Here is a 72,089-nt window from a genome sequence, read left to right as displayed (position 1 = left end):
TGAGGGGCAGATGGGGCTCATCAACCTGGGAAGGCAGCCCATCTAGGAGAAGGAAAACTCCGATCCTAAACCTCTGCTGCCTGGTGGGATATCTTTGGGAGAAGAAAAAGCTAAGGACTAAACCCTACACAAATCCTGAGTGGAGTCCCTAAGACAGTTGGACAGCATCTTGTACACCTCCTTCCTGCAGCAATGTTGGTGCCAAACATATTGCTCGGCTTTCCTTTGAACCACAACAGAGAGGCTGAGAGGGGGATCTTGTCTTGTCATCTTGGCAGCCCTGGACCTCCATACACACTGCCCTGGTTTGTGCCCCAGGGGAGTCACTTCAGTGCTGCTAGCACAGCAGTTTGACTTGCGCCTGCCCCCCAGGCACACTCCATTGTCTCTCAAGATAGATGGAGGCCAACAAAATTAATAAGGAACAGCTCCACCTCCATTGTTCTGCCTGGACGCTGAGGTCCAGCTCCAAGGGCCTTCTGGCAGTTCCCTCACTGCGAGAATTGAGGTTACAGGGAACCAGGCAGAGGGCCTTCTCGGTAGTGGCGCCCGCCCTGTGGAACACCCTCCCATTGGATGTCAAGGAAATAAACAACTATCTGACTTTTAGAAGACATCTGAAGGCAGCCCTGTTTAGGGAAGTTTTTAATGTTTGATATTTTATCACTTTATTATTATTAATACTGTATTAATATTCTGTTGGAATATAATTAAATATGAAATGAATTTGTTTCACGTGTGTTTTATCCTGTTCTCTAAATGTTGTTCATCAACAAGATTAGTAAAGATTTGATGTGATGTGATTTGATTGGGGATTAAAATATGAAGCACAAATCTTCAGAATGTATATAAATTAGAGACACGTCTTTACACATAATACTAACTGACATAATAAAGTTATATTCAAATATTGCAAATATTATTTTTTTAACATCAATAACTTTAAAGCTTTTCCAAACAGAAATGTAAGAAGATTTCTAGATTTGGTGTACCTGGGGACCCTCATGAGCCACACATCCTGTACTCCCTTATATGGCTGCCCCAATGAATAATCCTGGGAGCTTTACCCCATCTTTCTATGGGAAGTTTCTGCAGCCAATGATGACTTAACTTACTTGTTTGTTTCAGCTATTTTTATAACACGTACGTAAAAACTTTATGAGAGGTCCTTGATGTAACTTGCAGTACAATCACATGTTTTCTCAGAAGTAAATCCCACTGTATCCAATGTGACTTACTGTCTGATAAATGAGCACAGGATTGTAGCTTTGCAACCGTAAACCCTATGCATATATATATTTGGAAGTAATCTCTCTGAGTTCAATAAGAGTTACTCCTATGTACATGGACACCGACATTCACCCTCAAATGACTATATTCATGGTGTAATGTAGGTAACTCTGAGATTCTGGTGGCATATGCTGTTGCTGAAGAAGCTACAGGTCCCCACTGGGGTTTATATATTTCTTGCAGACATGCTGATGAGCTCAATTATCTTAACAAGTCAAGTGCAAAATACTTTCAAAAACTCATACTTACCCACTGTTGTGAACACAGTGCAGCAGAAAAAGAGAGAGCCCAGAAAGGACCATTTCTTTTTAGGGTCGCCAAACCATTCCCATTCAATTGTTTCAATCAGCTTACGTGCTTCTTCCTTGAACTCATCAAAGGAGATCTCATTTCCTGTTCATAAGAAAGTGGGATTTAGTATTAAACAAACTGAAAATTATGGTCCTGGATGATGGACAATAAGTAAGCGTTATGGACCATTGAGTTATTCAGCACCGACTGGCTGGCTGGCTTTTATTGAGATTTAGCTTTTTAAAAACAAGTCCACACACGCCTCTCTTCCAGTGCATCATTCCATGGAGAGGAAAGAAATGATTGGACGGGGGGGGGGCGCTTATGATCTGGCAGCTGTTCTCCCCTAATTCCTGGTTGGGGTGGGGTTTTCCTTTTTTTTTTTTTAATGATATTTATTAAGGTTTCAAAAAAAGAATACATAGATAAGAAAGAGAAAAATAAAAAAAAGGAAAATACAAAATACAAAAAAAAAAAAAAATTAAAAACAATTCCATCTTTTCATCACTTCTCTTTCATTTACTTGTTTCCCGGACCTCCTCATACCTCCCCTTTTTGTATTCCAGTTCAATTTATTAGTCCAGCAATTCCTTTCCCTCCTTTTTAATCCTGATCTTTAATCTTAATATATTATAGCATTAGGTTTTTACGTATTGAAAATCCAATTTTTCCATATTCTTTTATACCATTACAGCTAGAAACCGCTTAACTTCAATCCAACATCATTCTAACATTCATTAATTTTACAATATTTCTGTAAGTAGTCTTTAAATTTCTTCCAATCTTCTTCCACCGACTCTTCTCCCTGGTCTCGGATTCTGCCAGTCATTTCCGCCAATTCCATGTAGTCCATCATTTTCATCTGCCATTCCTCCAGTGTGGGTAGGTCTTGTGTCTTCCAATGCTTTGCAATAAGTAGTCTTGCTGCTGTTGTAGCATACATAAAGAAAGTTCTGTCCTTCTTTAACACCGATTGGCCGACTATGCCCAGGAGGAAGGCCTCTGGTTTCTTCAAGAAGGTATATTTAAATACCTTTTTTAATTCATTATAAATCATCTCCCAGAAAACCTTAATCCTTGGGCACGTCCACCAAAGGTGAAAGAATGTACCTTCAGTTTCTTTACATTTCCAACATTTATTATCGGGCAAATGGTAGATTTTTGCAAGCTTGACTGGGGTTATGTACCACCTGTATATCATTTTCATAATATTCTCTCTTAAGGCATTGCATGCCGTAAACTTCATACCTGTGGTCCACAACTGTTCCCAGTCAGCCATCATTATGTTATGTCCAACGTCTTCTGCCCATTTAATCATAGCAGATTTCACCGTTTCATCCTGAGTATTCCATTTCAACAGCAAGTTATACATCTTTGACAAAATCTTAGTTTTGGGTTCTAACAATTCTGTTTCTAATTTTGATTTTTCCACCTGGAAGCCGATTTTCTTGTCCAAATTGTATGCCTCCATTATCTGATAATAATGAAGCCAGTCTCGCACTTTATTTTTTAGTTTTTCAAAACTCTGCAGTTTCAATCTATCTCCATCTTGTTCCAAAATTTCCCAATATTTCGGCCATTTGTCCTCCATATTGAGCTTTTTCAGAGCTTTCGCTTCCATCGGTGACAGCCACCTTGGGGTTTTATTTTCCAATAAATCCTTATATCTTATCAAAACATTAAACAATGCTTTCCTGACAATATGGTTTTTAAATGCTTTATGTGCTTTGACCTTATCATACCACAGATATGCATGCCATCCAAAGGGGTGGGGTTTTCCACTCTAGGGTGTTGAAATAAATGTAAACAGCACCTGCTTGGTAACACAATCATGTGCTTTTACATGTTTTCCATAGCACTGGGCGAAGGCATGGAGAAAATACTGAGGAGTGATAGAAGAAAGAAAACATCATAAAATTAAACCTGAGATTGAATTTAAAGCATAATTTTAACAAAATGTTCCTGACAAATTTGGATCTTAAATATTTTTTCAATAAATTATCACCGTTGCTCCAAACCCATTCTTTCTTAAAATGATGCATCCTGGAACAATCACATTCGTCGAGAAGGACTTATTGCTTCTTAGAATGTGTACAAAACTTGACTTTAGGATTGTAGCATTGTAGGGCACTCACGGTACAGTAATCAGTGTGAAAGAAAGCCTCGAAATGATGAACTGCTTTACTGGAACCAAGGAATCTGTTTCACACCAAAATGTTCATTCATGGGCAGTGCCCCACAACCCATGACCAAGATTGTGGGGTGAGAAAGATCTACACAACAGTAAAGTCATAAAATGGGGAAGAAGAACTAAGGAGCTGCTGTTTTCATAAACCAGAGATAAGTATGATGTTCGGAAACTGGGAGCAGAGATTCCTCCGAGGATGAGAAATCCTTTCACATTAAAACAAGCAAAAAACAAACCAACCACCCAACACAGTATATTGCAGAGTCACAGGTGCCCAAATATATTCAGACATTCAAAAGGACAAGAGAATTGACATCCACTCTGTGAAATAAACTTGGGTTAATACATCTCTGCCAATGCTACTTGTGCACATACCTGATGAATTCTTTGACAGATTCCAAAGCTGCCGCATGAAAGTCTGATATGCTTCTGTTTCATTGCTTTCTCTGTTGCCTTCAACGTGAGAAAACATGAGAGCACCCAGCAATGCGTAGATCACTAAGGAACAAATGAAGCAGACATGAGGGAAGACTGTCCAAAACACTTGGTTGCAGGACTTTTTCTCTGTTTGGGAAGGCGATGGTTCTGTCTTCATCTTCTCAAAACTTTGTCTCGGCAAAAGCAGACTCAAGAAGGCTCCAGCACTCCTGCGAAACCTCTTCCGCTTAAGAGGAATAGAATACACTATTTCTGTTCCATGCTTAAAGCGCTCTTGATATTATAACTGGAGTTATCCTCACAATACCCAAAGGAGCCTGGAGAGAGCTTGCAACCAATCATGTCTGAGAAATATCCGTCTGTCAGATGTTAATACTTTGTGCAGAATGGCTATTGATTTCCACCGGAGCTATAATGCATGCAGATGACAAGCTACAGTACAGCCTCCCCGACAGTTACGTGATATTTGAAAGAAGGGGATAGTTTGGGTACTGTGCAGTATAACTTCCTGCGATCTGCCCTCTGGCAACAACTGAAACGAAATTTCCAGTAAGAGAAAGCAAACTGCAGAGTATAGATAATGGATACAGATAATGGATCGGAATATGATCAGGGGGTGTCCCCAAGGAGTGAAGATGTAGTATCTACTGTGCTTCTGCCATTGTATGGATTAAGGTCTATTTCCCAGGGAATTCAAAATATCACTCTGTTTTGCTATTCCTCCCACCCTTTCATCCTGGCTTTCTGGGTGCATCCTGGCTGCACTAAGACTGCAGTCCTAATGATGATGACAACAACAACAACAACAACAACAACAACAACCCCACTAACCTGGAAATAAGCCCCATTGAATTCAAGTAGTAGACAGGATTAGGACTGTGTTGTAGGTCAGTATCCTGTGTATATATACAGATTAGAATGCCTTAAGTGCCTTCATTATACACCTTTAGGTACCAGGCAAAAATGTTCCTCTTTAACCTTTGGCTGATGGCCCTTTTAAAATGTGTTCTGGAAGGGTAGATTATTGAGTAGAGATGAGTTGGGGGGCTCTGCTGTGGTGGAGCCCCAACCTATACCCAAGTGGACAAGAAGATTCCTCCAGGCAGTCTCCCACCAGCAGTAGGCAACATTAAACCCCCCAAATGGAGTGTTTGCAGCAAGGTACTGGACAGTTTGGATACACTCCATCCAGCGGAAGGGGCTGAGCAGGAAGAGGTAGAGGAGAAGCAGGAGTCAGAGTTAGCAGGACACCGTCTTGTTGCCAGTAACCAAGTGCTGCCTCTGTGGACTGGATCAGATGCACTAGCCCAGACAGAGCATGACTTTGAATGGTCACATAAGTGAGAGAGTATTGCAAGTTAACGCACCCTGACTCATATTTAAAAGCTTGGTGGGAGGGGAAATTGTTGGGACATCTGCATTGCTTCTGTTCAGTTCTGTATGTGTTACCTTGGGATCCTGATTTCTGGGCCCTATGCTTGCTGCTGAGCCTGTAACATTTTTAGCCGAAATAAAGATCCCTTTCTTATTCTCAACTAAGAGCCACTGTTGTTGTGTTTGGGGATGAGAGTGTGACACTTGGGAAGAGGCCTGAAGGACCACATTCAATTCCTAGGCCTGGGAATTCTACTCATTTCTCTCAAACCAGTCTGCCAGTCACTGTTTGCTATGTGCTGTTGTATCTCTGAGAAGTATTTTCATGAAATTGCTGGAACATTGTTTAATCTGCTCCTGAAAGCATCCTGATGTTGGGATAAGAAGATGTTGAGTAGCCTTCTGACTGGGCACAGACTACCTGACCCATTCCTGAGCATGATCCAGTCTACATGGATCAAGAAACTGGGTATCTGTGCACTCCTTCCCCATGTTCAGGTCTGTACTAATAAAAGGTAAAGCCCAACACATTTTCAAAAGTCTATTTCATTTGCTAACACAGAAATGTTGTGCTATGAAAATATTCTGTGGAAATAGGGGGAGGGGGATTACTGCAGACAAGCCTAATTCAATTATTCCATCAGATAAGTGCAAATTAGAATGCAGGCAGTTCTTCTAATTTTCTTGGATCACAGTAGTTCAAATTAGAAAGCTCTTTCTTTGGATACTGAAAGGCTTTTAGATAATCAATAACAACTCTCCCTGCATTATTTTATCAATGAACTGTTGTTTAGGTGTTCCATTATAGTCAACTGCTGTACTTCCAAGCATTAAATGCTCAGATTTCAAGTCCATATAATTTATACATATACTATAAGTCTTCCCTTCCTGCCCATCACTAAGTGATTCATTGGGGGAAGGAGTAAAAGGAAAGGGGGCAATGTTTGCTACATGCCACACTGTACTCGAGGCATTCCATCAGACAAGAACAGCTGCAGGAATCCCCCACCCTCAAGATCACTGACCTGAGTGGGCAGGTTGGCAGGCCTTGGAGATCAAGAGCAGAAGCAGTGGCAGATAGCATGGTAGTGTGGCACCATGTGCCTGTCCTCCTGTCAGTCATGCTGCTACTGCTGCTTGCCAGGACATAGAAAGGGGGGAGATATGTGGTGGTGAAGCAAATGCATTCATAATAAACAAATTCCAATAGTTTGTTGGGAGGAAAATGAGAAACTGGGCAGGGCAAGGGGAATGAACTGGAGTGGGTAGAAATGTGAACAGGACCACTCTGCACATCACTGTTTTGTTGCAGGTGCAACTTGTATACAGTCTAAATTGATGCACCATTTGGACAAACTCTAATTGGCTATTGCTTTGATGCAACTCACTATCTCCATGTTTTGGTGTCCCTGTGGTCACAATAACCAGATATTAATGCTAAGACAAATCTGGGAATGTAAATCAATATTGTCATGTTATTTGTTCCATTTCATCTTTTGAGCCATTATCCCAGGCTCACATCTTACAATATAAGACTACTATGGTGAAGATTATGTATTACCACCAGCGCAGATGGTACTACCTGAAACCATATGGTTAGATGTGACAGAGCCATAGCCAATAACCAAACAACAGCATTTCATTTATATGGACATTGATTTTCATCTCTTATTTTGCCTGCTCTTGCCTGCTGCTCTCTTGAAATATTAATAGGTGGGTTATTGTATCTTCCATTAGGCATTGCTGGGCCAGGATAGTAGCTTTTCAAGGCATTCCAAATGATCAAAAGCCAACACATGCACATTAACGTTACACTAAAATCAATGGTCTTGAGCTCACATAACCCAACGCTAGTTTAAGACCATTAAATTATATTCCTTTTTTACCTCTTTGGTGGCCTCTGTTCAATTATATTAGTTTTTTCAATAGTACAGATATAAATAGGACTTGACCCAGAAGTATGATCTTTTTTATAGATCTCACAGTACCTTTAAATTACAATTCATGCTTTCCCGAACAGTTTTTATATGTGATGAATTATGCTTTACATCCTGAATATAAATTAACTAGACTTCTCATAGAGCTGGAAAAATAATGAAACAGGGTGGAAACAGCCAAAGGTGTCTTTCAGTTACCTTTAATAAATATTCATCTAAATGGATCTCTGAACCAAGTCATCTGTAAATGCTTAAATGGAGGAGCTGAATGTTGTTAAACTAACAATAGATGTGCATTTTATGGAGTAAAGAAGCTCACGGTGTTTGTGTTATCATAAAGGAAAACCTTTTACATTTAGATATAATATAATTCTGTTGGGAGCTGCCCAAAGTGGCTGGGGAAACCCAGCCAGATGGGCGGGGTATAAATAATAAATTATTATTATTATTATTATTATTATTATTATTATTATATTTGGTGATCTCATCAAGATAAGCTACAATCCTAGGCTGACTGTAATATTGTTGTTATCAGTGTGGTTTTATGGTCTTAAATACTATACTTGCTTATTTAGGAATATGTTCCACAGGTATATAAGTGTGTTTAGGACTGAAATATACCATTCTCAGGATCTAGACAGCACCAGAAAACAAAAGGAAAATATTTTTTTGTGTCTGTGCTGGTTGCATTTGAACAATTTAGATTCTTTTCTTTTCTTAAAAAACCCTTATTCTGTTGATACAGCGATTTTTATACGAAAATTATTCAACAGTAAACAATGAGTTGTATTGAAGAGTTGACTGGGTTAAGAATCTGTTTTTGATTGCTCTAAGCACATCACAACGAAGGCAGAAGGAATCTCACACACAACTCGTAATAGCATGAATCTGCTTTTTCTATCTCTTTTGGATAAATTAGTAGATAAATTACACTTGCTCCACAGCATGGAACCAAAAAATCGGTGTCTTTTGGTCCTGCACTCTGGCACAGCCCAAACGGGACATCTGGTGTTGGGATCAGAAGCCAGGGTAGTTTCTGTAAATCTGGGATGTCTTGCTTGAAATGGGACAGTTGTGTGGTATGGGGTAGAGTTAATGTTAGCCACTGAGATACTGGCTTAATCAGGGGAATCTTTCTTTCAAGAGGAATGGGGCATCCGTTTACTGCTTTCTTCTTCTTCCGATTTAAACTGGCGGAAGAGGATCTTTAAATTCCCTGTGGCACCTTTGTTTAATTTAATGCTTCTACAAATATTGCTCTTAGATAAATTATTGATGGGCCTTATTGAGGAATGCCATTTAGAGTATCAAGGGCATATCCCACTATGCCAAGTTTTGTAGTAGCATTTAAAAGAGCCAAATGGGAATGGTGGTTTTGTGCCACTATTATACTTAACAGGGAGATGCCATTACTTCATCCTCAAATTGCACCACAATCCTATCTTCATACTCAGGTCACATTTCTGCTCTACAGCACCTGGCAAGCATTGGTGGTGCTTAGAGAACAAGTTTGTGCTTGTGGATTTAAATAACAGCAGGAACACTCCCAACTCTTGATGCGTGATTCATTCCCAATGCAGAAGGTTAACAGTCTTAAGAGAGAAATACGCTTGCTTTTGACATAAAGGCTTAACACTAATGACCTTTAAGACCAACCCATATTATTATTATTTATTAAATTTGTATACTGCCTTATACCCGTAGATCTCAGGGCTGTTTATAACACAAAATTACAATATAAAAAACACAAATAAAAACAAAAACAGAGACAACCCAATAATCCCCCCCCTTCCACAAAACATTTAAAAGGGCATCGGATGTCAATTAGCCAAAGGCCTGATTAAGGAGCAATGTTTCGCCTGGTGCCTAAAAGTGTAAAATGAAGGCACCAGCCGAACCTCCTGGGGGAGAGCATTCCACAAATGGATAACCAGAAAGGGTCCGTTCTCACGTTGCCAAACTTGGTACCTCCCATGGAGGAAGCACACAAAGAAGGGCCTCAGAGGATGATCTCAGTTTCCAGGTAAGTTCATATGGAAAGAGGCGGTCCTTGAAGTATTGTGTGATCATGACCTATATGTCCACTGACACCATACAGAGGGACAGGGAATGTGATATCTACAATGGCCGCCTAAGAGATAGTGACTTGCCCAAGAGTTTCTAGTTCAAAGTTTCCCACCAACCCAAAGTTTCCCCTGCCCTTGTCGCCACCTTCCCTGACCCATCTTAGTCCTGATGAGCAGTAGTGCTATCACAGTCAAGAGGGTAGTACAGTGACAATACCCCAGCTCATGTGCCACAACTCCATGGGGAAGAAGAATCCCCAAGCAGGACCTTCTGAAACATACCCTGACAAGAGCCACCATACACTATGCCTCTGAGACCTGCTTCTATGTATCCTGATACATAGCAGATGGTAATGGAAGCTGCGGAGGGGTCTATCAGAACCAGCAGCCTGGGGACATCATTTGTGAAGATAATCTAGCAGGACAACTGGAGCCAACTCTGCCCCAATGCCCAAGCTAGAAACCAGATTTTCCAGGCCTCAGAAAACTGGCCTCACTCATTAAACCCTGGACAATGTCCAGCCCTACCATTAGGCAGATTGAGGTAGCCTCCAAAGGAAGCTGATTTGCACGGCTAATGAGAGTGAAGCAATCACTTCAGGAAGTTGGTAGAAGGGCAATAAATTGTTGGTCATCTAATTTGTTTGCATTGGAGGTTTAAATAATAATAATAATAATAATAATTAATTTCAGAGTGGGGGTTAAGAGACATTTGTGGGATTTTCTGCCCGATGGACGTCAACATTACTTGACTAACCTTGAGTACTATGCACGCTGATTTAACATCCCTCTCAAGGCAAAATGAAAAGAATCACATTGTCAATATATAAAGCCCTGAACAAGTCAGGACCAGGTTACCTGAAAGTCCCCCTGGCCCTGCATAGAACTGTAAGATCACTTCAATCCTATGGGGTAATTCTTCTCGGCTCACTGCAGAGGGCATTTTCTTCTGCTGCCCCTGTACTGTGGAATGCCCTTCCCTCTGCCATATGTGAAGCAACTACCATCAGTTGCCTTAGACAGCTTCGTACAGTAAATGCTTACGCTTTGTAAATGTTGTACAAAAGTGTGCAACAATTGTACCCCAGAAGGAAAATAGGTTTTGTTTACGGTTGCTCCAAAGTATTTCTTTGCTGCATTAGACAAAGATGATATCCTTCTATATCATCAAATGTTTATATGAGCAAAAGTGATTAGCTCAGCAGGCCCATTCCATTAGAGAGCCATTTCATCTACCTGTCTGCTTCACGGTTATTTTGTATTTAATCATTTGGGACTGAGAGTTCTTCTGAAGCATACCACAAATAGTAGGAAGCCAATGGACCATTTAAAGTTAAGTAACAACAATAAATTGCCTGGCACTGGTCAGTCTGTGGTGGATTGTGGCCAGATTCTGACCTCATTTACACTGAAGCTACCCAGTGTTTGGTGGTGTAACAGAAACAACGGGAAATTTGCAGGACTACTGATGAGCTATTACCAGAGTATTTTTCAAGGTTGTTTTTTCACTTTGGCTTATTGATTATTCCCTCTAGCTTGTTATGCATAGAATCGATGGTGATCAAAGAATAATACGTGGATTTTTACCTGTGCTGGATTATCCATTATTCTAAGCATTCTTCAGTATAGGACACCAAGTTATATAATGTGTAAATGCATCGTTTTTGCTGCCTCCATGGGATCCTTTTATAATTTTTTGCTGTTAAGATTCATAATGCCCATCCCACTTCATAAATCAAAGCACAGCAGCCATGTACCCACCTGGAAGTCAACTTACCTGTCAGGAATGCTCCGCAATTCCTACATGCACCATTCAGCTATTTACAGCCTTTTTTGACTTAAGTAAAAAGAGCCACAAGAGGGCACTCAAGGAACACATGATTTGCTAAACCAGGCTTTTAGGGAAAGGTGGGGAAAGCCTCATTTAAGATGTTTCACTTTAACAGTTCAAAGGCATTCCAAAATGTCAGGCAAGTATCTGTAGGAAAGTCCTTGGCTACAATCAATAATTGGGCAAGCTCGACTCATACCATTATTATTATGAAGCTGGACTAGTTCATGAGCCAAACCACCCCTGATCCATCTTAGTATTGACTCTGGCAGATATGTTTGCAAATTTAGATTATTCAGATAGCCCGCACTGCATTTTTCTTACCTTTACTTTGCTTTAAATTAGATCAGGTAATAAGGTATCAAGCCAAACACTTTCAGATATCAAAATACCAGAGAGACACAGATTAGACCACAGGAAATCTGCAAGTGCACCTTTTGCTCTCCATTTAGACGACTATGATACACCCTCTCGAAAATGATTTGGCAGGTGCAGAATGCAGACGCCATTGTGATTGTTGCTTCTAGTTATAGGAAATGTACAACTGCATGAGCATCACTGGCTGCCAGTTTGTTTCTGGGACCAATTAAAAGTGCTGGTACCCTTTGGAGCCGTTCATGGCTTGAGTTCAGGACATTTACAGGAATACCCTCTGCTGTATACAGTGGTACCTCAGGTTAAGTACTTAATTCATTCCAGAGGTCCGTTCTTAACCTGAAACTGTTCTTAACCTGAAGCACCACTTTAGCTAATGGGGCCTCCTGCTGCTGCCACGCCGCCAGAGCCTGATTTCTGTTCTTATCCTGAAGCAAAGTTCTTAACCTGAAGCACTATTTCTGGGTTAGCGGAGTCTGTAACCTGAAGCGTATGTAACCTGAAGCGTATGTAACCCAAGGTACCACTGTATAAGCTACCACAGCTTGGTGCCCTCCTTTTATTTTGGACTCCAACTCCCATCAGCCCTAAGGCCAATAGTCAGGGGTGATGGGGTTTGTAGTCCATCAGCATCTGTTGTGCATCACAGATCCCTAGGGCAAGCTCTGTGGGAGACTGTTTTGCTTAAAGACACAATATAGGGAAACCATCTCCCACAATAAAGCAACCAGATTGTGTTTAAGCAGACAGACTATGGAATATGTCAATTAGACTTGTAATTGCTGCTTTTCCCTGCAGTTGAAACTTATTTATTTTTATGGCTTATTGGATGGCTTTCTTAATTGGATTATGGCTCTTTGATATTGCAGTTCCCTGCATTGGGAAACACTTTGCTTTTACTGAAAGGCAAGCTAAAAAGTTTCTAAATAGACAAATAGTGCATGCTTGACTGAAAATTACTATCAACAAGTCAATATTTTCTTTTACAATATACTCAAATGGCCGCTAACCATCTTCTTCAAGTTTGGCCCTGCAAGTTAGAAGAGTGGCCCTGTTAATTGTGTCGTTACCAGTTTAACCAGAGATGACACATTAGAGAGTGAAGCTCACATTCCAGAAACTATCACAATTAACATCACTTGGAATTAACAGCATTCATTGCTTTCTCTGATCAGTCTAAGATTCCCTAGCTTTAATTTGGTTTTACACGGCTTGTGTGTTAAAGGCGCACAATAGCACATAAGGATGTTTGTGTGTAGATTCATCTTACTCTCTGGAGGGGTGTGGGCTTTATTAAAAAAAGAATGGGCCCCTTTTCTTGTGCCATATGCGTAACAAACCAATTCAACTGCCCTGTAATATTTCCAGTCTATGGCAATAATGGATGTATTATTCAAAAGCCTATTCCATCCCATTGCTGCATTAATCTGCAAAATAAATAAATAAATTCATACGCAAATTCATATTTAAATGCATATTTGTCTCATGGATATATGCATTTCTGTATATATTTGATCCTAAAATGCACATGCTTAAGATGTTTTGGCATGTTTCTCGAGCTGAAAAGCAAATTGCAAAATCTAAGGAAGTACAAAATCTTATGGGCTGTATTCGAAGCCCAGGAGGTATGAATTCAATTACAGTGGTACCTCGGGTTACATACACTTCAGGTTACATACGCTTCAGGTTACAGACTCTGCTAACCCAGAAATAGTGCTTCAGGTTAAGAACTTTGCTTCAGGATGAGAACAGAAATTGTGCTCCGGCAGCGCGGCAGCAGCAGGAGGCCCCATTAGCTAAAGTGGTGCTTCAGGTTAAGAACAGTTTCAGGTTAAGAACGGACCTCCGGAACGAATTAAGTACGTAACCAGAGGTACCACTGTAGTTTGCTTCTGGGTAGACAAATATAGGATTTCACTGTAACTGTGTTTAGGATTGCAGCATAACAGAGTTGTCAGATACAAAAGAAGACACTTCTAGAAAAGGGAATTTCAGCCATTATAGTGCACCATGCAATCAACAGTTGTATGTCCATTCAGAAGTAAACACCACAGTATTCAATTGGGCTTACTCTCAAGAAAGGGTGCACAGAATTGTTGCTCCCCACATCACCACCATTGTCCATTAGGGCAAATGGGGCACTGCCCTCAACCAGCCCCTGCCTGCCTACCTTCTTAAAGGTAAAGGGTAAAGGTAAAGGGACCCCTGGCAGTTAAGTCTAGTCGTAAACGACTCTGGGGTTGCGGCGCTCCTCTCACTCTTCTGGCCAAGGGAGCCGACATTTGTCTGCAGACAGTTTTTCCGGGTCATGTGGACAGCATGACAAAGCCGCTTCTGGCAAACCAGAGCAGCACACAAAAATGCCATTTACCTTCCCACTGGAGCAGTACCTATTTATCTACTTGCACTTTGACGTGCTTTTGAACTGCTAGGTTGACAGGAGCAGGGACTGAGCAATGGGAGCTCACCCCATCGCAAGGATTCGAACCACCAACCTTCTGATCGGCAAGCCCTAGGCTCTTTGGTTTAGACCACAGCGCCACCCGCATCCCAGCCTACCTTCTTACAACCAGCCCAAAGGGAGGCACTGCCTGTCAGTTTCCTCCTCCTCATTCTCAATGTTGTCCCTTGTAGAACTCAGCAGGGGATGGAGACACATGAGTTGGCTCCACCTGTTGTTCACTCTGGCCCCGCCCATCATTGACTGTGGCCCCAACCACTGGCAGCCACCCTGCCTTGCTCTCTACCAGCTCAAATGGGCACCATCCACCACTGCTGCTATGCATTGCTTACAGAATATCAGTGCCACCCTTTGCTTAAGTGAATACGTTATAAATAAATAAATGACTAGACTGAATCTAATGTTTATGATCATGGGCAAGGCCTATAAGGAAAGGATCCCTCTGAAGTCTGGGAATCCAGTTTGCTTTTCTGCCTCCCCAAGCTAACCAGTTGTGCAGATTCCATCAGGACTAGCTAGAGGTGTTTCAATTAGTCCCTTTGTTTATGGTGTTTAAAGCTAGAGTGTTGCTGATCTCATTGTTCTTATTTGTATCACGTTTGTCTCAGCTGGAGGGATATTGTGCAAGGCAAGTTGGAGTCCAATCTAGGAAGGAAAATGTTCAGAAGTGTTGAGAAAAAGCTCCAATTTTTCAAACAGCATGCAGATCACTCCTCCACTCATATTATTAAATTCTAATTATAGCCTGTTGATCCCCAAGACGGTGCTTGTTGGTAAATCCATATATACTGTTTCTCAAAGCTTGCATGTTCCATTTCTTAACCTGTTGATGCTTAGTTAAAAGAAAAATAAAAGAGCAAGCATTGCATATATATGTGAAGACAGGCTCAGGTTAGATATATGACTTTATTGTAATGTGTACTGAGTTAGTGAGAAATTCTGGTACTAGAATATATAGATCATTGCAGGCAGTGCCAGTTCCAGGCTTTGGGAAGCCTCTTGGACAAGATGCTCTTAGTGGAGCACCTGTCTGGCTGCTTCCACTATCCACTGAGTTGCCCTCTCCCTTTGGGCTCAATTCACACAACTGCCTAGAGAAGAAAAGGCAAGACAAGTGGAGGGTGCTTGGGGAAGGGCCATAGCTCAGTAGTAAAGCATCTGCTCCCCCAGGTTCAATCTCCATCATCTCCAGATAGGGCTGGGAATGTCCCCAGTCTGAAACCCTGGAGAACTGCAGCCACACATTGTGGACAACCTTGGTGGCGTAGGGCAGCTTCCTGTGTTCCTGTGCTGCCCTGTCTCCTCGTTCTTGTCCCTGCTTGGTTGCCCACACAGAGACGGCAGGTCAAAAGCCAATGACAACGAGGAGGAGAACAGAGTCAGGAGGTCCCAGGGCTTGGCAGTGGGCCCCCTGTGGGGCTGTGGACCTCATCAGAAGCCCAGGGATGCCACTGTCAGGAGCTCCTCCTACACTCGAGTAGGACCCTGGTAGAGACACATGCCCGACTGGCATGTTCTCTCCCTCCTGATCATTTGTTCGGGAGCTTCAAAAGCTTTCTTCAACCCAAACATCACAACGACGGATGCCAACAGCCATCAGCACACTTTAGGAATCCACAGAGTCTTTGCAGCTTGTATAACAGACCTCAGCAACTCAGCATTTTGGCTAATCTGCTTTATTTACATATAAACACACACGGAGTACTGCAACATGGCTCCCTCTCTAGCATCAGACAGCAAAGAGAAAAAGAACAAAGGACAATAGTCCCACTTCACAGAACACAGTAACACAAACATCCTGTCTCAGTCACTTTCCACTCTGTGGAGTCAAAACATAGACCGTCATGTGATAGACAACAATCCCATGACTGCAATCATGGAGCAGGAATTCTAACAGCCATCATTCCTCATAGGCTTATGGAAATGATGTTTTAATCACCTGTGAGGGTGGAAGTGTCTCCTCATTACTTTCCTCTCTCCTCCAAAGCTGGTGATGCAAGGGTAGTAGAGGAAATCAAGGCACTTCTGCTCCTATTGCAGCTGGTTAAAGGAGATAGCCAAGACATCTCTGCTTTCACAACCTCCTTCCTTGTACCCTGAGTCCACAGTCAAGTTGCAGCAGCCAGACAAAATCATCTTGTGCTGCCCATCAGGATGCTGCGTTGCATAATAACTGAAGAGATGGTAATTGTTGTAAATTTAAGACCTGGTGCTTGAGCTCACTTTTATCCTCCCCTCCCCCCCATTCCTTATTCCTTGTGTGTCATGTCCTTTCTTGTGTGAACCCTCTACAACCAGGGCATCAAAAACAAAACAGCAACAACATAGTCATGCAAGCCACACCTTCTGAAAATCCCACCTTGACACAACTGCTAAAAGTGCAGAGGAGCCCTGTCCTCTTTTCCTACCTGGGCACCCTCCACCCCAGTTAAGAACTTTACTCTGCATCTCAAACAAGAACGGGACAGTAACAGGAAACTCCTGATTCCATCCAGAAACAATTAGGCGCAGTGCCAACCTTAGAACACTCTCCACTCAATTGCTGAACTCTGTTTTATCTGAAAGAAAGGCATTGGTGGTGGGTGGATTCTCCAAGCAAAATACCACATCTGTAAGAAAGCAGCTCTTTTGAGCCTCATGGACCTAGCTCAGTCAGTAGAGCATGAGACACTTAATCTCAGGGTTCTGGGTTCTAGCCCCACATTGGATGAAAGATTCCTGCATTGTAGGGGGTTGGACTAGATGACCCTGGTGGTCCTTTGCAACTCTATAATTATATGATTCTATGATGAAAGCCGTGAAAATTTATGCCACAATAAATCTTGTAAGATTTTAAGGTCCACAGGCTTCTTTGCTGTTGACCCTGGTATAAATTAGCTCTTAGCCATACAGTTCAGTGAGCAGTTTTGACGAAGTCCTTATCTCTTCTTTAGCAAATCTGTAGTGGATCTTTGTTGTGATTAATTATAGAAACTTTGTGCCCTTTGAAAGTACATACTGTATCGCAGAAATAATTAATTGTGCCACAAGAGGGCGCCTGATCACTTTGAAGATTGTCAGAATGGAAAGAACTTGGTCCTCCTAGTTGACCATGTCAAGCGGGATGCGTAGAAAGTGCAATCAATACAGCAGTTACGATTTCATTTAGGCCATGTTAATTATATAATCTAAATTGTTAATTAGATAGTTAACATCTAAGAGATAGACTAGTTGCATTTAGTGAACCATATTTCTATCTTAGTCCTGTACCTGAAAAAAGAGAGGACAAGAAGCAGAACATTGCAGCATATCTCCACTCTGTAACAAAGGGTCAGGGATCCTGGTGCCCTGCAGATGCTGCTGCCCCAGGCTACAGCTCCCATCATCCTAACAATTTATCATACTGGCTTGGCCTGATAGGAGTTGGAACTCCTCAACATCTGGAAGGCCACAGCCTCCTCATCACTGTCTTAACAGGAATACTCCTGTTCAGGGTTCAAGTCATCGACATTCATGTCTTCCTCCAGAATATAAACTGCAGGGGACTCCATTCACTTTCCTCCCTCTCTTTCCCGATTCTTCCTTTTCGAAGCTGGGTGCTGATAACACCAAGGTCACAGGTTGGATCCCCATATTCCTGCATTGCAAGGTTGGATCCCTGCATATTCCTGCATTGCAAGGGGCTGGACTAGGTGACCCTAAGGGTCCCATTCCAGCTCTGCCATTCTAGGATTCTATGAAATGGTTACTCCACATACACCAAGGATGCCAATTCTCTTGTTTTGCACTGACTCTGTTTTGGCTCTATTTCTTTCAGCACCAGGGCATTAGGAAACTGAGTGATGTGATTTGCCCACCTTCTAGGGTTGTTGTAAAGATCCCTGAGATACGATATGTGGAGGGTTATGAACATTTTAAATGTGTGGTATAAAATGTTATTGTTGTTATACGAAATGGCTAACTATTGTTAAGTTAAAGAGGTCTGCAACCCTAAGCGTTCTTACTTGAGTGTTAGTCCCATTGAAATCAGGATTGGACTTAGTGTAAAGCCACAATCCAATAAGAGTTAAGTGCACTTAAGCCCATTGATGTCGATGGACATAAGTGCACTTGGCTATCAGTTGGATTATGACCTAAATGTATTTTGCCAGAGAGAGAAACAGTGGAAAGACTCTGTATGAAACACTGAGCTTTTGGCTATTTCATATTCATGAACCAAGTCAAGCATTCACGCATTTCAATAAAGCCAGATTCCAAATGGACACCCTTTTGCAGAGCTTATTAAATTTGTTTCTTTCATCAATTCATACCTTGAAAGTCTGAACTGAATGCATCATCAATTTATACTTTGAAAGTAGGTTAAAGCAACAGACATTTTAGAAGCAATAGCCAGTAACGGTCTTTTAAAAATTGTGTGGCTGAATACTGAACGAGTCCAGGTTATCTTTGTTTAAAAGGAAAGCTTAAAGAAATGATCATCCACATTGAACTTGAAATTTTGAACGGAGCTGATGGATGCATCACATTCTTGAACTGCAACCCTCAAATATGCTGTAGTTGCTCTCTTTTCATTGCAATTCATTAAGAAATTTCAATAAAGGGTGGCACAAACTATGACAAAAGTTATTACCTCGTACTTCATTTGGTGCAAAAACATGTACAATTTCAGAACTCATAAGGGATTTCCAAGTCCCTATTTACAGAAGAGTGAACTCAGCCCCACCTTCATGGCAATCCCTGTTCTCAAGGAGGTCATAAAATTATGTGGTGCCAAAAGGGAAATTTGCAAAAGACACCAAGAATAGCTCGAGGTCCAGCCAATGTGTCAGTTCGGAGACAGTTTTCATTTGTGAACCCTATCAGCCTCTGATATATTATGTGTTCTTTGTATCATTTTTAAAACCGTAGAATAGAAAGCAATCCTAAAACAGATTGTACAGTGTGCTCTAGCAACCGTAGATTTTACATTTGCAGTATTAGATAGGGTGAAATGTTTAGTCAGGGGCTGGGGAAACTGTGGCCCTTCAGATGCCGGACTCCAGCTTCCATCAGGACCACCTGACATAGCCAATGTTCATGGATGGTGGGAGCTGCAGTTTCACAGCTGGAAGATAGCAGGTCTCACTTCCCTGGTTTACCTAAGACTACAATCCTATACCCATTGAACTCAGTGAAACTCCCTTCTGAGGATTGCACTGCCAGCAACACTATACATATAAACAATGGGTGGGACTACATGCGGCTCCTTATTCACTGCCTATTTATGTAAAATGCCCGGGAAATTCGCCCCGTAGCAATTCTTTAACACCAGCATGTTTGCAGCCAGGAGGGCTGTTCTTTTCCCTGACCCGAAAGACGGGCCTCTGCTGCAGCTGCCGATGACCATCGAGGCAGCTTCTTTCTCGCGCTTCTGCTCTCCCTCGGCCGGTGCAGACCCTCGAGCGTTGCTGCGGAGAGATGCGGGGACGGAGCGGGCTCCGGTGTGTCCTGTGGGTTGAAGAAGCGGCGCCCTGGACTATCTTTCCGTGGGGGGGGGGGGGAGAGACTTCGCAGAGGCCCACCACGTGCGTGGCGATGCTGGCTTCGGCGCTTCAAAAGGGCAGAGAGCAAATTTCATTTTTGCAACTGTTCTTTTTCGAGCTCGTGTTTTGACCCTAGACGAGAAGGGTGGGCGCCAGGGGGAGAGTATAACCAGCAGAAATGGGGTTCGGTGTTTATTTCCCCCTTGGCGATTATTAAGATCCTGCTAGAGTTTCGGAACTGAAGACAGCAGTGACCCGGGCGTGATGCCCCCACAACTTTTTAAAAATACCACTTTAGTCACTAGTTCTGACAGCTACGGGGGGGGGCACGTTTGGACTAAAACTGGTGGGCGACAGCGGGTAGGGCTGAATTCAGTCAACGCCCCCCACCCCCCAGCTAGTTCTGGGAAGTGCGGGGAAGCAGAACTGGTTAATGCAGAATCGCGCAGGTATCTGCGTGTGGGACTTGGTTTGTCGGTACAGTATATTATATCAGAATCGTAGAGTTGGTAGGGGTCCCAGGGACATCTAGTCCAACCCCTACAATGTAGGAATCTTTGCCCAACGTGGGTCTCGAACCCACAACCCTAAGATTAAGAGTCTCATGCCGACTAAGTATGATACCTGATTCGGAGGCTTTGAGATGGATGGATTTATCCCGCCAGCCAATTAAACCTTACCAGGAAGGCTTACATTTATTTATAGTGCATTGGCGAACCCATTCTGTATGAGGCGATCGGAAAGCTGCTTCCGGGCTGCTTTAGCATCTGATCGTTCATTCACACGTGCAAATTCCTGCGTTTGTCATGAATTGTCCGTATGCGAAACCTGGGTGCACGCACCGAGGCCAACGCGGTCGACTAGATTTCTAGCCAAAGATGAGCTTTTCTCCATGCTGGCCCCATACAATGTTTCTTAATTTTCTTCCACCGGCGACAGACGAAAGTGGAGCCAGCCTTGATGAGTTTACACCAGAAGAGAGGTCGAGAAAACAATACAAAATTCACAGAGCAGGAAGTTTTATATCTTGGGGGCGGGGGCGGGTTAGGCGCTCTGTCTCCAAGTTCCTTACAAAGTTCCTTGTTTCCTGTGCTAACTTGGAAGTGGAAGGGGAGTTTCTTAGTTACTCAAGTGAGACAAAGATCGTCTGCACATGCTCAGTGGCTCACCTCATCTTTCTTTAGATGGGTGTCGGTGCTGAGACCTGGCTCTGGGCGCTGAGTCCCGTGGAACCAAGCCAAGTTTAGGAATTCCGTCTGGGCTGGAGGAGGAATCCCCACTTAGGGCAAAAGGAACTGGGGCCCGGAAGAGTGTCTGCTGAGCAGAAGAGCTGCTAAGCCGGGTGTCTCCTGGGCGCCTAAGCAGCGCCGCCCTCGCCCAAATTCGACGGAGGCGTTTCTCTCTCTCAGCGCAGAAAAGGAGATGCTACGCCTCTTCAGCGGGGGATACGGGGGTGGAATAGGGGCTAGCAATAGTAATACTTTGCTATGTGTATGCCGCCCATCTGACTGGGTTGTCCAAGCCACTCTGGGCGGCTTCCAAGAAATTATAAAAAAAACCACAGTAAAAACAAAGATTAATTTATTTGACTTTGCCAAAGCGGGCACTTTTGGCTGCTTTGCAGTTCCTTATTTCGTAAAAATAATACTCATGGTGGAGCAGGCCTGCTAGCCAAGGCAGCTAACCAAAGCCTCCATGGGCAGAGGCAGTGTATCTCTGCATGGCGGTGGCGCTGCATTGCAGGAGAAGGCCCATCATCATGCTTGGGAGCCCTGCCTGGTCGCTGCTGAGTGCTGAGCCAGGCAGACCTGCTCAGCCTGAGGGAGTAGATGGAGAGAGTCTTCTTGTTGGGTTTGCGGGTTGCGATGGGATTCTGAAAAAAGACACAAGCAACAGTCTCGTAAGGCTTTTGGAAAGGTGTGTGTGAAAGAGAAGGGGGGAGGGATTCCCGGGATTGTGTTTCCTAACCAATATTTTATTAAAGGTCATAGTTTCTTCAACGGCGAGTCTCCTGCGCCCATAGTTCCAGAAATAAAGTAGCTGCGCGGGGGAAAGGCGAGATGCGAATGGAAACGAGTGGATCATTTCAAGGACAACTTGCTCAAAAGAGAAAGCGTGTACAGAAGTCACCATCGCCCTTAGCATCATGGCACACGGTACGAAGGTAGGGCATTCATTTGCTAAGGCTGCAGTCCTAACCCAATTCACCTGCGAGGAAGCTCCCTTGAATTCAATAGGACTCTCTTCTGAGTAGAGCTAGTTAGGATACAGTGGCTCCGTTTTATTCTACGCTGTTACCAGATGTTTATATAATGATCATTCAAAATAATCCACCCGAGATTAGCGCCTATATTATAGCAGATATTGAATGCTGCAACAGATATGAAATTCAGAAACGGTGTGTACCAGAAAGGTGTGGAACACTCAAAACGTTTAGCACGGATTTATTTTTTATTTTTTAAAAAACAAACTTTTCATAACTTTCCTTGTGTCCACACAGAGATACAAAAATCCTAAATGGGGATCTTATTCTTCTCCCAAAATAGACCCCCCCAAAAAGTGGGGCGTAGATACTAATAAGGAATGATCCTGCAATTTTTTCATTCCTCGATTCAAAGACATACAGGACAATAGACGAACAAAAAAATACCACTTGCGGTTAAAAATAAATATAGAGGCTATCTTAATTTTTTAAAAAAAAACAAAACAAAACCTGAGGGCGTGTGTAAAAAATATGAAGAAGCTGTCAAGGGAAGTGGGTGCAAAGGCGGAGGACAAGTGTTGCAACAGACGCTTCCGACCAAGTCCCATTAAAATAAAAATCAATACCTCCTACTTCCGAGTAAACATGGTTAGGACTGCGCTGTGGGAAATGGAAGGAAACACTGCCTAGATGCAATGTACGGGGAAAGTAAGGAGCTAAAACAGTAGAAAACCAGGATAATGCGACACTGATAGAAATAAAAACCTGAAAATGGGTCTATAGCTCTGAAGATGGGTGGAGACAGCACGAAAGAGCGGTGGGCGACTACCAGAGCGCCGCGCGTGAGCCACAGTTATGCGTGAACTCGGAGGGTGCGAAAGCAGACGTGGCGGCGTGGGGTGGAAGGAAGAGAGCGCGTTTGCTGCCTTTCTCCGACGTGTGTGGTGCCGCCGCCCCCTTCCACCTGGGGGAAAGTGTAGCTTGGGGGCATCCAGTACCCCGGAGCAGGTCTCTATGTGGCTGACTCTATGTACCTGCCCATGATCCCTTCCCTCGCACCCGCGCGCAATCCGGTTCGCTCCAGTTCGCGCAACGCGTCGCCTTTCAGTCGAACAGTCCTCTCGGGCGGGAGGGCTCCGTCTAGCGCTCAGTCCCGCGGCCCAGCAACACTGCCTGCGGCGAGGAAACGGCGCTCGGACCTCTAAACCAGGATATTGATGATTGAAGAAGAGGAAGGTGATTCGCGACGGGGTGGGCTGCGACCGATCGAGCCCTCCCTTCCCCCAATAGTTACACGCACCCCGCTCTCCTGGGAGAAACTGACCGAAGGCTTGCAATCCTATCCGCTTACCTGGGAGTAAGCCCCACTGAATTCAGTAGGGTTTACTTCTGAGTAGAGATGTATAAGATTGCCTTGGAAGAAACAGACGCCCGACCTCGTCAAGTTCCACAGCCACTCCCACCAGGCGATTAAAGAAAAATGCCACACTTTGGAACAGGAGCCTAGGCGACTGGTGCCTGCCTGCCCCACTCCCCAGACACGAGGCGTGGAAAAACACCCGGGAGGAACAATCCGGAGAAGGCATGGGGTCAGTGGACAATGGACAGCATGCCGAAGATCCCAGGCACTTCCAGACTTGAACCCTAGAGAGCTGGTCTCAGTGTAGACAAAACTGCGCTGGATGGAACAGTGTTTCTACTCAGCAGAAGGCAGCTCTCTATGTAGCTCTGTGGTCTGTCTCTGGATTCCTTGAAGTCTGTAGTATCTTGGGTTTCCAAGCATCCGAGGACTCGCCGCGGGGGGAGGAAGAAGAGAGGTGGCGGGAGGAGGAGCGGGATGGGGGAAGTTTGATTTCTTATTAAAGTGAGATTTCATTTCAAAGGCTTGTTCTTTTTTTCCACTACTCTGTGTGTGTGTGTGTGTGTGTGTGTTTTAAACTTTTCTTGCCAACGCAATGTGCTGTCGAAAGAGAAGGGAAGAGACGCTGCTTTTGACAACTCCAGCTCTGTGCCCTTTACGCCCTAAAGTTTATGGTATCTCCCAGTGGTTTTTTTTATTATTAAAAAATGTTTAGGGGTACTCTCATTTTGACTCAAGAAAATCACCATTTTATAGTTCAAATCGAGAAAAATAAATACAGTAAATGGACAAAAGTACAAAGAGTCACAAAATGTTTAGGGGTATGTGTACCCCTGCGTACCCCCAGAAAAAGCACTGGTATCGCCTATAGTTAATGCAAATAGGCGTGGGAGACTGAACGAATTCTTCTTCTTTGGCGATCACTCGTAGCCGAGTAAGGTTGTCTTCCATGAACACAAACTTAACAGTGAGTCCATTATATTAAGCTCCTGAGCCATACAAATCTGTTGGGAATTTTATTTTATTTTTTAAGAGGACTATGTAAGGGAATAACACAACACACAGTTAACTCCCAAGTCCCATTGAACTTGATATGGCTTACTTCTGAAAAGACACGTAAAGGCTCATGCTGTGAACCCAACATTTTATTTAAAAATCAAGGTAGAGTGAGGTTTGGGACTGTACTAGGTGAAGGATCACGGGCTCCCATATAAGCCGGCCCGAGATCGACCCTCAAAGCCTGTGGTTTGACTCGCAGTTCAGAACATCCGATTGGCGCTGAGACCAGAGATAGGATCTTATCGGTGTTGGCCCCTTATCTTCGGAATTGCCAGCGGTGAAGGATCTCCTCAGTGCTGGCTTTCAAGCAGATTACAAAATTTATTATTATTCCACTCAACATTTTATAGATGGCTGTATTCGGTTTCGTGCATTAGTTGCAAATTGGTGGGTTTTGTTTGCTTGATCTGTGCTATTCATTTATTAAGCGCTGCAAGCTTCCTTGTGAGAATTTTACTGTAAAAGGAGGGATATAAACGGACAAACAAATAAAGATGGATGTAGGCTTCTAGAAAGGCCGTTTCCCAGCCCAAGACCGCCCAGATTTTCCCATAAGTAAGTCGCACTGATTTCAATGGGACTTACTTCTCGGTAAATAGAATGCTAGCTAAATAGAACACAGCCGGATCCTGATTCAGATTTGTACACCCATGAAGTGTGGCTTGAGATTGCGGAGACTGAAGCGCAGTCCTGATTTGATTCACAAGTGAATTTGATTTTCCGGAATTTCTTCCCATCGGTTTGTATCCTGCCTGTGACTCAGGTCACCTTGGCCGTTCTGAAACCTTGGGCAGAAGTCCCAGATCCCAGTAGAATATAGATACATATACTTCTAGGGTCTGACTCTGCTGCACTTGTTATGGGAGCTAAAACTGTTTTTTATGTGACGAAAGTTGTGCTTCAAGACCCGCGGTCCTATTCCCCGCCCCCAACAATTCTGTATTCTTGTTGATATTCTGTAAACATTTAGGAGATCAGAACAGCAAGAAAGCAACGACGCCAGGCGCGGAGGTGTCTTTACAAAGCCTTGTGGAGGGTAAGAGATTTGAACGAACAAGGCAGAGAGCTAGCAGAAGCGCGCGCCTCACTTGACGGCAGTTCGCAGTCGCGGTGGCAATAATGGCTGCTTACAGCCTGCTTCTGAAAGTTCAGATAACGGTTCAAACACGTAAGTTTACATACATACACACACACACACACACACACACACACACACACAGAGAGAGAGAGAGAGAGAGAGAGAGAGAGAGGCAGCTTGTTCTCTTTCACAGAGAAATAGAAAAACATCTGGGGTGTGTTTCTCAATATCATATGTTGTTCGCTAAAAACAGCGAATAATTCCGCTGAAACCTTTAAAGATTAACACATTTATGATGGCCAAGAGTGCCAGCTTGAATAAAATATTGGGGGGGGGGGTAAGCTCTGTCCCGCATAATTGATCACATGATGTGGTGTGCACACACCATTTGAATAACAATGCTCATCAACTGGGGGGGCAGCCCCTTCACATGTTTTATTGGGGGAGCAAAGTTTTATTGGGGGAGTCCATAGGAGTGGGCTCCTATGATGATGGGAGAAGTTCTTCTGAGAACTTCGTCAATGGTCCACTTTATTGTGTGCAAGAACAGCGTTAGAATTTGATTCCAGCTGCTTACATCAGCATCGCCCTTCCATCTCCCTCTCTCTCTCTCTCTCTCTCTCTCTCTCTCTCTCTCCCTCACCCTCTTTTTATGTCTGGGCTCAGCCTTACCCTGTCTGTTTGGGTCAGTTTCAGTTTGTAGTATTATCTGATGGGACCTCAGATTTTGGGAAGCCCACCTTCCCTGGATAAAGGCAGCTGGAAGAAGCTGAGTCTAGTGGGGGGATGGGGAAGCTGTGGCCATCCAGAAGTTGTCAGACTTTAAGGCTACATACACATTATTACTTAAAATCCAGTGAGGTCATTTCCCCTGCTGCATTTCAAGTTGCTTTCTTATGTTGCTGTACACACGGGGGGGGGGGGGCAGGGATCTCTTCACCCATGCACAGTACCTGTTTTGTTTCCCTTTGCCAAACTCCAGTTCACTGAAACTATCATTTGGGCATGCACTGTCTTCTGGGCATGTGCAACAGCAGTCTTCAGTGTACACACCTCAGCTTAACTGCAGCTTCTGCTTTGGATGGAAGCTGAGGGACAGAGCATCCAGCAGAGCATTTCTCAAGATGCTACAGGACACAGGTGGATTGTGGTTGACATCATGTGTACATGATTTCAAATACCATTGGTGTGAGCGCACTGGAGTCAGAGTGTGACAGCCAGAAAGTGCCATGTGCAGCCTGCTTCCACTTGGTTGTGGCTGTTTTACACATTATAGAATCCAGAGAGTCTTTACCTCAAATAACTTGGTCACCATTAAATCAATTTAACAAATGTTTGGACACTTAGAGGGAGAAGTAAACTGAAAAGCAAAAAGTAGTAAAAACATCTTTTGTTTGTTCATGCTACTCAAGCATTTGCATGCATACATGTCAGGGCTGCCTCAGGTCTCAGCTCACAAAAGACCAACGCCAAGTTCTTCTTATATACAAAGGTGTTTATTGGAGTTCATTGTTTGCTTCACATCCGAGGCGCGCAGCCCCACGTCTGTTACGCTTAGACCGTTGAAGTCTCCTCTGAGTCAGTCCCTCCCCTGCACCAGTTTAAGAGGCTTGCGCTGCTCCACCTCTTCCTCTCTTTCCTTTTCCGCAGGGTCTTCCTGCCCGCTGGGGTTTCGCCCCTCCTGGATTCCCCTGACGCGGAATCCCCAGATTGCTCTTCCCCCCTCCTGCGGGCTTTGGGACCTGGCTCCTCCTCCGGGCTCCCTGTACTTCCGCGTGCCTCCACATTTGAACTTGGCGCGCGCGCCCAACCTCTAACCTTCCTTTTGACAGTTACACTACTCCCTTCACTACTCCCCTCCCCTTCCGGGAGGGTGGCTTGCTCCGACCTCCCTCCCTTCTCTGCTGCCGGAGCTGCTTCCCCTGATACACTGGAACCTCCACCCCCTTCGCTGCACTCTGGCGGGGAGGCTGGTCCTGACGCCCAGCTGCCACTTTGGGATCCCCCGCTGGCCCCCTGCTCCTGACACGTCCCCCCTGGGGCTCCCCTGGCCTTGACCACCAGCGCCCCCTTCTGGGAATCCTCTGATTCGCTGGAAAGACTCATGGAATCTCTTGAGTCATTGTCATCCTCTTCCTCGCTGTCCTGGGATTCATCCCCATCGCTCTCCATCTCCTGCCTACCCTGTGCCTCTGTCCCTGAACCCCTGACAATACATATAATGATTTATATGGTAGATATATTTTGTTTGTTCTTGAGTATCCATACCTGAATACCTGAATGTCTTATAAGCCAATGTAAGACATGGTCCCAAGGGTGGGTTTCTATTTATCACTGGAGAACTGTGATACAGTCAGCAGTGACTCACAGACAAAGAGAGAGAAAAGGCATTCCAAATATAACATTATTTCCAGAGCTTATGTTTCACCTAACATCCCTTTTAGCATAACCATTAAATGGAGGCAGTTCGTGTAATTGGTCAGCTGCAAGCCACTGAGTAATGGAACACAAAGCCATAAATTGTCCAGTGATGTACATGCATGAATCATCACAAGGTCTGCTCAGAGTTATAACTGAGATAAGCTGCCTTCCTAGGGATGTCAGGCCAATCATTCAATCAGTCATGTAACTGATGTGCATGTGTAGCAGAAACATCTACATTATTTTAGGTGCTCGGGGGCTTAGTAACGTATGGCAAGAGTATCGCTGTTGCAGCTTCTCATTGACCCAGTGTCTGTAGTGTAACAAATAAAGTGAAGTCAGCAACTGAATACTGCTGGTGTGGAAGGAGTAAAGTAGGGATCTGTGATTCCAGCCATTTCTTCCTGTCAGAACTGGAACGGCTGGCTGAGCTCAGTCCAGGAGGAGACTAAGAGTGAGTGATCTTGACTGCTTTGAAAGAAGCAGTTGTGAGGCCCCCTGCAAAGAAAACCTTCTACTGCTTGGAACCAGAAAACCTTCTACTGCTTAAGATTCAGCATCTCCCATTTTAACCTGCCTGAGTACTGAGATATATTCAGAGAGGTCCTTCTCCAAATGCCTTTGCCTTCTGAGGTATTATGGTGATGGCCAAGGAAAGTGCCTGTTCAGTAGTGATGCTGTTTTTGTGCAACTCTCTCCCCAGAGAGGCACACCTGGCATGGAGCCTTTTCTCCTTCCAGCATCAGGAAAAGACCTTTTTGCTTACCCAGACCTTTATGTCTACTTTTGTATATGAATACTGGTGATCCCCTTTCTGAATCTGCTGCTGTACAAGTTATTGTACTGTCATTTGGTGGCTCATTATTATGTTAGGCTATCTTATATACTGTAAGTGTAAGTCACCCTAGGAAATCTATTCCATCAGGAGGGTAGGACATCCAGTTTTAATTAAAGCACAGATCATGTATATTATAATCCAAAACCTTACATTAAAAACAATGGTCTAAAACTCTCCTGAATGAGCTACTTCCATTTGTGTGGTTTTAGTTGCTGCAGGGAGGGGGGGAGGAGGGACATAGGACTGGCTAGTTTAAAATAGTGTTTTAAACTCATCACCTAGATGGAACAACTTCATCAAATGGCACCTAGAAATCACAATGGTAGTCGCAGAAAAGCAATGACTTTGTCATATTGTTTCTGAAAGCTATTCCTTACCCCCATATCTATGATATGGATAAAAACTTCATCCATGACTCCAAGGCACTGCATCATGATAGTAATGTCAGACTAGAAGTCCACCTTCTCCTGTCTGGTTGGCAGGCAGAAGAAATATTTAATTTGCTGCTGCTGCTGTTATTGTTTCTGTTTTTAATTTACCAAATTGAAGAGTATACATACCACATGGTGACCATTTTTATGGCTCAGTCGCTGAACAGCTTTGCATGCCATGCCTGATTCCACACTGGGGTATTTAGAGTGGTGTGAGAATGAATGTTAAAGCCAATGGGGCCATGCAACCCGCTTGATGTTAGCTGAGCCCCCAGAGCTGGTGCTTGTTGTCTCACAGGTGAAGATGCAGAAGCAAGTGGATGTTAACACTGTGTGGAATGGCCCATGGATTTCAAAGGCATTCTTCTAGGCAAGGAAGCAGGAAGGCCCAAAGGTGCAGAGGAGCAAACAGGAAAGAGCAACAAAGGATGCAAGACAGCATCATGCCAGTTAAAAGTGTGAGGCAGAGTGGTGCAGTTGGCAGCATATTGAGTTTCCAATCCTTGTTCATACAGGAAGCATAATAGTCAGCCTTGGGTAAGTATCTCTCAGGACTGTTGAGAAAATATGATGGGAAACCTATGTAGACTGAATAGTGCTATTTAAAATGGTGTTAAATAATAGCCTACATCAAGGTGGACGACTTACCTTTCATTACCTTTGGACTTGGTGACAAAGTATCTGCTAGTGACTGTGTTGCACATTATTGTCCTACACTTTCTTTCATTTTGTTCAATACAGTTCACTTTGTATGCAAAGTGTGGTGGTAAATAATACCCTACATTAGAGGAACTGATTGTATATACAATTTATGTATACAAATAACTTTCATTTAAACTCTCCATCAGAGGAGTTTTTTTATATTGCTTTTCAATATATATCTAGAGAGAGATGCTTCATCTTTGACCTTATATTTTTTAATGCATTGACTTCACATTTATTTTATACAGCAGCTGGGGGCCATTATGAAGGTGACAATATACCACCACTCTTGCTTGCTGGCTTCTATTGGATGAAGTGCTTCTATTATATATGATACTGTGTACAACAGCACATGGTAACGGGCTTATTTGGCAAAATAACAGCATCTTAGTAATTTTAAGGGTCATGTTGATATCTCCCTTTTCTTCTATGTAATGGAGTGTGTTTAGGATTGCTGATTTTGTCCCTCTATTTCTAGAGTAAGTTAAAGCACTAGTCACAAGTGGAAAGAGTTTGAGTATGCCTTCTTGGTCAGATTTCTTAGAGAGCTCTTTGACTGAGTGGCTTATAATCTTTCTAAGTAAGTAAATAAAATTAAAAATTTTAAAAATCCCAAATAGTATGTTCAAGTTACTGGGGTTTTTTTGCTTTTTTGTTTGTTTTGTTGTTGTTTTTTTTGCTAATGTGTACATACTTGGTTTTCAAACAATTATGACCTCCAGCTATGGAAAGATCTCCCCTTAGAGGTGTGCCTGCCTCTCACATTATTGAGTTTCAGGCACCAATTAGAAACGACGAGTATCGGCACAAGATGTTGGACATAATATTATGTTTGCTGACTGGGAACAGTTATGGACCACAGGTATGAAGTTCACGGCATGTAATGCCTTAAGAGAGAATATTATGAAAATGATATACAGGTGGTACATGACCCCAGTCAAGCTTGCAGAAATCTATCATTTGCCCGATAATAAATGCTGGAAATGTAAAGAAACTGAAGGTACATTCTTTCACCTTTGGTGGACGTGCCCAAAGATTAAGGCTTTCTGGGAAATGATATATAATGAATTAAAAAAGGTATTTAAATATACCTTTCTGAAGAAACCAGAGGCCTTTCTTTTGGGCATCGTTGGCCAATTGGTGCCAAAGAAGGACAGAACTTTTTTTATGTATGCTACAACAGCAGCAAGAATACTCATTGCAAAGTATTGGAAGACACAAGATCTACCCACTCTGGAAGAATGGCAGATGAAGGTGATTGACTACATGGAATTGGCAGAAATGACTGGCAGAATCCGAGACCAGGGAGAAGAGTCGGTGAAAGAAGACTGGAAGAAATTTAAAGACTATTTACAGAAATATTGTAAAATTAATGAATCTTAGAAGGATGTTGGATAGAAACTAAGTGGTTTCCAGCTGTAATGCTTTAAGAGATACGAAAAAAGGTTTACAAATGGGTAAAAGCTTAATGGTAAGGATTTGCTGAACTAACAAACTGAACTGGAATACAAAAAAGGGAGGTACGAGGAGGTCCGGGGAAATAAGTGTAAGGAAGATATGCTATGGAAAACTAATGTGTTTTTAACTGTTTTTATTTTGTATGTTTCTTTTTATTTTTCATTTCTTTGTTATACTTTAATAAGGGGTTTTTTTACTCTTTTTGCTGTATTTTGTATTTTCTTGTATTTTTATTTTTTGTTTTTGTGTAATGCTTGTATTCTTTGAAATTTTAATAAATATCATTAAAAAAAAGAAAGAAACGACGAGTATCCCACAGTAATCCAGTATTGTACCACATCAACTCATCTGTATCCTATACTATTTAAATCTTAAATTTCTATCCAGCTCTTCCAAGGGAGCCCAGGGCAGCAAACAACAAGGCAGCAGAACAGAACAATTGGATCTGGGAGAAAGGAAACACCCTCCATTAAGGATGGAAAAACAAAGCATGGAAATGACAAATGATGCCTCCTTTCACTCTCTAAACTAACTCCACCTCTTAATTAGCATTGCCATAATAAAAGAAGAGTGTATCTGCAATAGCTGCGAGTACAGATTCAACCTTGATCTCTATGAGAACAAATGGTTTCATTATTTTTAAACCAACACAGTCAACTCCACTCATTTGTTTGCCATTGTACAAATGTTAGATAATCCTTTTATGGATGTTAACAACTGCCTCTCATTTAGAGCACAGCCAATCTAATAGTTCAAATGGCCACATTTGACGAGCCTTCCTTTTAATTTGCTCAACAAGATTACTTTGTTACAGCATCAAGGCCTTCGTGCTCTTCTAATTCATCTCCCTTTTTTTAAATAATGGAATCATTATTTTCGCTGAGGACTAAATTCCTTTGGTAAGTAATTTATAGACACATGGCAGGTATACTGCACCGAAAACAAGCTGCATGTCATGCAATGGTTAAATGTCTGCTGTCTGCTTTCTCAAGGAGAGCGGCCTTCACCAGTCTGGTGCTGTCCAGATATTTTGGACTTACAAGCCAGGTATGCTGGCTGGGGCTGATGGGAGGACAGCAGGTCAGGGCAGACTGAAGTAGAGCAATGCCTCTCTCTGGAAGCACATCATCAGGAGGTCCCAGTCTATGAGGATGCTAAGATATACGCTTAAATTAAGTGACTATTTAAGGACACCCTATGATTTCTCACTCTGACTGCCTCATATTCCATTCCTCTTTTTTAGATGTTGCAGTAGTAACCAACTGCTCTGAGAGAAAAAGAGCATAGATTTTTTTTCTTGTGGTGAGAAGGTTCACATGCTGAATAACCTGGCAAATAGAAGTATATATATATATTACCTGCTTTACTGATTGAGTAAGCTCTTCTATTCTAGCCTGATCATGTGGTTCAACCCTAGCTAGGTCACAAGAAACAGATACCCTGGGAGTTGGTGGCAAAGCATAGACTATACTGGGACGGAAAGCCCCTTAAGGCCTGATGTCTCACTGAATCGCTAGGCTTACTGGCTATGGGGTATGGCTGTGCTGCCAGATTTTCTTTGGCACAGCTCGAGGTGTGTGGGCACAGGAGGGGTTGTACATGCCATTGTTCTGAGGCTTTGAGCCAGGTTAATGTTGCCTGGAAAAGGGAAGGCAATGTCTTAATAAATATCTGATACTATGTGTGCCCCCTCAAGCAATTGCATAAAAGATAGATTTGCATGAAAGAAAGATGTGACACCATCATCCGGGAAGTTTTTAAAGGTTTAGGGAATATCATACAATCCATTCCTGCCATCTTCCTGCCGTTGTGGCAGATTAAGCCCTGTCTGAGAGTTTCCTAATTTACACTCACTTGTTTAGAGTCATAAATACGTAGATCTCATTTTACTTAAATGCATTAGTTCCCCAATCCAGCAACCTTATTTAGCTAAGTGTATCTCCTATCTAAGGCACGCAGGGATATTTATAAAGCTGAAATTCTATGGAAAAGCTGGTGGAAGATTATTTTATTTCACAGAACAGGGATTCATTTGAAGTACAAAATACAAGTTGAAATAAGTAGGTGCAATAAGGTACAGTATATTTTCTGATCATTATAGCATCTCTTTCATGTTCTAGCTCGATTACAATTTATGCAGTAAATAAGCTCTACATTTTAATCATCTACTGGAAATAGATCAAATACTGTACAAACAAATGCTGTTTTAAATACTGTATCAGAATAGACATCACCTAGGCATGTCATTAAAATCTTGGGGCAGCACGAGGGGACCAGGATTAGATTTTTGTGCAACAAGACTGTGAACTGAGCTCTGATACTAAAACAAATTAGGAATTATTTGTTCCAGTCAGCTGTACAACACAGGTTCTGTTATTTACACTTTCCTGGGCTGAGCATATGCAGAGAAGCATGCTGTTCCTTAATTTTATAATACCTCCACCCAGTCACTATTTTGCACCCAGCTCTGGTTGCTGGACTTTGAGGTTCTAGTAAAAAGATGATGAAGATCCGCCAATCCTGACATCTGCTCACCTCTGAAATAGATCACCTTAGAGCTATGATTCTGTATTTATTGAAGAAGGCCCCTTCGGACAAATTCACCAACAATGCACTATTATTGAGTCAAGAACATGTTGCAAAATACACTTGCAATGAAGCAACAGTCTGGAAGGGCCTGATATTTTATTTTGAGATGTGCAGGGGCTGAACATTACCACGCCTATTCAGTTTGGCACATTTTCACTATGACCTTTTCAGCCAGCTACACTAAAGCAGCATATTTATTTTTTTAATATTTTAAACAATATTTTGCACACTTCAATAAATTATTAAAACTTGCAAAAGCCTGGAAACAGCAGATTCCCCTATCCAGCAACTGTTTCCATCATTTTGCAAAGAAATTAAGCAAGCCTATAATCAATTATAATGAAGTGCTATTGCATGGAAACGTTAATATAAGCAAAAATAGCATGTTACCATACTATTTGTTTTTAAGATAAGCATGTTGCTGAAATGACTTGCTCAGGTGAATTTTCTCTCTCCCGTCTATGTGGCACTTATGCCCAATAGCACTGATGAAACACAGCAAAGTATGCACCTACACACAGAAAACGCTAGATTCAGTGAAGTTCTAAAGTCTTTTACAGTTTTACATAGAGGTTACAGCAATGACTGGTTCATGCTAAAAGTCCCTAGTCTGGAAGAGAAACTTCAATGAGTATGCAGCAAAAGCAGCCATCTCTCTCTCAAACCATCTTCAGCTATCTAAAATGGGTAACCAACACGATGCCCTCCAGACGTTTGAGGACTACAGCTGCCATAACTCCAGATCACTGGTGGTGCTAGCTGGGGCTGATGAGAGCCATAGTCCAAAACATCTGGAAAGCACTACCTCAGCTACCCCTGCTCTAAAACAAGGATGGATAATTTGTACTTCTCCATATGTTGTTGGACTGCTATTCACCTCATCCCTAAGCATTAGCTACACTGGCTGGGGCTGGTGGGTGCTGGAGTCTGTAAAGATCTTGGAAGGCCACAAGAAAAATCCAACAGCATATAGTCTGTCTCCATCTTAAATTTATTAAGGTATCCATCTGCTAAGTCTTTAACATTAACAAATATGTGTTATGCCAGTTGTACGCCTCCAGGAATGTAGTTCCTACTTATGAAGAAATTAGGTTTTCCTCTTCAGAATTCAAGAACAAACAAAAAACAAAGGCAGCACCTGACCTAACTAAGCAATTGTGAGAGAAAAAAGGCATTTGGGAGCTGACAGTTAACAAGACGAAGAATGCATTCCACACAAGAAAGCCGCCTATTCTGGTACACTGGTGGTCATCTGATAGATGGGAGAAATAATCCAGAAATTATAAGAATAAACAGGTAAAATAAGCTAGGATGGTGTTGTGAAAAAAGCAGTGGCTCTGAACGTTAAAGTTATTATCATTATTTGTTAAATTTGTTAGTCGCTTAGTCTTTCCCTAGGCAATTCAAAGTGATTTACAAACAAACCCACAAAGATACATTAAATTCCAGTTCCTTTTGTTTGAAAGAACAAACCAAACCCCTTGCATAATGTCTAGTACCAAATACAACCTATAAATAACATGGACAAACAATTGAACAGCAATCTGTCACAATGGGTGCGGGTGTGGAGGAAAGTATGAGGTTGTGGCTGAAGGATGCAGCAAGTTGCTCCTCACCTGCCTGTTACTCTGAGTAGGCAGGGGTTAATGCTGCAAATAGCCTGCGATGGCTTCTGAGGTTCCAGCTAGCTCAGTAACTTTGGAGTGAGGGGAAGGGGGGAGAACATTCTGCAACAGGTAACAGGCTCCACTTCCAACTTCTCCTCCTTCTGCAAATTTCATCTCTTGCCTTTAAAGGATTATACCTTTGACTCCTGATAGGATAAGCTAATGAAATGAAGACTTTTGCCCTTGTTCCTGAGAAGGCTGGGCTCTCAGCTGGGACTCATAAGGGCTCAAAACACAGGAATTAACCAATGACAGGGCAGGCCCAGGATGTTTTCCTGCCTAAAGGGAAAGACAAGGTGGTGCCTCCTCCTATTCCATGCCCATAAGCTGATTAGATCGGCAGTTGAATCATACACAGCAGGAATAGCCTGGGGACCACCATCACCGCCCTGCTGAATCTACTGCATAAGATGGTCACCTTACTTTACCTAATGATAGGGCCAGCACTCAACACAGAAAGTATGTAAGGCTGATAGCTGTAGACCCCTTCTAAACCATATATACAAATAGTAACCTTTCTGAGGCATGAAGATAGTATTTACCAAAAACAGTGAAAAAAGACAGTTAAGCAATGCCATGCCACATCATCTAATAAGCAGCAAATTCTTAACAAACTAGTACTTGATCAAAAAGGAAAAAGAGGAAAAAAAGCAAAACAAAAAAAAAAAAGGACAGAAGGAAGGAGATGGATGGGATCCAGTGATGAACAAGTGGGCTTCCACTCATGCAATGGAACTTCACTTTCCTCTTCTCCCTGCACCTCCTAAGCATGTCCACAAAATCTAGTCCAGGGCATAGCTGTCAACCTTCCCTTTTTTTGTGGGAAATTCCCTTATTCCAGCGCCGTTTCCCGCTGCTTCCTGCTGCTATCCCGGATTGTTAGATATCCCGTAGACTGTCCCCGGGACAGGTGAGGCTGCTGATCCCTTATTTTCAAATCTGAAAGTTGACAGCTATGGTCCAGGGGTGTCTCCCTAAACCTCTGGAGCAGATTTTGAGGATTCTTGTAGGGTTGGGGGGAGGGGGAGAAAGATGATGTCCCACTGCAAGAGTGGAAGGTCATTCTGCTGGCGTGCAGGCAGCATTTGATTCACCCCCATATACACAACATTCAACTCTATATGCAAAACTTTGCATCCTAAAAATAGAAGGCAAATGCCAATAGCATCATTGCTAGCAATTTAAGTGGTAAGCAAGCACTAAACCTATGACATATTGTTCGCGCATTTTAAAAATTGAGTCAGGATCTCATAAAACTTTTTGATAAGAGTTAGACTTAGTTTCAAAATACTGTAAGTTATTTGAGTTGAAACAGAACCATTGTCCATATCCTCTGTTCCACACTCCTTCACATTCCAATTTTTTAAAAAATGATATTTATTACTTTTTTAACATTTCCAACACAAACAACAAAAGAAAGAAGAATTAAAAAGAAAAAACAATGAAAATACAATACAAAAACGTTACATGGACTAAAAAAAAACAAATAAAAACAAGCAAAAACAGTTTAAAATCACCTCAAACATTTTCAATATCTTATATTTCATTCACTTATTTCCAGCGACCTCCTCCCACCTCCCTTTTTGTATTCCACTTCTATTATTTGTTTCAGCAATTCCTTTCCATCTTACTCTGTTTTCTGTTCTATAATTATCTTAACACATTCTTGCCATACTTTTCCTTTAATTTTCTATTAATCTATTTATACCTAATTCCTTATGACATTTCTGCTAAAGCCATACAATTTCATTCCAACATTTTTCTAACATTCCTTAATTTTACAATATCTCTATAAATGGTCTTTAAACTTTTTCTAATCTTCTTCCACCGACTCTTCACCCTGGTCTCGGATCTTGCCAGTCATTTCCGCTAATTCCATATAGTCCATGAATTTCATCTGCCATTGTCCAGTGCTTCAATGTTTTCAAAAAGCAACCATTCTCTCAACCAGCAAAAAGCAGATGGTTCACAGCAAAATTTAAAGGTCTGGCAGGGCAGGTCCTCCTCCTTCTTTGGCATCCATCAATATCTTAAGTTTTACTCGAGGCTTCCTGCCCTGCCAAACAACTCTAGGAGCATCCCTCTGCCACCTCCTGAAACCCTCCATCCCATCCAAAACTTGCAGTGTTTGAAACAAAAGCAACATCCCCAACAGCACAGCAGCCCTCATCCCCACCACAATAACTCGGCCCAACAGTGACAACTTCTGATTTGTCCATATTTCCAAATCCCCCTTCTCTTCAATCCAACATCCTTCACAGTTATCCTTAAGCAGATTCACATTTTTGGCAGTCATATCAACCCCCAAATACCTCTCTTTCTCAACCAATGTTAGTATCGCCTCCTGAAACTCTGTCAAGCTTTCCTTTTCCAATTCAGATAGGGTTCTGGTCCTCAAATTCATGCGTACTTCCTTAAGTTCAATCATAACGAGTGTCAACTTATGTTCGTCAGGTTGTCTTTGTATGGATGGGACTCTCCTCTCCAGTTGTATTGTTTTAGATTCAGCAGCAAGGGTTTTTCCCCTGACTTCATCTGCAGTTTACCATATCAAAGTAGATTCCTGTGTCAGTTTCTGAGTGGTTTCTGAATTAGTATTCACCTTTTGTCCCAAGTTATTTAAGCTTTCTACAGTTGAATCAATTTCAATATTTGCAACATCCAATTTCACATTTCTCACATCTATTTTCTTGTGGAGTTGTTCCAGCGAATCGTTTATTTTCAAAAATGCAGCCACTAAGGCCTCCTCTGTCAACATCCCGTCTGATTTTTCCTTTCCGTTTGCCATAACACTTAAAAGATTCAAGGTCAATTCAAAAGCCTCACACTTTCTTATCTTGCAGCTGGAAATTCCCCTAGCCCAGCTCCTATCAAGTAACCAATTTCAAAAGCTTCCACTAGGGGAAAGCGAATTGTATTTGTATCGGTCAGTATGTCCTCTTTTAAACACAGTTTCAATAATCCAAAGTTAGTTTCAATTTTCAGTTACTTTCCTCCTTGTTTAATAAAGTTTAATATTTTTTACTGATGAGAATTTAGTCCTTTACAATGGGCTTTCCAAGACTTTAGCTTGCAGCCTCTTTGCCTCAGTCTTATTTACAAAAAGGGGGGGTGGACTTCCTGTTTTGAACCTCCCCGTTTCGGTGCCAAATTAAAACGTTTAAAAATCCAATTCTTCACTCTACTCACGGGTAGTTGCTTTAAGATCAAACTGTCCACAGGAAAAAGTCTGGCAACAGCTGTGCGGCTTTGCTACGTGGAAGAAGCAGTCGATCCGAAGCACTGCGCCACTCACCCCACATCGCTCCGGATCCCCGAAACCGGGTTTCCCCACGAGTAGGGGAGGCGCAAAAGGTGCCCGCCGAATCCCACGTTCACAGGCTTCAACCGCCTGTGATTTTTAGTGGGTGTCCGCCTTCGCCGTGGCGGCCAGACCCGAATTTCCACGAGGCAAATTCCTCCCGGTCAGAGGAATTCCGCCATTGCCGGTGGCGCCAACCCGGAAGTCCCCCTCACATTCCAATTTTTAAGCAGCCCCTTCACATTGGCTGTGGGGAGGACTGCAGGGCCTGCTCCCTTCCAGGGCCTTTTCCAACTGGCCCAGGGGGCGTGGCCCAGGCCCTCTCTCCCAGCTATAAAGGGACTCCTGCTGCGGTGAGGCCTCGGACCATCAGCTGGGTGAGGACTGCAGGGCCTGCTCCCTTCCAAGGCCTTTTCCAACTGGCCCAGGGGGTGTGGCCCAGGCCCTTATTTGGAACAAACTTTTGGGGAAGTGTGGGAAGTGTTCTGCCATTGCTTCCCTGTTCCAGGTGGTTAATGTGCTTTAAAATGTCCTCAAGCAGTCGGTGGCAATTTAAATTTTTATTTCTTTTTTCCCCTTTTTTCCTTTGTTGGGGGTGGGTGGGTGGGATGGATATTTGGTTGGGGATTAATTTTAGTATAATTGTTCTGTTCTTTTTGTTGTTGTTGTTTTATTGGTTCTGTATAGTTTGTGTTTTGTTTTAAGGGGCGGGATCAGGGCTGCCTGGGAGTGGCTACCCAGCCAACACGATGGCTGGGACAAGTTCCACAGGGGGGGAAGCACTGGGACATCCGATCTCGGTGATCATGGGCAGGAGGCGGAGTTACGCTAAGACCAGACCATGTCATTACTGAGGAGGCAGGTTTAGTCGTTGTTTGAAGACTATCCCTGCCTCCGGGTCTGGCCTTGACCGGATGGATACTGGAATCAACAGGGGAAACCCACATGACCTGAAGGTGTTGCTGTGTAATGCCAGGTCAATGAGGAATAAAACCACTGCCATCCACGACCTGATTGTGGATGGTGGATTTGACCTGGCATGTGTGACAGAGACCTGGTTGGAGGAAGCAGATGGGCCTGTCCTTGCCGCTGCTTGCCCACCAGGTTTCTCTTACGCACAGCAACCCAGGTCATGTGGGCGGGGAGGGGGGGGTTGCAGTGATTTTTAGGAAGTCACTAGCTTGCACCGGGCATCCTACTGGGAAGATCCAGTTTTCTGAGTGCATGTTCTGGAAGTTGGGCAATAGGGGCAGTACAGGATTCCTTTTGGTGTACCAACCTCCCCGCTGCACCAAGGATTCCCTGTCCGAGCTGCTTCAGGTCATGGCAGATTTTCTCCTGGAGACACCTAGTTTGGTTGTCCTAGGGGATTTTAACATCCATGCTGACACGACCTTACAAGGGGCTGCTCAGGACTTCGTGGAAAGCATGGCCTCCATGGGGCTGTCCCTGAATAAGTTTGGCCCAACTCATAGTCATGGACATGCCTTAGACCTGGTGTTCACCTCTAGTGACGTGGGTAATCTGACACTAAGTAAAAGTGAAACAAAAGAAGTGCCATGGTCAGATCACTTCCTGGTGCAACTGGACTTCTCTGCGACCCTTCCCCTCTGCAGGGAGGTGGGACCAATTCGGATGGTCCGCCCCCGCCACTTAATGGATCCAAATGGTTTCCAGAGAGTGGTAGGGGATGCTTTATCCCATGTTGATGGGCTTTCAGCTGATTCCCTGGTGGCCCGCTGGAATGCGGAGTTAACCAGGGCTATCGACTGTCTGGCTCCGAAGCGCCCTCTCCGATTGCATGGAGCCCAGACAGCCCCGTGGTTTTCTTCGGAGCTGAGGGCGATGAAACAATTGCTGAGACGGCTAGAGCGTCGGTGGCAGAAAACTCACTCCGAATCTGACCGGACACAGGTTAGAGCTCAACGTTGAGCCTACCAACTGGCGATAGTGACGGCGAAGAAGACTTTCTTCACCGCCTCTATTGCATCTGCAGAAAATAGTAGCAGGAGACTCTTTCAGGTGGTTCGCAATTTAACAGAACCACCTTTACCACCGGGGCCTTGTAAAGACCCCAAGATCTCCTGCAACGATTTTGCAAAGTTTTTTGCAGATAAAATCACTCATATTCGGAAGGAGCTAGACACCACCGTGGGAGCAGGGCTGGGGCGGGAGAGTGCTGGAGCTCTGTCTGGTCAAGTTGCATGGAATCAATTTCAATCCATTACCCCAGAGGATGTGGACAGGCTGCTTGGACGCGTGAAACCAACCACTTGTCTCCTTGATCCTTGCCCATCCTGGCTAATAAAAGCAAGCCAGGAAGGGCTGGGCGATGGGCTCTGCGGGGTGGTGAATGCTTCCCTCTGTGAGGGAACACTCCCAGATCCGCTGAAAGAGGCGGTCATTAAACCGCTTCTTTAAAAACCATCTTTAGACCCGGCCAGTATGGCTAACTATCGCCCAGTCTCAAATCTTCCATTCTTGGGCAAGGTGATTGAGCATGTGGTTGCTGAACAACTCCAGGCACGCCTGGAGGATGCGGACCATTTGGATCCCTTCTAATTCAGGACTCATCATGGGACTGAAACTGCCTTGGTCGCACTGGTTGATGATCTCCGGCAAGCTAGGGACAAAGGTGAGAGTTGTTTCCTAGTTCTGCTGGATCTCTCAGTGGCCTTTGATACAATCGACCATAACATCCTTCTGGACCGCCTAGAGGGGCTGGGAGCTGGGGGCACTGATATACAGTGGTTTCGCTCCTTCCTCCTGGGCCGTGTTCAGAAAGTGGGGGGGGGATGAGTGTTCAGACCCCTGGACCCTCACTTGTGGGGTGCCTCAGGGTTCCGTCCTCTCCCCCATGCTTTTTAAGATCTATATGAAGCCGCTGGGAGAGATCATCAGGGGGTTTGGACTGGGTGTCCATCAATATGCAGATGATACCCAGCTCTACCTCTCTTTCATATCAGAACCAGTGAAGGCGGTGAAGATCCTGTGTGAGTGCCTGGAGGCGGTTGGAGGATGGATGGTGGCTAATGGATTGAAGTTGAATCCTGACAAGAAGTACTGTTTTTGGGGGACAGGGGGTGGGCTGGTGTGGAGGACTCCCTGGTCCTGAATAGGGTAACTGTGCCCCTGAAGGACCAGGTGCGCAGCCTGGGAGTCATTTTGGACTCACAGCTGTCCATGGAGGCGCAGGTCAATTCTGTATCCAGGGCAGCTGTCTACCAACTCCACCTGGTACGCAGGCTGAGACCCTACCTGCCTGCGGACTGTCTCGCCAGAGTGGTGCATGCTCTAGTTATCTCCTGCTTGGACTACTGCAATGCGCTCTACGTGGGGCTACCTTTGAAGGTGACTCGGAAACTACAACTAATCCAGAATGCGGCAGCTAGACTGGTGACTGGGGTAGGCCACCGAGACCACATAACACCGGTCTTGAAAGACCTACATTGGCTCCCAGTACGTTTCAGAGCACAATTCAAAGTGCTGGTGTTGACCTTTAAAGCCCTAAACGGCCTCGGCCCAGTATACCTGAAGGAGCGTCTCCACCCCCATCGTTCTGCCCGGACGCTGAGGTCCAGCGCCGAGGGCCTTCTGGCGGTTCCCTCATTGCGAGAAGCAAAGCTACAGGGAACCAGGCAGAGGGCCTTCTCGGTAGTGGCGCCCGCCCTGTGGAACGCCCTTCCACCAGATGTCAAAGCGATAAATAACTACCTGACATTCAGAAGACATCTTAAGGCAGCCCTGTTCAAGGAAGTTTTTAATCTATGATATTTTAGTGTATTTTTGGTTTCTATGGAAGCCGCCCAGAGTGGCTGGGGAAACCCAGCCAGATGGGCGGGGTACAAATAATAAATTATTATTATTATTATTATTATTTCATGCTTCCTTTCAGAGACAGTTAATGCAGCAGAAAACTAGAAATTAGCATCCAGAAATTAGATATTCCCCTACTTCCTGTAGTGCCATTACTATATATATTTCAGTGTTTTCTTAGCCTCAGGCAGGTTTCTACACTGTGTTATGGTGGGAAATCTTTTGGTTGTCTGGAGTGAGTGAGGAATGCATATTTCTTTCCCATTAAGGGATCACTGAAGATGGGGTATATGGTTCAAAGGCTGGCTGCCGGGCTCCCTAAGTTCCATAGCTGCAGGATCCGCAAGGGGTCAGTGCTTGGAGAGGCCATTCCATGGCTGCACAAAGTAGGCATGGGAAGATGGGGGTTGGGGAAGAAGAGTTAGAGAATGGCTCAAAGTCACTTTGAGTCACTGGCTCAAAGACTGCAGACAATATGTAGATAAAATGTCCAGCAGTGGAACTGACTTGACCAAGGATTATATAACTTCCCCCAAGAAATGCCAAAGCTAGGCCAGAGATGAGTCAGGGCCTAGAAGATCATGCAATGGACTAAGGCAGGCCTTTCATGGTGGATGAATTTGTTGAAGTTTCTTGATTTTCCTGGTTCTGCGGCAGTCAGCACCTGACAATAGGTGGCCTCTAAGTTATGGGGTGGAGCTGATGAGACTGTCTCACATTTTCTAAAAACAAACCATCTGATGTTGAAAAATTGTGCACGTACTTTGAACAGAAGATGCCTTGTGCTGCATAATGTGTGGCCTTATGAATAGTTTCCAACCTACAGCAGTGTCTTGACTGATTAAACAGCCATTCCATTATGCAACTCATTTTAAAAATTGCAACAGTTGCGGTAGAATCGCATCACAGCAAATCCTATAATATATTATGGGAGAGTGCACCTCTCTTTCCAACGTATAGTTTACTCCCTTTTAATTCAGCCTGGAATTTATTCACATATTATGTTGAGGAGATGTGGGGGGGGGGGCGGGGCAGGGGGAGGGAGAGAAGTGTTCGCTGTCCAATATACATTTTACAAGCCTGATTGCCACCATCAGGCCTTCTCTCATTCACTCATACCAAGCAAAATAATTCTAGACTTCACAGTCTTTCTTTGTACATATATCCTACCACACCTATAATCAGTCATTTCTATTCCTGCTTCCAGGAGCTTTTCAGACTGCCAATAAATATAACTTATGAGGCAAGTGACCCAAATGGAACGTGGCATTAATGGGGGGTCGGGAGGGGGGGGTCCCTGCCATAATTATATTTCAGGGATATGCTTTACATTTCTTTAGACCCCCTTTTTAAATAAAGTATCCAAATGATTCCTTTTGTGGCTGTTTTAAAACTGCAGCCACAAATTCAGAAGAAAGTGATGCTGATGATACATGCAGCGGTTTTCTGGTCCTCTGAGAGTTCTGAATGTTCAGAGGCCATCAGATTATTTCACAAACGTAGCATGTTGCAAGTGCTGTGTGTTGCCTTGCATTTATCCCTGATCAGTGTCGCTTCTTGACGTGCTGCCCAGTTTCCCAGTGTGCTTATGTCCCCCTGTCATACAGCAGGATAACCCCAAACTGCCCTGAAAATCCTCCACAGATTTTAATAAATAGTGCCATGGGCAATTCCCTTCCTAACCCTGCTTTCACGCTCTCTTACAAGTCATTAGGAAGTATATTGAACTATATGAAGTGCCCATTTGAAGGATGAGTCAATTAAAGATAATGAAATTCTCACAGCTCCAGAGCCAGAGGTCAAAGCCAAGAATTTATCGTAAATGTAGACTTCTCTCCTCCTCTGCCGCAACAACAAATAAAGTTTCCTTGCCTTGTCTCCCATTATGAAGCGAAATGAAGAGATGGTGTGATAAAATGACTTTGTTGCAGATGTCCAGATACTGAGTCTCCTATTTCTGAATTCTTACACAGAATACCTCTGAGTTCCTAAGGTGGCACATACTGTATGTTCTTCAGAGAGCTTGCTCAATGGATTCACTAGAAGAGTAACTGTATGGAACACAAGGTGATGACTCCCACTCATAAGAATTATACAGTCCTTGTCAAGAGCAGCCCAGGCCCAGGAACGGCTGAGACTTGATGAGAGAAAAATTAGGAGCCCAGTGTGGTCCAGCACTTACTGGGGCCCTGGAGAATCAACATAGTTGAAGCCTTATTTATCAACATGTTGAACTTGAAATATAAGTGGGGCTCAAGACAGTTCATTCCCAGATGAAGTGGGTGAATGAATGTAAGGGTTTCAACTAATGAATCAGATTGGATGGTCTCCTTACCACCAGTTCAGATATACAAAAATTGTCTGCACATGATACATTCATGTGGAGAACTTAGTGAAAAGATGTAACCCATCCACACTATCCATAGATAGAGCCATAGGTGTATTATTGGATATGATGCTATGTATTCTTTTCCACTTGTGACACTATTCTGCCACTAGTATATGGGGCATGTGTGTGTGCGTACACAATGTGACACTTATTGTGGAGTATGGTTAATGTAATAAATAAACCCATTTCCCTAAATACTTCTTTAAAGCATTTGTTCCAGTTTTCATTGGCATTCTTAACAGCTTGTTCTGCAGTTTGGGGCTAGTAAAGAACACTGAGCTAATATTTTCAACTATCTACACTGATATGGCACTCTCTCTTTTATGTTGTAAATGGTTATGAGCTGGAGAGAGGCCAGCCTTATTTGTCTTCATTAAAATTGAAGATGTTTAGCACATGCCGGCTAAACAGAATCTAGAGGTTTGGGCTCAGAATAAATCTCATTAGATTGTTTACCTTACAAGAGCTTCATCTTTTATACTTGGCTAAATATATGTAGCTCTGAGTCTGCAAGTAGATAAACACCTGTTCAAACACTGTTGTAAAAATGCTGAAACCTACTGGATTTTTCATGAAAAACTGGTCATTAGGAAAATGGAACATTTCTGATGGGGTGCATTCAGATGTGGGGAATAATGCGTTCGTTTTCCTGATTATACTGCTAGGCCTTCCGTCCCATTCAACAATGTTCCTTTCGCATTGCAGTACCTGTTGTGTCACGGAACTTTGGCTTTTGACTGATATAGAGGCATGCTGCGCTAAATTTAATTCACACCACTGGGCATGGTGTGATACAGCCACGGACTTCACTGGACAACATGGCTACTCCTCTACTCTTTCCACACATGCCTGCTTCTGTTCCCCCATGAAAACTGAAGGAAAGAATGGTATAATGCCCCAAAGTTTGTCACTTTACTCCCATGCTTTTCTGGTGTTGTTGTTGGCATCTGTCTGTCTCAAGAGACAATGGAGTACTCCTCCAGGGGTGAAGTCAAACCACTGTATTAGCAGCACCAAAGTGTTCTCATCTGGGCTCAAGCCTGAGCAGTGTGTAAGGAGATCTTGGGTTGCCCAGATGACAAGGCCCTCCTCTTGGTCTTGCTGATGTGATCCAAAGGAAAGCAGAGCAATATGTCTGGTACCAGCTTGGCTGCAGGAGTTTCCTGAAGGAGACGTACAAGGCGCCATCCAACCGTCTTAGGAACTCCACTCTGAATTTGTGGAGAGCTTTACACCTTTGCCTTTTCTTCTCCCAAAGATATCCCACAAGGCAGCAGAGCTTAAGGGGGCTGTAAAGGAAAGTAAATTAACCATCAGTTATGGGTGCTTTTGTTGAGATTCCTGCTTTGCAGGAGGTTGGACTAGATGACCCTTGAGATCCCTTCCACCTCTATGATTCTATTATTTCTGGAACCAAACAATATGGAAATGAGTGTTAAACATGAACTACTATCCATTAGTTTTATTGGAAGTGGTTCATTACATTGTTCAAAAACTCAAATACGATGCAGACTTTGAAAGTGAGGGAAATGTTGGGGGAATGGAATCAACTTCTGTGTGAATGTAGCCATAGCCATAGTCAATTTATTTATATACCATTTTTAAAAAAAATATTTGTGCTCAAAACAGTCCTCAAAAAATAAATAGGCTACAATAGAAATACATAATACATAGCAGAAGCTATAATATCACTACAACGTAACGCCAACAATTCCACTGGTAACAATTCTCATTTACAAAACATTATAAAGTGAGCATGAGCTTACTATTGTCAATTAACAATAGTCAGTATTTAGCACACGGTCACTGATAAAGCGAGGAAAAATATTTGGAGGTGATTATTATGTAAAAGAGTATATTTTTGTGATTTTCCTAAAACAAACACTGCATGATTTATAAGGTTGGTGTGTTTTTAGGTATGCAACTCAAGTCAAAGAGACAAATTGAGTGCCACCCAGTGACTTGACTGGGTTTTGTGTTAAGCCCATAGTACTAGAGCATAATGATCAAATTCAAAATATTTTGATTTAAACTGCATAATTGAGCCAAACAACTCCATCTTTTTATTATGCCATACATGTGGATAGGAGCATAACTGAAAGCATGGGGAAAATGTCATAAAGACACCCACACACTATTTTACAAATATAATTATAATTTCTCCTTCAGGTTTATAATAGAACAGGTTGCCAGGTTTTCTTTTAAAACGCTTGAGGCATTTTTTACAAGTATAAAATGCAATTTTCTCCTATTTGCCATTATAAAAACATATTGCTTCCCCGCAGACCACTAATACAGGGATAGTCTCCAATCTTACCTATTGGAGGTAAGATTTTGCAAAGACTAGAAGCACCAAGAACAAGACCATGAGATGCAAGGACCACATTCATGGAAGGCACACAACTTGCCTATACAAAATGCAGTGCTCAAATTATGGGGGAGGGGATCAGCCTCTTACCTCTTGTCACAGCTGCCTGAGCTGCTGTTTTTAGAACAGCATGGGAGAGTCATAGGTAAAGGTAAAGGGACCCATGACTGTTAGGTCCAGTTGCGGACGACACTGGGGTTGCAGCGCTCATCTCGCTTTACTGGCCAAGGGAGCCAGTGTACAGCTTTCGGATCATGTGGCCAGCATGACTAACCAGAGCAGCACACAGAAATGCTGTTTACCTTACTGCCAGAGCGGTACCTATTTATCTACTTGCACTTCGTGCTTTCGAACTGCTAGGTTGGCAGGAGCAGGGACCGAGCAACAGGAGCTCACCCCGTCACGGGGATTCGAACCGCCAACCTTCTGATCGGCAAGTCCTAGGCTCTGTGGTTTAATACACAGTGCCACCTGCATGGGAGAGTCATACTTTGGCTAAAACTGGGGAAGTCATGGGGTGGGGCTTATGGGTTTTATTAAGGGCCCCCTTCCTTGTCCCCATAATTCAAACATGAATAAAAAGTTTCATGGAACCATAGAATTGTAGAGTTTGAAGGGACCCCAAGGGCCATCTAGTCCAACCCCCTGCAATACAGGAATCTCAGCTAAAGCATCCATGACAGGTGGCCATCCAACCTCTGCTTCATATGGTCATCTTTTCTCTTGGCTTACACCAAGTCAGATAAATGGTCCATCTAGCTCAGGATTGACTAAACTGGCTAGCAGTGGCTCTTCCATATTTCAGTCAGAGTTCTCTCTCAGCCCTGCCTGAATATGTTGGAGATTTAACCCGGAGGTCCTTCTGCGTGCAAAGCAGATGCTCGACTGCTTAGCTCCAGCCCTTCCCCTTCCTGCTCTCACTTTATTTGACAACAACTATCAGACTTTTAGAAGACATCTGAAGGAAGCCCTGTATAAGGAAGCTTTTAATGTTTGATGTTTTATTGTGTTTTTATCATTGTTGTGCTGGGGCAATCTAGTCAGATGGGCAGCATGTTTGTTTGTTTGTGAATGACATCTTTGGCCATTATGCTTCCTTGTTCACAGGTTAAAGACTTTGCTCCACCACAGCCAAAGGTCAGAGTGGTCCATCACAATTGTTTGCAGGAAAGCATATATAGGGATGCTGCCTGCTGTAGTGAAGGGATACATTTTGATGTACAGAAGTTCATCATGATAGCTTCTATAGCTACACTGCCAAGGAGAGTAGAAAAATGCAAGGAGCTTCATTTATGCATTTGACATAAGGACCAGCTGACAGTCATAAAATGTTAAGTTGATCTCATTCGCTCACTTCCTTTGTGCAAATATGTCAATAATGATGATGATGTAGTATTTGTACCTCACCCATCTGACTGGGTTGCCTCAGCCACTCTGGCCGGCTTCCAGCATATATAAAAACATAGTAAAATATTATACCTTAAAAAGCTTCCCTATACAGGGCTGCCTTCAGATGCTTCCTGAAAGATATATAACTACTCATCTCCTTGACATCTGATGGGAGGGCATTCCACAGGGTGGGTGCCACTACTGAGAAGGCCCTCTGCTTGGTTCCCCATAGTAGAACTTGAAAGCCTTGTTATCACCACATTTTCTTGCCAGAGCAAGAAGAATCCGTAATCAATTACTCTGGCACTCCAGCAGATGACACCACCGCTGCTGCTGCAGTGGCCGCCACCACCACTGCTCTAAAAAGCATTATGGAGCAGAACTACCCAGAATTCCTCTTCCAGTGCACCCCTGGCTGTTGGGCATGTGGGCCAGATAAGCAATGCCTGCAGTCCTGGTCATATGAATTGGCTCTTCCATATGGGGCCTATGTATGCAACTGCTGCACTTTGTGTGAGTGCAACTCAAATGAGGGTCACAGGAATTCTAAATATCATAAGCACACACATGTCCAATTAATCGGGGGCAAATTATTACTCAGCTAAAATGTTTAATTTATTGATCTAACAACTGATCAGTCCATTGAAAATGCATCTCCCCTTTCCCACATAAAACTGCAGTGCCTATTGAACATTTTGTATTGCCCTCCATTAGGGACTCAAAATTGCATTTTTGAATTTTGATTTCTTTATGCCAGTTATGAACTCACCTCATCCTGAGGGATCAAGATGCACATTTAAAATAACAACTGAATAAAAATAATATTAAAATGTATTAACATATAAAATACTGCATATCATAAGAAACTGAATGTATGTCTAATGTCAGTTACAGTCTCAAGAAAATATTGCAATGTTTGCAGGATTACTGGAAATGCATCAGGCCCTTTCACATGGCCATTTGCAAGTGGTTGCTTGCATGGACTCAAACTCTATCAGCACCACCCAGCATGGCCAATGGGAGTTGTAGTCCAACAGTATCTGGAAGGGCACAGGCTCCAACCCCTGCCCAAGGCAGATGGCTCTCCTCATATACAGGCAATCACATCTCACCTACATATACATGCTGAAATCCAATTTCTTCTTGTGTTGACTCCCCAAAAAGTCTGGGGCTGGTATGTACAGTCATGTGGAAAGGTGACATGTCCAGCTCAACCTTGAATTAGTTTCCAGGAGAAGTAAACCTTAGTGCTGTTCAAACTTTAGTGTCGATGGAGCTTAGGGAGCTGTCCCATATATATATATATATTATTGAGTTTCCATTTTATAGTATTTAAATGCATCTTTATTTGTTATCTTAACTTTTAGTTCATATGAGCTAATTGACTTCCCTCCCGCCCGCCTCATGGTTTTCGTAATTCATTTCCATGTCATAGCATTTGTACCTCTTCCAATTTAAATTTCGCTTATTCCAATTATCACAAATTTTAAATAAGTATAAAAAGGTATTAATCATTAACATTACAAGTCTTTTTATATCAACCCTGCTAGTGTTGTTAATTGTTTACAGTATAAATTTACTCCAGTCTTTTTGGAAAGCTTGATCACGCTGGTTTCAGATTTTCCCAGGAAGCTGTCTCATCCGGAGTCAGGCGATTGGTCCAACTAGCTCTTGACTGACTGACTGACTGACTGACTGACTGACTGACTGAATACAACTCTCCAAGGTCCCAGCCAGGGTTTCTCTCAGCCCTGCCTGGATATCCTATCAGGGACTGAACCTGGGACCTTCCTCATGCAGCGCAGATGCTCCACCACTGAGTTTTGGTCCTTCCTTCTACAAGGATTAGAGAAATTAATGGAATATATCAATGGCTACTAGCAACAATGGCTATACTCTGCCATCATGGTCGAGGCAGTGTGCTTCCAGTTGCTGCAAACCGCAGGAGTGGAGATTGCTGATGTGCCTGGGTTTTGTTTTTGGGTTTCCCATGGGTATCCGACTGGCCACTATGAGACAGGATGCTGGACTAACTGGACCACTGACCTGATCCAGCAGGTCTCTTATTATGTTCTTATGTTCTTTGCTTTTGCTGCTCAAACATGGCACACAAAAAGCCCAGCTGAGAGGATCTATGCCTTGTTTTCCTTTTTTTCAGGTTCATTTTCCTTCAAGAGTATGTCCATATGTTTCCTGCTTTGACCTGCAAAGCTCAAATATACAACTTGGGTGTAGCTGGGTTCTCCCCTCCCCCCCACCCCCACTGCTGCCCCCTCTGTACTGTTTCTTGTTTTGCCGTTGTAGTGTCATTTTTAGCTAGAGAAAGTTAAAAGCCTTCCTTCTCCAGTCCCCCCTTAGAAGACACAAGCAAGGAGCCTAAGAGGGTGGGGAAGGATGTCTAACTAAAATGCCTGGATTTGTGTGAAAAGTTCCCTCGCTTTCTTTCTCTAGCCTGGCCCCTGGAACTCTTTTGTGAATGGGGCCAGTGCAACATGTGGCCTTTCACCCCGCCCAAGAACCAATGCCAGACAGCCACACTCAGAGGATTGTTTGTTAATAGTCCAATTAGATAATTGCCATCTTTCACTCCTTTCGCTCTACATTTCCCATAAAGGCATGAATAAGGAGAGCAGCATGAAGAGGGCTTCTGCCCTGCAAGGTGACAAGAAAGGCTGAAGCATGCTCTCTGCACAAAGCCATGCGCTTGAATTGAATCATTGTAGCCTAATCAATGGTCTTATTGGATTACTGGCTGTTGCGGTTCTCAAAGATATTGTAGCAGAGACAATGAAATAGCTGGGAGGGGGACTTCTCCCCTCCCTTTAGTAGATCACGCAGTTGAGATCTCCCTTGCGCTCGCTCTCTCTCTCTCTCTCTCTCTCTCTCTCTCTGTGTGTGTGTGTGTGTGTGTGCTCTCTTTCTTTCTCCCTCTCTCCCTCTCTTTCCTGGATCTCTCTAAATACAAAGGAGGCTTTTTGAACACACACACACACACACACACACACACACACCAGTCTAGGAGTATGCTCTGCAAATGTTGTACACTGTGAAGGTGCAGAGAATTAGAAGGGAGGAAGGGAGGGAGTGGACCCAAGCCAAGTCTCTGAATTAAGGAGAGGTAGGAGTTTTAAGATGGCTGGCTGTGGAGATAAGTGTTAAGTAGGATTTCTGCTATTTGGCTGGCGATGGGTGGGGGTGGGGGCTGAAGGGGCACCAAGGCACATCTGCTTTCTTGGATCACTATAATCCCCCACCAAGGAAAATGGCTACTTTTTAGTTGTTAGTGGTGTTCCTTTAGTGGGGTGACTTGGCGGTGGCTGTTTGTTGAGGACCCGAGACTCCTTTCCCACAGCTTCCAGGGACTCCGCATCTATATTTGTTTCCTTGGCCGTTTAATTCCGACGTATTAGGCGTGCCTCCTCGGATAAAACCACTCTGTAATCTGGAAGGGTCAAAGGCAAACTGAAGAAAGTTAATAATGGCCGCTAATGGCTCCTAACAATTCAGGCTGAATCTTGTCAAAAGTTTTTTTTTTTTCCCCCTCCCCTCTCCTCTCCCCCCTCTTCTTCTGGAAAGTCTCAGTCGTTTGATTGTGTGTTTCCTGAAAGCAAGGCCAATCATTTCAGTTTATTCACTGGCTAAACTCGACTTGATTGGGGACAAGCATACAAACCACCCATTACGATGTGATATATTATCCAAACAATTTAGTGTATTCATGAGGTAACCTAAATGTGGAGGCTGCAAAATTACCCGTAATCAATTGAAACAGCGAGTGCGCGTCCCTCTGGGTGTCTAACAACCACATCCCCTTCTCTGTAATAAGGGAGGCATTAAATCATTTTAGAGTTGCACTGTTGAGTACCTGATCATTGGGGCGCAGGGAAGCTGGACACTCGCACTAGGACGCTGGGACGGAGGAAGCTGCTGATTGCCTGCCTCTCGATCAGAAGAACCGACCTCTCGCCTTCGAGAGACTTGGCTGTTTACTCGCCGGTCTGACCACGAACCGTGCAATACCCAACGCAGACTTTTCTTCCCTTGCTTCCGACCCCCCCCCCTTCCAACCTACCTACCCTCCCTCCCTCCCTCCTCTTTTTTTTTTTTTTTTTTTACTTTTTAAAAAACCATATTGCACTACATGTTTGGGAAACAAGACAAAATGGACGTTAGATGCAATTCTGCGATCGAAGCCAACCGGGTCTCCAAGAACGGGCACAATAAAGAGGGCAAGGAAAGCAAAGGATGCGAAGGAAATATTTCGACTTCTTTTTTGAAGGATCCACAAGGGACTTTCTCGTCTTCTGGCGGCTCGGAAGACTGCAGCAAAAACAAATCGAGTTCCGCTGACCCGGATTATTGCAGAAGAATACTAGTCCGAGGTAGGGGGGAGTTTGCTTGTATTTTATTTTTTCCCCCTTTTTATGTTGTGTCTGCGACTGGAAAATCCCTGCTAGCGGATTCTTGCTTTTGTTTTGTTTTTGTTTCAAGCCAAGATTTTGCAATGTTTCCTTTTTATCTATTTATTCTGTAGAGCTATTTCTTTCTCCACAATTCCAGGGGCATTTGGGGGCATCCAGTTTTGCGGGGATCTGGGAGACTTCCTATTTTGCCATAGCTCAGCATCCCAAGCCTTGCAGCTCAGCTGGGGGGGGGGGGTTCGTGTCTTTCCTCCCCACGTACTTCTCGCGGTCGCTTCGCTTAATTGTTTGGCTGCTGCTTCTCTGCCCTGGCTTCTACCCTGCAGGCATTTCTTTCTTAGTTTATTTTTGCGTTGCAATGCGGAACAGACAGATAGATAGATAGATACCTGGGAGTAAGCTCTACCCGACCTAATGGGACTTGCATCTATACTCAGAAGTATAGGACTGCGCTGCCCGCTACCTTTGGGGAAGGCTGCTAGTTTGACGTGTCAAAAAAGGAAAAAGCGGGGCGGAGGAAGCGCCCTTGTTCAGGGGCTGAAAGGTAGACGGGTGGTAAAGCTTCGTATCTAGCAAGGGTGCTTCGGTTTTTGCAAGCCTTATGCTTGTTAAATTTTGGCGAGTGACTGGGAGATTTTGCTTTGGAGCCCGCTATACGTAGCCACACCGGAAAGCGGTGTTTATTTAGGTTGGATCCGTTCCGAAGGCTGGGTCGAGTATTTTGGAGGGTCTTTTTAAAAAAACCAAAAAACCAAAAACGGTGTAAAGTTTCCTTTCCAACTGTGATCATTTTCACAGAGTTTGCATTAACTAAAAAACAAGCAAACCCATATAAACTCCTTCCTTTGATTCAATGTTTAAACCTTCCCCTTAACCCTACTGTTTGGGGGTTGGTTGGCTGGTTGTTGTTTGTTATTTTATTCCTTTGTGGAGTATTCTCCTTCCCTCCCTCTAAGTCCGCCAATGCAATAATTTCACAACATTCTTTTTAAGTGTCTGATTTAAATTCCCAAAGTTTGTTTGCGTGTGATAAACGTAAAGAGAAACTTCTCCTAGAACAAAGGGCCCGGTAAACAATAATTAATCCTGGCGCGATCGGTGGACCCCCTGGAAAGCGATCACTTTAAAACAAAACAAAACTGGAGTTCCTTAGGCTTCGAGACTAAAGATGGGAAGGTAAAATTGTGGGAAAGCAAGGCTGGATGAGCGGGAAGGCAATTGGAATTGAGGAGGTGCTCATAAGATGTGGAGAGCTTTAGCGGGCAGGGAAAACGGGACCCGGCTTTTTACATGGAAAAAGAGTTCTTGGGTCCTTCAGAGAGGCGGGAGGGGGGGGGGAAGCCTGCCAGTTTCCAAACAGGAAGGGGGAGCCGGAAGCCGGCCTTCAAGGCGGCCTTATATGGTTAACCTGTGTCCTCGCCTTGTGGTTAAAAAGCCAGGCCACGCAAATATGATCATATCATTGCAAATACAAAAAATGCTAAGAAGGAGTTGCTGTTGTTAGGCCTCTGCTGATTGGACGAAGCTGGTTCTTACACTAAACCAGCCTATGTTGTTGTCGTCGTTGTCGTCGTCGTCGTTGTTGTATCTTTCTATCCCAGTTCCCTGTCTTGTGATGAAAGTTGGTATTTATTTACAGGCGACGCGCTGCTATTTTAAGGGCCTCCGGATAGAAATCAGGGTTGTGGAGCCTGTGGCCTCCCAGGTGTGCTTGGATTTTCACCTCCCATCGGCCCCCCGCCAGTCCAGGCCAATGGTCAGGGGTGATGGGGGTTGTAGTCGTGCAATATCTGGCGGGCCACAGGTTCCCCCATCTCTGGTTTGAAAGGAGAGTCGCCTCGGCTAAACCAGCAGATGAGGCTTCGCTCTGTCGATATGCATTTGCCTTTCGGTGCAGGTCCCGAAAATGGGTTCTTGTTCTCCTCCTCCTCCTCTTCCTCCTTCTGGGTCTAAACGTGCCTCTGTCTCTCTTTGCCAGATGCCAAAGGTTCAATAAGAGAGATTATCCTCCCGAAGGGGCTTGATCTGGACCGACCCAAAAGGACCCGTACGTCTTTCACGGCGGAGCAACTTTACCGGCTGGAGATGGAGTTCCAGAGGTGCCAATACGTGGTTGGACGGGAAAGGACCGAGCTGGCCAGGCAGCTCAACCTCTCAGAAACTCAGGTACAAAATGGGCCAGAGAAACCAATGGAGAGAGCGGCACCTCCCCTCCCCCCGCCGCGTCCCAAACATCCCGGGTGTGTTGCGCTCAGAGGTAGGTGACGCAGTGACTCCAACGCCGTTGCGCTGGAACGGGAGGGAGCCAGGATCGATCCCCCCACCCCCCCACCCCAGGTTATGAAGCTGCAGGGGGGAGTCTACTGACTTGCTACAACATAATAAACCCTAGCGCTGGGGTGGCTCCCTGCATGGCTGTGACCAATCAATAGAACCAGCCCTAGTTCAGGCAGGTAGACGCCTTTCCCAGAGCTTCCCAGATCCGGACTCCAAATGACTTTTCCGGACACTTTCACTTCCCTGCTAGGTTCCTGAATCATAATTTGGTACCATGCGGGGCCAGCACAGTTGAGACCCCTCGCTTTCCGCTCTCGCACCCACAAACATACGTCTATCATCACGTTTAAAAAAAGGGGGTAGGTAGATTCAAGGTCGGAGGCATTTCACAGTTTGGTCGAGGCCTGAGCTGCCTGGAGGGTGTGGACGCTGCAATTCTAAGCAAGCCTAAATGCTTAGACGGAAAGACAGATACGCAAAAATAAGAGAGTTGCGTGGAATGAAGGGTGATTTATGGGAATTGTTTCCGAGTGAACATGGCGTGTGCTGTAAATCGTTGGCAGGCCCCTGCAAGTGAGTTAAAGGTTGCTGTGCGCGTGTTGTTAAAGAAATACTTCTCAAAATTTCTAGACGTAGCTGCACTCCTAGGTGCTGACGTCCAGTTACCTGCACACCGGTTGCCCTGAACTCATTTGCAGTGGGTCGGAAAATGGGAATTGATTTCAGCCTCCCGTGGTGTAAAGTTCGGGTTCTGAAGAACAGGCGAAAAGTGTGTGGAGTGGCAAAAGTACAAAAAAAGCGGGAATAGGATCGGAATAAGTCACAAAAGTAACTTTTCCAAAACAGAAAAGGGATGCAAAATAGATAGGAGAAGGTACAGCGCTTAAGGAGCTACCTTTATCCTTCAGGACTGCTTTGACAGCACAGCAATTGTGCATGTTTACTCTGGAGTAAGTCCCGCTGTGTTCATTGGGACTTATTCTTTTGGGTGCCTTAGAATTGGAAGGAAAAGTCTTTCCAACCAGAGAAGGGAGAGGGAAGGGGTTGTTTTAATCTGACCACATTTAATGTCAGTGGTCAGTAGTGATATGAGCAATAGAGCTCCATTGATTCAACCACGGTCAGGATCCAATCTTGTTTCTTTTGCGAGAATTGCGGGAAAAGATACAAGCGGAGTTTTCAGCAGGCCACCGCCTTTGTTGTTCCAAAGAGCTTTCTCTCGGGAGAGGTCGCGGTGACTGAACCTGCGCCTGTTTACTTGGAAGTAAGTCCCACACTGACTTCGATGAGACTTGCTCCCAAGGAAATGCGTTAACGCTGAAGGAGGGCGCAGGGTTGCAACCCAAGTGCCACCGATCGTCCCTGGATTTGAGTGTGTGCGTTGCTAAAATAAAATCTGCCTGAAGGTACCTTTATGCGGAGTTAAGCCTCTCAGTGACCATTTACTTCCCAGTAGATTCAGACCGGAGGCTCCGCAGGACGATTCTCTTGCAAAAAGTGCGCAGGCCACGCAGGCCCTTTTGTAGGAGACACCACTGCAATGCTTCTTCGCTGCACTTACTCCCCTGCCCTTTCCACCATGTTCTTCTATTATGGCGGGGTTCATTCATTTATTTATTTGGGCAGGCTGCATTTGGTCGCAAGTCGCTTCCACGTGGGCTTCTGCAGCGCCATCCTCTCGCGCATGTTTACTTGGAAGTAAAGTTCCATTCGGTTTCCACGGGGCTTGTTCTCAGGCAAAGCACGGGGAAGATTGCAGAGCGCAATCCTACCCAGAAGAAGTTCAACGGCATATGTGCATAAAGATCTGGTTGTGGGTCGGTTTAGTTTGAAATGAGCTTTCACCAGACTCCTGCAATCCGGCAGTGAAGGAAACTGACTAACAGAAGCATTTGTTGTAATTTATAAAACAAAACAAAAAACAAACAAAATGGTGGGAGGCAGAGCTGGAGATTTGAAAAGAGTATTTTTTAAAAAATTTCACGTCAAACATTGCTTTTTTCAAATTAATTAATTAACGTACACTATGAATCTGACATGCATGAGGTCCGCTTCAACGAGCCTGTTACAACTTTTAAACCCAAATCCTCCCTCCCTTTCCTTCAGCCTTAGAACCACTTGCTACAAAATGGGTATAAGTGGGGGAGTTTTAAGGGCGGGTCCCATTCGCCTTGGGGTTGTATAGAGAGTCCCTGTGTATAGCGCAGGAGGCGAGAAGGCGTTTCTGCACAGGAAGGAAATACTGTATGGAAGACTTACTGAATAAAAGAAGAGCCCGAGGAAAAGAGAATAGGATGAGGCCGGGGGGTGGGGGGGTGGGAGGGAATAATTATATGCTTATAGGGAAATGCTTGCGGGGGAACCTTCAGATTTCCCAGCGCCTCAAAAACCATTCCAAGCCGGGAAAAGGGGTGTCCGGGCCATGCTTATTTCTGCGTCCACCTTGAAAATGCGCTTAAGTCTTGTTGCTACTTGATTAGCTAGTGCAAAAGATGTGATGGAAGATGTGCAGGTCCCTTTATGGATCCCGGGGCAGGAAGAAAGAGGAGAAAGTGCGAAAATGTGGAGAAAGGGAGGTGTGATTTTATTCTTCCTAAATGAAGCGTCTGATACAAGTATTATGGAGGGAGAGAAGAAAGGAGGAGAGGGAGGGAGAAAGAAAGAAAGAAAGAAAGAAAGAAAGAAAGAAAGAAAGAATCAGTGCCAAAAAAAAACCCCCAAAAAACAAAGTGTCGTAGGGAGTGGTTTCTTAATTCGTGAAAAGATCCTACAACTGTAATGAATCCTTCTGACAAGCTAATTAGCATTTCTTTGGCTGTCAGATTTGGCCATGTTGGTATGACAAACGAAACAACCTCCGAGGCTAGAGCGTGGCATGTGATATTAATTTGAGTGAAATAATATTTGAAATGGTGGAAAGCAGACCTAAAGTCGTTGGGGGGGCGGGGGCGGGCGGGGAAGAGATTGAAGGTGTCTCTTTATAAGGCTGGGGGCGAAAAATGGGGAATAGAGCTGGCAGTCGCTTGCCCAGAACACTCTCCCAGCTCCCTCCGGCACGCAAAAGATGTTGACGGGAAAATCCAACGCAAACTATGTACGTCTGTCTATCCATACATACAGCCTGCATGCGCTTCCACAGGCGCTAGGAAAACCTCATGCTCCCAGAGATAAAGAAAGTGGAAGGGAAGTTGCAAATTCGGATGACGTCCCGTACAAATCTTGTGTTCACGGCCTAAGAGGGAGGCTTAAAAAGGATAAAACCTTTAAATCTGTACTACAGAGTTTCAAGAGTGTAGGATCTGAGGCATTACTGAAGTATCACTCACTGGGGATTTTCTTCTTCTCTAAGCAAAGCTTTCTTCCTGGAAAAGATCCTGGTGGATTCCCGGCTCTGGAAGGTTTATTACTGACAACCAGGTGCTCTTTCTTCTCCATGGAAGTTTCGCTACCGGGGCCTGTTTCTACTTAATTCTTTAAACACACACACACACACACAACCACCTCGCGTTGTCAAAGCGATTCCTTCCCATTCCGCCCCACGCCCACCCCGCATCCTTCTGTGTATAAGTTTCCAATGCCTTTCCTGTCCACTTCCCGCACCTGATGAAATGGTAGGCGCTCTCGCCTTATGGAAAGGCGACTCCACAATAATAAATGTGTTAGTCTTTTAAGGTGCTCGAGAGTTCTTTGTTATTTCAGCAATTCTCCGCCACTTCAGCAACACTTTTAAGTGCCCAAGATTGCTTGGCGATTCTTATCACGTTTCAAATGGCCACACACGGTCGCTATCTTGCGCGCGCGCGCGCGCTCACACACACAGAGGCGCGCGCTCTTCTCCCACGTACACGCGCGCCCAACCCCCCCCCCCCCGGAAATCTCTCCCCCCCCCCATTTTTGCCCAAGTGCCAAGCAAACAGGATGAGCTCAGGGCCCAGTCACATGGGGAAAGATGTGAAGGGAGCTTGGAGAGCTTTTCCATGGTGGTCTGGGGGGGGGGGGGTTAGCTTTCCCAACCCCGATCCTAAAGTTGCCCGTGGTTTTCCCTCGCTGACCTTGTCTCTCTCCCTCCCTCGCCCCAACCCCCAATTGCTTCTCTTTGCAGGTCAAAGTCTGGTTCCAGAACCGACGCACCAAGCAGAAGAAGGACCAAGGCAAAGACTCGGAGCTGAAATCCGTGGTGTCGGAGACGGCGGCGACGTGCAGCGTGCTGCGGCTGCTGGAGCAAGGGCGGCTCCTCTCGCCTCCGGGCCTGCCGGGCCTCTTGCCGCCGTGCGCCACCAGCGCCTTGGGCTCAGCCTTGCGCGCGCCCAGCCTCGCCAGCGGCACCGGCGGCTCGGGATCCGCGACGGCGGGCGGCTCCCCGCACCAGCCGGCCGTCAGCAGCAGCGCCGCCGCCGGCCCGGCGCACCCGTCCCCTCCCGGGGGCCACAACCTCTTCAGCCTGCCCGTGCCCACCCTGCTGGGCTCGGTGGCCAGCCGGCTTTCCAACCCTTTAGCGATGGCCGGCTCCCTGGCCGGGAACTTGCAAGAACTGTCCGCTAGGTACCTGAGCTCTTCGGCCTTCGAGCCCTACTCCAGGACGGCCAGTAAAGAAGGCGTCGAGAAAAAGGCCCTGGACTGACGCGCGGCGACGCGCGCTGTATTTATATTTATAGTATCTATTTGTGACGGTTATTTATGGAAGACCCTCCACACCATAGGGGCCCCTTCCCCACCTTCCTCTTCCCATCGCACCCCACGGACTCTTCTACCGTCCTCCTCTTCTTCCTCTCTCTGCCGTCTTCCCCAGCCACCAATCCCAGGCACAACTTTGCCTCTTGGGGGACCCCCGACTTTTACCTTGCCAGCCCATCAGTTCCCAACCGGAGGGCCTCACAGATTTGACTGGAGGCCTCCAATCGGTGGAACAAATCGATCGGCGGCAACGAGGAACCCTCCCCGAGCCAGACATTTGTCGTATTGGTGGCCCACGTTAATGTTAGAAATGGGGTTGGGGAGTTAGGGGGGGACTATGGCAGAGAGGGGCGAATAGTGGAAGGAGACACTGTTGACTTCAGTCTGGCTGCCCCTATGATAAGGACTAACTTTTTACATTATAAAGGGAGTGTATAGGAAAAAGAGGTGATTTTTTTTTTAAGGCGGAAGGCTTGATAGGAGCTTAAAAGTGCATGTGTCCTACACATGCAGAGAAGCTCATACATCCAACTGGGAGGCCATGTTTTTGGCTGCTCCACATTGTGTTGGTTCTTCAAACACACCTCTTATTTCAAAGGAGTCTCTCTTTTGCGAGTCCGAGACGAAAACAAATCCAGGGGTTTCTCTCATGCATCGCCCTGAAGGTGCATTCCTCCTCCGCCTCTTCCAGTTCCCTATTCTAAACAAAAAAAATATTGAAAATTTAAGCTCACCGGAACAAGGGGGTTGAGGTGCGCAATGCGATCCTAAGCATGCTTACTTAAGAAGTCCCTCTTCACTGGGACGCCCGGTAAGTGCGTAAAGGATTGCACTTTAATTTTAAATTGTACATGTCTGTGTTGGGGAATTACCCTTATTTCAGGTACCACAGCGATGAAGTGACATGCTCTTGGAATATTACCCCAGCGATGTTTATGACAGATGAATTTAAGAGAGCACAAAAACTGTGCAATCTGGTGGATTTCAAAGCGGATTCGTTGCCAAGGCTTGTGGTCTTCCAAACAATTGTGTCTGGCTCCTAGCCTTTATTTCGTCATGAAGCCCAGAGGCAGGATAATATAAAACACTTTGATTTGGTTAAATCCCGAATGTTTGTACTATAATACATACGCATTAACTATGATTGGCTACAGAAAACCGAGGGGGTGTTTTTTAAGGGGGGGACCGATCTTGTGAAAATCCTCACAATACCCTTTCCTCCAGAATCTAACTCCAATCTCTAAAATAAAATAAAAAAGATTATGAAGTGCAGGTAAAAGAGAGAGAGAGTCTTAGATGCGAAGGCGTCTAAGACCAACGTTATTATTTGCCTGTTCCCCATATAAACTGGACCTAAACTGAAAGTCTCGAGTTTTCACCACCTTCCAATTTATTTTCTTACAAAATGCTTACCTTTAAATTCCAACCAACGCGTCTTCTCCGGTTTGGTTTTGTACTGGAAAGAAACCAAAACTATTCTGTAACAATCGTTATTTTACTGTTATTTGCTCCCCCCCCCCCCATCCTTCACACAATGTATGTATTCCTGGATTATTATTATTATTATTTTACATTAAATCCCAGGACTTGAAATTTGTCAGGAAAAACAAAACAAAACTACATAGCTAGTTGGGGTTTTTTTTTTAAAATTTTTAAACAATCATTTGATACGTTGCGTTTACAGACTGTATAAAATATGTGCCACCAAACTTTTTAACCAAAAAATTTTAAAAAAGGAAAGGGGGGGGGCAAAAGAAGTGGAATGGTTGATGTAGTGCATAGAATTAATTCTAGAACAGAAAGAGTAAGGAGAGAGCGGGAGAGAACGCGCGGGGGGGGGGGGCAAAACGGAAAACCCTCCTATTAATATTATTGTAAATTATTTACGTCTGAAGTTTCTAGGCAACTAGTGATGAAAATAATGAATGAATCCGCGGGTGAAGATGAGCTCCCCCTGCTACTAATAGCCCTTGTTCTGAATGTTTTGGGTATTTGGCTGTTTTGTATTTATGTGGTGAGAGTGAAATATATTATATCTATGCTATGACAGAGTTAGCTGTTATTTTCGTCTTCTGTTTAGAAAGCCCCTCCACCCACCCAGTATCAACTCCTGCGCAAAAGGCAAAAGAGATATAGCCTTGCCTAGAGGGGGTCCTGCAGTCAACTCTCATTTTGAAACTATTTCTGCCCAGTGTGTACATCGAAATATGTACTGGAGATGGGAAGGGAGGGGTTCTGTTTTGCATTTTTCTCTTCCTGTTTTCTTTTTCTTTCTGACTAAAAAAAATATTTCGACTCCATAATAACCACAGGAATGGCTCATCACCCAATACGTTGTATTTACTGGTCAATATGCAAGTTGTCTTGTGATCAATTTCCCCATGTGTGCTGGCGGGGGGATTCCACCAAGGAACGATTCCAGCGTCTGTTATCTACTATAAATAACAAAGAAAGGCATCTTAGTGGATTGGGGGCTGCGGGAACCGGGAGGGGCGGGCGGGATGCGGAGATTATTTACATGGAAATCGCCAATAAGGGTATGATCCTAACCTCATTTTCTCTGAGGAAATCGTGTCGACCGGGTTCCTTCTCAGATCGCTGGTGGCCATGTGCGTAGCTAAGTGGGGTGGGAGGGAGGAGCAGCTCCCCCCCCCCATCAATAAAAATACATAGTTAACTGAGGTTCGGTCCCCCCCAACAAAAGACCTGCCTCCCCTAACAAAAGGCCCACCCCCTCCAATAACAAAAAGCCCATGGCTGGTGCCACAGAGCCCTAGAAACCATAATGATAAGGTGTGCGTAGAGATATATAAACAGTGTGCAATTTCAGTTTGGCTTTCCTTAAGGACTCCGAGGAAATTGACTGGTCCTTATGTCGCAGCTCTCCACAGTCCTTAGAAACTCCATTAGACCAAACTGCGCAATCCGCACCTGATCAGTGAAAAGAGGATCGGTTCGATTTTCAGTTCTTAAAGAGGAGTAACTTCCCAGCTGAACTACAAAACAGGGTGGGACCTTAAAAAAAAAGAAGTATATTTAATAAATCGTTTATTTCTTTTCTTTCTGGCCAACAGAAAAACATTGTTTTCTTCCCAGTAGGAACTGGGTGCATGACTCGAAATACTTCTATGAATGCAGTTTATGAATATGTTTCTGGATAAGATGGTGCTTAAGAGAAATCAATGGATCCGAAGGATATGTAAGCTAAGGGCCAGTTTCTTGTGGAAAGGTCAATCGCTCCTGTTTTAGCCCCATGTTTTTCCAAAAAGAAAGAAACAAACCCAGCCCAATACACACACAGGGGTCAGTACCACCTAACCATAGCATGGAAGGATCAGAACCTCAGGCTGCAATCCTGTTCACAGCCTTTGCTTCAGAACAAAGTCCATTGAACTCAGTGGGACTTCTGAGAAAACATGTGGCTCAGTCTGCATGGTTATTTGTGGATTAGTATTTACAGTAAGCACCTGTGCCGCTGTAGATCAGAAAAATTCCTTGTCTTAAGAGAAAGGTATGTGTGTCAAAGCAATGAGATTGTGCTTTAAGTTAGACCTTTGCCAGCAGGAATCAGACTAAAACTGCTTCTAGTTAAGAAGTAAGTTCCTTGAAAATAAATGGGCTGTTTGCAAGCCCATAGTCTTCTTGAGATGAGAGGTGAGGCTTGAGATACTTTAAGGGGATGTTAACAATTAAGGAAAACCCTACTGCCACCAGAATTCACAGTTTCCAATGCTTACACCACTCTCTACTTCCTTATTCTGAAATTATAAAATTGCATGGAATTACTGGTACCGTAGTTTAAAGGAGCATTTTGTTCTGGGTTTTTTGCCATTTTAGTTTAGAAAAATTAAGACAGACAGGCACACCCACACCCACCCACAACTTCTACAGTAACACAGGTCTAAATTACAAATTTACATGTGCAAAAAACAAACAAACCCTTCACTCTTCTGTAACCAGGCTTCTACATCGCAACATTGCTAATGTGTAAAAGTGCCAATCACATTGACTGCCTAGATGACATGCTTCCATCTAAGTGTCGGTGAGCAACTATTTTCCCTAGATCATGTAGACAAGGGTTGGGGAGTAGGAAAAGCTCTTGCGCCATGCTACATTAATTAACATATACTTTCAACATAAAAATAATCACCATGTAGAAAAAATGAACCGAGTCACCCTCAAGGTAGTATTAACTGAGTGACTGACAGCACAACTCCATATATGCCTGCTCAAAAGAAAGTCACACTGAGTTTTGTGGCAGTTACTTCTTCCCACACAAAATGATTGCAGCCTCAGTATATTTTGGATATGGCCTTTCTTTTAACTGACCTTTTCAGGGCAATGTTTTATTAGAAGCAGAAAACTCATTTATAGCAAAAAGAGAGCTAGTTGAGAGGTCAGGGGGAAAGCATGTTTTCAGAAGTTTGGTAAAGTTCTAGTGTAAAGGTAAAGGTAAAGGTAAAGGGACCCCTGGCCATGAGGTCCAGTCGTGACTGACTCTGGGGTTGCGGCGCTCATCTCGCTTTATTGGCCAAGGGAGCCAGCGTACAGCTTCCGGGTCATGTGGCCAGCATGACGAAGCCACTTCTGGCGAACCAGAGCAGCGCATGGAAACGCCGTTTACCTTCCCGCCAGAGCGGTACCTATTTATCTACTTGCACTTTGACGTGCTTTCGAACTGCTAGGTTGGCAGGAGCAGGGACCGAGCAACAGGAGCTCACCCTGTTGCAGGGATTTGAACTGCCAACCTTCTGATCGGCAAGTTAAACCACAGAGCCACCCGCGTCCCAAAGTTCCAATGTATTCAGGAACTATTCAGGTATAGACAGCTGAGCATCAGTGGACTATCTGAGTTCCAAGTAGGCATAGGAGCTTTGTTGCTGCTGTTGTTTAAATGTCAGAAATGCTGAAACGATTGTGTCCAACACTCTCAAACTGCACATATGGAGACAGCACATATCACAGTATCACCCCATCATTCAAATTAAAGATTAGAGAGAAGTAGGATTGATTGATTGATTGATTGATTGATTGATTGATTGATTTATGATATTTATATACTGTCATTCAATGGGAAATGTTCAGGGTGGTTAACAATGCCATTAAATGCAATAACAAATAAGGCAACATATACCAAAACAATAATTAATGGCAGCATCAAACATGGAAAACAGCCTAAAACTGTAAGTCAACACCAGAGATCTATAACAAACCAAGGAAACAAAACAAAAGTCCTCTTCTGATACTGTAAAGGTAGCAACACAGGTGCCAGGTGAGCATCGCTGGGGATAGAATTTCATGTATAGGATGCTACAGCAAAAGCCCTCTGTCCAGTCGCAATCTACCTTCACCTGCAGTGGGTGTCCATAGGTGAGCTTTACATTGATCTTATTGCCCAGGCAGGCTGATATGGGAGTCTTCTCCCACAGGTCCCAGTATGTGTATAGCTTTAAAGCACAAGTGGGAAAAACTTTACAGCCCAAGGGCCACATTTCCCTTCAGACAACCTTCCAAGGGCCACATGCCAGTGGTGGGTGCGGCCAGAGGCAAAGGTGGGTGGATCAATGAAGGTAAATTTTACCTCTGTACAATAGGCTAGTTTCTACACTCTCTCACGTGCCCCTCTCTGTCCTGCGTGGGGCATTACTAGAGTCCTAGAACACATTCCAGTCAGGCAAAACTCTCAAGGATAGCAGAAACAGAGGCAGTGAGGTATGTGGCTTGGCGAGAGTTCCAGGGGCCAGATAGAGAAGCCTAGAGGGCCACAAACAGCTCCCAGGCCTGCGTTTCCTTGTCCCTGCTTTAAAGGTAAAGGAGAACAGCCAACAGTCAGTAGCCCAGACCTGTAACATCATCTGTTTTTCTTGGTTTTGCTGTGAATGAATAAGCAGTTGATCAACATTTGAACAATATTTGGTTCATTCCAAGTTATTACCCAACTTGGTCTTCCTTTATTCACAGGTGGGACATGCAACAAAATGGTGTGGTGTTTCCTCATCCTCTGCTAGATGTGCTCTTGTCCAGGATTCCAACCAGGCTGAGGCATTGCCTCCTCCAGAAGACCATTCCATCACCCTTCCCAGTTTTCTGTCTTTCTTCTCCAGCTGCTACCTTAAAGTCACAAAATATTAAGGCATAATATTTCCTGGACCAGAGCCCACTTTACCAGATGCATGAAGTTAAATCCTAAATTGGCAGGCATATATATGCACAGTGGAGTATGGGGAATGGAGAGTAGTCAAGTCAGAGGGAAACAAAACGCAAAAATAATAGTGATAAATGTGCAAAAGCAACATAGTCACAATGAGAATTGATGAGGCACTGTCGGTGATATTGCCAGCATCCTGGCATTTCACCAGCTTGTCAATTTGATACATGAAATCTTATATCCGATAATATAAAATTGTTAGTCTTCAGAGTGCCACAAGACTGCTTGCTTTTGTTTCAACAAACTATAATGGCGACCCCTCAAGAAGTTCTCAATGTTCTATGACTACTAAGCATGCTCAGTCTCAAAGAGCTGTTCTGTTTTTGTTTTTTGCCCCCTTAGTTTTTAAAATATATATTTATATTGTAGAGTTTCCTCAAACATGCTGATACACGCCTCATTTTTAAATGACTACAGTCACTTGTTGGCACTCACTACCTGAGTTCACAATGAAGTGCTATTATTCATAGGATCATAGAATTGAAGAGTTGGAAGGGTATCAAAGGCCATTAGCCCAACCCCCTGCAATGCAGGAATCTCAACTAAAGCAGCCATGACAGTTGGCCGTATTCTTTCCCAGTGATTCCAGGCTTCTTGCCTCTGTTGATAATCTGCTGGTACTTTCAAGGATATATTACAGATTCAGGAGTCACATAATTGCAAGAGCTTATACAAGAGATTGCTACTAACTATGTTTTTTCATAGTTTTAATCTTCCTCGGGATAGAGATCAGTACCTAGGACAGCGCCTTCACCCCTGACTATTGATGGTGTGTTGTTAGTCTTCCCATGGAGTGGTGGGTGATGCTTTCTCTCCCAAATCATCTTGTTTGAAGTGTCTGATTCTTGTTTTTGTTTTCAAAAGTGATAACCAAGGACTTCACATTTCTTGAAGTCCTTGGATCCATTTGAATCCCTTCCAGTCGGGATTCAGGCCTCATCATGGGACTGAAACTGCCTTGGTCGCACTGGTCGATGATCTCCGGCGGGCTAGAGACAAAGGTGAGAGCTGTTTCCTAGTTCTGCTGGATCTCTCAGCGGCGTTTGATACAATCGACCAAAGCATCCGTCTGGACCGTCTAGAGGGACTGGGAGCTGGGGGCACTGTCATACAGTCATTCCGCTCCTTCCTCCTGGGCCGTGTTCAGAAAGTGGGGGGGGGGATGAGTGTTCAGACCCCTGGGCTCTCACTTGTGGGGTGCCTCAGTGTTCTGTCCTCTCCCCCATGCTTTTCAACATCTACATGCAGCTGCTGGGAGAGATCATCAGGGGGTTTGGGCTGGGTGTTCATCAATATGCGGATGATACCCAGCTCTACCTCTCTTTCAAATCAGAACCAGTGAAGGCAGTGAAGTTCCTGTGTGAGTGTCTGGAGGCAGTTGGAGGATGGAATGTGGCTAACAGATTGAGGTTGAATCCTGACAAGACAGAAGTACTGTTCTTGGGAGACAGGAGGCGGGCAGGTGTGGTCCTGAATGGGGTAACTGTGCCCCTGGGAGTCATTTTGGACTCACAGCTGTCCATGGAGGCGCACGTCAATTCTGTGTCCAGGGCAGCTGTTTACCAGCTCCATATGGTATGCAGGCTGAGACCCTATCTGCCTGCTAACTGTCTCACCAGAGTGGTACATGCTCTGGTTATCTCTCGCTTGGACTACTGCAATGCGCTCTATGTGGGGCTACCTTTGAAGGTGACCCGGAAACTACAACTAATCCAGAATGCGGCAGCTAGACTGGTGACTGGGAGCGGCCGCCGAGACCACATAACACCGGTCTTGAAAGACCTACATTGGCTCCCAGTACGTTTCTGAGCACAATTCAAAGTGTTGGTGCTGACCTTTAAAGCCCTAAATGGACTCGGTCCAGTATACCTGAAGGAGCGTCTCCACACTCATCATTCTACCCAGATACTGAGGTCCAGTGCCGAGGACCTTCTGGCAGTTCCCTCACTGCAAGAAGCCAAGTTACAGGGAACCAGGCATAGGGCCTTCTCGGTGGTGGCACCCGCCCTGTGGAACGCCCTCCCACCAGATGTCAAAGAGAAAAACAACTACCAGACTTTTAGAAGACATCTGAAGGCAGCCCTGTTTAGGGAAACTTTTAATGTTTGATGGGTTACTGTATTTTAATATTTTGTTGGAAGCTGCCCAGAGTGGCTGGGGAAGTCCAGCCAGATGGGTGGGGTATAAATAATAAATTATTATTATTATTGGCTTCAGTCATTTGGCTGGGATCTGCAGCACATATAACCTCAATTCAAGCTGTCCACACTTGAAGCTAACTTAACATTATGTTGAAATAGAATACCAAATTGTAAGAGTCCACATTAAACCACAAGGTACCGTGTGGTGTAGTGGTTAAGAGTGGTAGACTCATAATCTGGTGAACCGGGTTCACGTCTCTGCTCCTCCACATGCAGCTGCTGGGTGACCTTGGGTTAGTCACACTTCTTTGAAGTCTCTCAGCCCCACTCACCTCACAGAGTGTTTGTTGTGGGGGAGGAAGGGAAAGGAGATTGTTAGCCGCTTTGAGACTCCTTAGGGTAGTGATAAAGTGGGATATCAAATCCAAACTCTTCTTCTTCTTCTCTTCCTTGTGAAAAAAGTGCGGGATAAGAATGTTTCCTACTTAGGGTGGGCAAAAGGTAACATTTGGTTTCCAAATACATAAGGCAATAACCAACATTAGTCATACTCAGTGGAAATCCATTTAAATCAGTAGACTTTATTTGCTTAAGTCTATTGATTTCAATGGGCCAATTCTGAGTGAGACCAATGACAGTGACGAATATTCCCTAGCTGTGTTTTGCACAACAAAAATATAGTGAATGGAATTCAAGGCACATACTGTAGCTTTGTCTAGCTCCAGGTTATTGTTTAAAAAAACCAAACTCTAAATAAAAGGCATGGGTACATGTTTATAGGAATAAAGGGCTGTGACAGGCTGTCCCAAGGACACAACAGTATCCAGAAATGTAGAATGTTAGGCCAGGACAAGTTCAGGCCTGTTCTAGCTGGGCAGAACACATCTGGGATGTTTTGCTACTATTTGGGAAAGGTAGCAAATAGTGTGTCTCCAAGAAGCCTCTACAGAGGGTTGCAGGACCTTCAGAAAAGTTATTTTCTCCACGACACACCTTCTTTTCACCAGTTTCTCCTCTCTCTGCAATCCTTGTCTGCAAGGGTAACATTGATACCCAGGAGAAGGAAGCTGATAGGCAGTACCACAAACGTAGACTGTAAGGACGATGGCAGGCAGGTGGGGGCTGGCTGAGGGCAAAATGACATTGGTGGGGCAGCGCTCTGTTTGCTCTAGGGGACCAACCTCCATTTCCTGAGCCATATCCCAGACAGTTCCATGACACTCATTGGAGCATTTGGGGGCTGCACTGGGCAAGAGAAAGGGAAGGAAATTCCCACTGACTCAGAAGAGGTGGGGATTGCTAAACCGATCTTTGTTACAATATTTGTTAAAAGGCAGATAAAGGTAAAGGGACCCCTGACCATTAGGTCCAGTCACGAACGACTCTGGGGTTGCGGCACTCATCTCGCTTTATTGGCTGAGGGAGCCGGCGTACAGCTTCCGGGTCATGTGGCCAGCATAACTAAGCCGCTTCTGGAGAACCAGAGCAGTGCACGGAAACGCCGTTTACCTTCCCGCCGGAGCGGTACCTATTTATCTACTTGCACTTTGACGTGCTTTTGAACTGCTAGGTTGGCAGGAGCAGGGACCGAGCAACGGGAGCTCACCCCGTCACGGGGATTTGAACCACTGACCTTCTGATTGGCAAGCCCTAGGCTCTGTGGTTTAACCCACAGTGCCACCCGCTGTAAGAAAATCTTGCTAGATCAGGCCAAAAGCCCATCTAGTTCAACATCTTGCTTTCACAATGGCCAGCCAGATACCTGTGGGATACTCACAAGCAGGATCTGAGCACAAGAGCAGTCTCCCCTCCTCTGGTTTTCAGTAACTGGTATTCCAAAGCATTGTTGTTTAGTCGTTTAGTCATGTCCGACTCTTCATGACCCCATGGACCAGAGCACGCCAGGCACTCCTGTCTTCCACTGCCTCCCGCAGTTTGGTCAAACTCATCTCATTTCAACTATCTCATTTCAGCCTTTCCAAACCATGATGATAAATTGAATAAATTTGTGAATGAGGGTTTGGGTGTGGGGAAGGGAGGCTTGTTGTTTTATGGGGGGGGTTGCTCTTGTATTCTGTATTTTGTGTTTTTATTTAGATTTCATTTTTATGTTGTGAAATGCTCTGAGATCTATGGATGAAGGGAACTATACAAATTTTAACAACAACAACAACACGGAGTCCTTATGGAATAAGCATACGGTGCTTCCACAAATAGGTGTGGGTTGAAACATAACATGCTTCAGAATCACTTAATGCTTTCCAATTTACAAAAGTAAGGGCAAAACAGTTCACCCATGTATGCATTTACTTCCGGGTGTGATACCCCTTCAAGTGATGACTCAAAGTTGCAAATAAGCCCTAAAAGCACAAATTAATCAAATCCATTAGAAATGTAGAATTATTGCGATCACCTCCAAAGCATGTTATTCTTCAAAATAATCAGTTCACACCTGTGAGTCATTGGGGCCTGAGTAATCAGTTGGTGAGTAACCATCAAGCTATGCAAGTTGCAAGTGTGAAAAAGTCCCAGGTTTGCCTGGACCCGTGTTATTCTGGGCACAACAGCTGTCATATGCCACCCCCTCACCTCCACAACAATTAGATATTTGTGTTTTGTCTTCCTGATGATGTTGTTGTTGTTGTATAGTTGTTTAGTCATGTCCGACTCTTCATGACCCCCTGGACCAGAGCACGCCAGGCACTCCTGTCTTCCACTGCCTCCCGCAGTTTGGTCAAACTCATGCTGGTAGCTTCAAGAACACTGTCCAACCATCTCGTCCTCTGTCGTCCCCTTCTCCTTGTGCCCTCCATCTTTCCCAACATCAGGGTCTTTTCCAGGGAGTCTTCTCTTCTCATGAGGTGGCCAAAGGGGGCACCCTGCAATATTACAAGCCTTTGCCGTGGCTTTATGACTCCCACATTTATCCTCAAGTACTGAGAGCTAAATCCGACATTATAGCATCTCAGATATTATGACAAACTATTGTAACCAGAGTATATTGCAGAGAACTTGGGGGTTGCACATTCTCTATCCCCTTCCGCTTTAGTGTTGGAGCATACGCAGGCTGCCTGCTAATTCTCACCTAAATAGTATCTCCTTCTTCACATTAGCATCACACAGGAAGTATGAGGCTAGTTCTGATATACTGATATCATGAGAATGTAAGAAAATCTTGCTAGATCAGACAAAAGCCCATCAAGTTCAACATCCTGCTTTCACAATGGCCAGCCAGATACCTGTGGGATACTCACAAGCAGGATCTGAGCACAAGAGCAGTCTCCCCTCCTGTGGTTTCCAGCAACTGGTATTCCAAAGCATTGTTGTTGTTTAGTCATTTAATCGTGTCCGACTCTTCGTGACCCCATGGACCAGAGCACGCCAGGCACTCCTGTCTTCGATTGCCTCCCGCAGTTTGGTTAAACTCATGCTGGTAGCTTCAAGAACACTGTCCAATCATCTCGTCCTCTGTCATCCCCTTCTCATTGTGCCCTCAATCTTCCCCAACATCAGGGTCTCTTCCAGGGAGTCTTCTCTTCTCATGAGG

At 44.3% G+C, this 72,089-nt stretch overlaps 2 protein-coding genes and 1 long non-coding RNA gene across 3 annotated transcripts in view; 1 reads left to right on the top strand and 2 right to left on the bottom strand.

Annotated features, from left to right (window-relative positions):
* The window catches only part of KCNK18 (potassium two pore domain channel subfamily K member 18), a gene marked incomplete at both ends in the record, with an annotated part of 10,807 nt that extends 6,443 nt beyond the window's left edge, over positions 1 to 4,364 (bottom strand). Inside the window, 2 exons of the mRNA XM_081006370.1 lie at positions 1,540 to 1,683; positions 4,145 to 4,364. Of these exons, the coding sequence (XP_080862496.1) occupies positions 1,540 to 1,683; positions 4,145 to 4,364 (364 nt within the window). The remainder of the gene's footprint in view (positions 1 to 1,539; positions 1,684 to 4,144) is intronic.
* A 48,535-nt stretch (positions 4,365 to 52,899) lies between these two features.
* On the top strand, positions 52,900 to 61,888 carry VAX1 (ventral anterior homeobox 1). The gene is made up of 3 exons (XM_081005321.1): positions 52,900 to 53,203; positions 55,221 to 55,408; positions 59,622 to 61,888. Exons 1-3 carry the CDS (start codon positions 52,963 to 52,965, stop codon positions 60,138 to 60,140), a joined length of 948 nt encoding a protein of 315 aa, XP_080861447.1. The 5' UTR covers positions 52,900 to 52,962; the 3' UTR covers positions 60,141 to 61,888.
* Positions 60,662 to 62,636, bottom strand: LOC308477114. Its single transcript, XR_013986395.1, has 2 exons — positions 61,066 to 62,636; positions 60,662 to 60,893 (listed from the first exon to the last, which is right to left on the bottom strand). It is a non-coding gene; the product is annotated as an uncharacterized lncRNA (long non-coding RNA).
* Between the last annotated feature and the right edge of the window lie 9,453 nt (positions 62,637 to 72,089).

Source organism: Podarcis pityusensis (assembly GCF_964106645.2).
Source record: "Podarcis pityusensis genome assembly, chromosome: 5".
Lineage (NCBI taxonomy): Eukaryota > Metazoa > Chordata > Lepidosauria > Squamata > Lacertidae > Podarcis > Podarcis pityusensis.
Note: the sequence above shows the minus strand (reverse complement) of the source record. Positions and strands in the feature narration are given on the sequence as shown.

What these genes read in the sequence shown, in the direction of transcription:
- VAX1 (XM_081005321.1), top strand. Translation starts at nt 52,963, where the DNA reads ATGTTTGGGAAACAAGACAAAATGGACGTTAGATGCAATTCTGCGATC. An exon ending in CAGAAGAATACTAGTCCGAG is followed by an intron (nt 53,204 to 55,220) that starts GTAGGGGGGAGT and finishes TCTCTTTGCCAG; the next exon opens with ATGCCAAAGGTTCAATAAGA. An exon ending in TCAACCTCTCAGAAACTCAG is followed by an intron (nt 55,409 to 59,621) that starts GTACAAAATGGG and finishes TTCTCTTTGCAG; the next exon opens with GTCAAAGTCTGGTTCCAGAA.